The 72,089-nt window shown below is 42.2% G+C and overlaps 2 protein-coding genes and 1 pseudogene across 2 annotated transcripts; 1 reads left to right on the top strand and 2 right to left on the bottom strand.

The window, feature by feature from the left end:
* The first annotated feature begins 16,070 nt into the window (after nt 1-16,070).
* Nucleotides 16,071-42,566, top strand: LOC147454823 (uncharacterized). The gene is made up of 5 exons (XM_086516650.1): nt 16,071-16,428; nt 16,528-16,605; nt 41,833-41,932; nt 42,017-42,171; nt 42,296-42,566. The coding sequence occupies exons 1-5, from the start codon at nt 16,141-16,143 to the stop codon at nt 42,503-42,505; spliced, it is 831 nt and encodes a 276-aa protein (XP_086372776.1). The 5' UTR covers nt 16,071-16,140; the 3' UTR covers nt 42,506-42,566.
* Nucleotides 42,567-47,317: 4,751 nt separating this feature from the next.
* LOC147454824 (9-cis-epoxycarotenoid dioxygenase, chloroplastic pseudogene) lies at nt 47,318-49,078 on the bottom strand (annotated as a pseudogene).
* Nucleotides 49,079-66,925: 17,847 nt separating this feature from the next.
* Nucleotides 66,926-71,590, bottom strand: LOC147454825 (uncharacterized). The gene is made up of 3 exons (XM_086517078.1): nt 69,986-71,590; nt 68,866-69,925; nt 66,926-68,778 (listed from the first exon to the last, which is right to left on the bottom strand). Exons 1-3 carry the CDS (start codon nt 71,588-71,590, stop codon nt 66,926-66,928), a joined length of 4,518 nt encoding a protein of 1,505 aa, XP_086373204.1.
* Nucleotides 71,591-72,089: the final 499 nt, after the last annotated feature.

Consider the following 72,089-nt stretch of genomic DNA (forward strand, 5'->3'; position numbering starts at 1 on the left):
CCTTATCCTCTTGTCCTTTCTTGACAAAACCGCGAGGATACATTACATAAACTTCCTCAAATATGTCACCGTTCAAAAATTGCACACCAGAAGCAATGGTTTGGGAACATCCTTGGTGGTGCGTTTTTCATTACCATAGTTGTTTCTAGCATTGTGGCCCTTCTAACTTGCAAGGGTAGCTAGGAGAAAGAAACCCAAAATTCTTGATGAGGAATGTGTGCACTCATGTGTTGTAAATGATAGCGTTGTGGATAGACAAATTCAAAATGGGGACCCGTGCTAGAGGATGTCCCTTACAAAAAAGAAAGCTCCACCCTTTTAATTGCTCAAGAAGCACAAGCAACTACCGAGGGGTTTGTGAGAGTGGATCTCATTTGTTTTATCCGAGATGTCTTTTTCTTGCTAATGTCTGTTGGGATCATGACTATGGTTGTTGTGAATGAGAAGGTTGTTATACAAAAAGTGGGAGCAAAGTCTCTTCATAATCTATGCCTTTTTGTTGTGCATAACCCTTTGCAACAAGTCGAGCCTTTGCGATCAATCTCACCATCCGGCTTGCGTTTCAACTTGTAAACCTACTTCGTATCAATGGACTTTTTGCCATGAGGCAAACCACATAAAGTCCACGTGTCATTTTCTATAAGTGCATCATATTCTAATTGCATGGAAGCCATCCAATTTTTTGAATTCTGTGCTTCATCAAAAGACAGAGGTTTTTCAACATGATGTCAACTAGACATAGCCAAAGCATAACAATTTGATGCATAAGATGCATGGCAAGAGCCTGAACAAGTACGACTAGACAAAGGTGCATCCAATTTACTGTCATGCAATGTATGTACCAGCCATTTTGGCATACCTCTAGCCTGCTCATTTTCAGCCCTTTCATCATCAAGTACATCATGTACATCTACATCAGTAATAGGTTGATCTATAACATTTTCAAAAACCCCCATAGGCTGTACATTTGCCTCATTGGAATTTACATTCATACTTCCACCACTGAAAAGAGGCAACAAAGTGTCATAAATGTCATGTGAGCTTACATTACTATCTCTAGTACATGACAACAAGGGCTTAACAGAATCTTCCACAAACACAACATCCCGTGAGACCAAGATACGCTTGTTTTGCGGATGATACAACCTGTAACCTTTGCTTTCAGCACTATAACCAACAAAAATACATTTGAAAGCCTTATCATCCAAGTTTTTGCGTTGTGTTTGTGGCACCAAAGCATATGCCAAACAACCAAAAACACGCATGTGCTCAATAGAAGGCTTTCTATCATCCATGCTTCATATGGAGTAATAGACTGCAAAGCTTTTGTAGGACACCTATTTAGTACATAAGTGGCACAGATGATGGCCTCAAGCCAAAACGAATGCGGAAAAGCTTGACTTTTGACCATACATCATGCCATTTCCGTAAGTGACCTGTTTTTCCTCTCAGCAACACCATTTTGTTGAGGCGTATAAGGCACTGCACATTGGTGCTTTATCCCACGACTAGCCAGAAATGCATTAAATTCACTCCCCCCCTCAATCATAACGGAGGGTGCCCATAGTACATTTCGAGACATTTTCAACCATAGCTAGAAATTGTTTGAAGCACATAGATACTTCGGGCTTCGCTTTAAGCGGAAATACCTATGCATGCTTGGAGTGATCATCAATGAAAGTCACAAAGTAAAGGTAATTGCCCAAGGACTGAGTTTGCATGGGCCCACAAACATCACTACGCACAAGCTGCAATCTTCATGTGGCCCTAACTGAACCATCCTTTGGAAACTTAGAACACTGCATCTTACCCAAAATACAACCTTCACAAACGTGTCTGACAGGTGCTTCAAGAGACGGCAAAGAAGCAACCATGTCAGATTTCTGCAAACTAAGCAAACTGGCAAAATTCAGATGACCAAAATGTGCATGCCAAAGTTATGAAATAGCCTTTGAATCCACAACTGCATTTGCAAAATTCTGCCCACACTTGTCCTACAAAGTGAGCTTATACAGCCTACGGCATAAAATGCCAGATGCAACAATTTCATCACTAAAACTAAGATCATGTACAGTACATCTGTCATCCACAAATTTGACTACAAGACCAAGTCTAGCAAGTGCAGATACATACAAAAGATTCTTCTTGATCCCAGGTACATAAAGTGCATCAACAAGTGTGAAAGAGTGCCATTTGTAGCAGTAAGCATAACCTTTCCAACTCCCTGAACCGGATAAGAGGCATTGTTGGCACAAGTGACTGAATTCCCATGAGGAACAGACTCAAGAGAGGTGACAAATCATGATGTGAGGTAATGTGCTTTGTAGCACCACTATCAAAATACCACACATGTGAATCTGCAGCAACTGACATGCATGCATCATGGACAGTAGGATTATAGGTACAATCTGTACTAAAAGCCCATTATGCATAAACATCAGCATCACAGTCTCCTTTCACAGAAGACTCAACAATAGCTGCATTTGTAGTGGATCCAGTATTTGCAGTGGAACCACCCTCTTTCTTCTTAGCCTCTTTGGCCTTCAACTTAGGACACTGCTTGATCAAGTGATCATTAGCTTTACAATAATGGCAACACATCTTCTTTTTGCCCTTTATCACCAAAATTTCCAAATGAATTGCTGTCAACAAAAGCATTAGGAATAGGTGATGTTCCACTTGCAGAAGAACCATAAGAAATGGCTGCATTGCTGTTACCACCCTTTCTTTGAGCAACAATAAAAGCATGTTCAACTGCATGATGTCTAGTCCTGTTTTTTTCTAGAAAGTGATTGTTGCAATAGCAATGTGCACAATGCATCAAACTTGACAACTTCGGGATTTCCTTGGGTCATAAGTCTCCAAGTACTAGCAAAATTCTGGTAAGAGTCTGGCAAGGCATCAAGAACAGTCTGCACAAGGAAACTATCTGAAATGACTTCACTTGCGGAAATAAGCTGCTCATTGATATCCTTGACACAAACAAGGAAAGTGTCCATATCATCTTCCTCCTGCATAATCTTCGACTCCAGCTCTTAATGCAACAATGCAATTTTTGCCTCATTACGACTTGCATAAAGACTAGCCATAATATCCCAAGCCTGTTTTGCAGATTTTGCTGAACGAATGTGAGGAGTAATGGTGCACTTCACAGACAACGCAATCAATACATGAACCTGCGCATCCTTTACATCCCAATGAGCTTGTTCTGTCGTAGGCAAAACAACTCTAACAGCAGCAATCCTTGCAGCAAGACCTACAACATCCTCAACATTTCCTACATCCTCAGAACCAGGATGTACATCAATGCCCTACACAATATTGTAGATACCCTTTGACACAAGAACATGTTGCATCATGTAAGCCCACATAGGGTAATTGTCCCCATCCAATCTGTCCTCAGCAGCAAACATCTTGAACACATCTGTGTTGTTGTCAGGCATGGTAAATGTTGCACCTGATGTGAAAACTGCTTGAAAAGAGGAGAAACAAAGTGAAAACATCACGTGCTATATAGCACAAACCATAGAAGACTGTAAGGGACCTGCTATGCAAAAAACGGCACTGACAAAAAAAATTGCACAAAATGATGAAATAGCAGGTGCAGTACTGCCTGTAGTGGAAACGGAGGCCGAAATGAGCCCGAATCAGAAATCTGAGCAGACTAAGCTATTTGAACTCTTTTGAAATTTTTTTCGACATGCGAACGCTCGCCAAAGCTCATAGAAATCAGAGAAAGTGAGCAGGTGTGTGCTGAAGTTGCTGGCGACTAAGCCTCGGAGGACGTAACCTACTCTGATACCAATTGTTGGAGTTAGGGTTGCAAAAAAACACACACAGCTTGGAGAAGACAAAGGAAGCTTAGGGCACACTACAGAGAGTGTTTTACTTAGTGTGCAATGGAAAGATAGATAGCCCTACAGTGATGGGCGTATATACAATGCGTGGGGGGAAAAAACCTCCTAGTGTGAGGGAAAAAATGCCCTGACGGTCCTAGTGTGTTCACACACATCACTACCACATGTATAAGGTAACATGAAAGAGAGTAAATTAGAGTAGAATAGAAGCTTATATATTGAAATGGGCTTCAAATTAAATAGAAAGATAGGGAGAAAGGATGCCATCACCCACGGGTAAGAGGAAAGGGAAAAAGTATGCAATCGTCTATGGGTAAGAGAGAAAGGCATCAAGAAAATCTCTCTCTCTCTCTCTCTCTCTCTCTCTCTCTCTCTCTCTCTCTCTCTCTCTCTCTCTCTAAATATAGAGCTTATGTAGATAGTGTTGGCATGCCTAAACGCCACCCACGCCCTTATCATTGTACTATTGGTAAGAGCAAGCGAGAACCGCCGTAAGTGGGTCGCGTGAGCTAGTACTATATAAAAAAGGCAGCCCTTGCATCTACATGGTTGCAATCGCTTGCAGCAACCACAATTGCAAGGGCTCAATCTTCCCAATCTTGCCTTGACGCGACAAACTCCTTGCATCCAATCTTGCCAGCTGCATGCTTCTCCCCCTCGAGCTGGGATCTCTCTCTCTCTCTCTCTCTCTCTCTCTCTCTCTCTCTCTCTCTCTCTCTCTCTCTCTCTCTCTCTCTCTCTCTCTCTCTCTCTCTCTCTCTCTCTCTCTCTGAGTGTGTATGTGTATGTGTGTGTGTGCACACTGCACTGACTCCTCCTAAGTGTCGATCAGGTTGATCGAGAGAACATAAGACCTTTGAAGTTGAATAATTGCTTGAAAAAAACCATTTTCCTTCCCTTAACTTCATGAGGGCGGTCATCAAAGATTTTTTTTTTTCTCTTGAAATAAGAAGTGCACCAACGCTTACATATTGAAGGCAAGAAAGCTCTGGGTTGTTTTTAGTAGCTGCAAAGAGAGGGCATCTCTCCAAATGAAACAAGTTCTAGGCTGTTTTTAGTAGCTACAAAGAGAGGGCATCTCTCCAAATGGAACCATGTACACTTGCACCTTGAAGGAATGTGGCATTACACAAGATGCTGATATGGGCAAAAGAATTCATCACGATGATATTTTTGTCAAGGATTGCTGAAAGAAAACGTAGTGCTTGGCACTTCCTTGGTCGAAATGCATGCCAAATATGGTGCACTTCGTAAAGCACAACAAGTGCTTGAGGAGCTTGCTTTCCGAGATGTCGTTGTCTCTCGGAATGCACTAATTGCACGATATGCCCAACTTGGGTAGGGTTAAGAATCTTTGGATTGTTTTACAACTAGTCCAAATGGGAAAATGGGGATGATCACAATGACTATAATGACCAAAATAATCAAAACGGTGGTAAGTATAGAGGTGGCAGAGGAGGCTATGCTGGTGTTAGTGCAGTGCAAAATGGTGAATTCTGAGTACCATGAGAGGATGAGGAAGTTAGGTATTCATAGGAGGGGAGTCACAATGTTGGTCGTGGAAGAGGGTGTGGTTACTTTGGTGATTGAGAGGAATAGGGTGGAAGACATACTTATGACTAGAGGAGTGGTTGAGTACGCAGAAGTGAGGTCAAGCAAGATGGTGTTGGTCGTAGCAACTGGGGTGTAGAGCTGGACCAAAATGTGGTTGAAGAGGTTAAGGTATCTTGGTTTCGTGAACACGGAGCAACACCAAGAAAGCAACAATATATTCCACACAAGCAAACATGGAGGGGAAGAGAATAAGTCATTCTTTTGTGAGCTCAACAGGTCCTCGACGAGCTTCCTGTCTATGATGATGTCTCATGGAGTGCATTGATTGCAGGATATGTCCAACATGTCAAATCAAGAAGCTTTCGGTTGTTTTCAAAAGATGCAGAGAGAGGGCATTTCTCCAAATGCAATTATGTACACACAATCGGACCTTGAAGGTATGTGATAGTACACAAAAGGCTTATATGGGAAACATAATTCACAATGATATTGTCAGTTAGTGGTTGTTGAAAGAAAGCATCAAGCTTGGCACTACCTTGGTCGACATATATGCCAAATGTGGTGCACTTCATACAGCATAAAAAGTGCTTGAGGAGATTCTTGTCAAGGATATTGTATCTTGAAATGTAGTGATTGCGGGATATGCCCAACTTAGGCTATTTTTAGTAGATGTAGAGAGAGGACATCTTTCCAAATGCAATCATGTACATTTGCACCTTGAAGGCATGTTGCATTACACAATATGGTGATATGGGCTAAAGAATTCATGATCCTATTGTTAGTCAAGGGTTGTTGAAAGAAAATCCACATAGCACCACCGAAGGCGGTCGTCTCATACTAGTCTTTTATTGAAGATGGAGTTAAAGGGGAGGAGGCCGCCTCTCTCTCGATCTGGATCTCAGCAAAGAAGGGAAGGAAGAGTAGTGTGTGGAGGTAAAGGAGGCAGAAATCATAAATTTTGAAGAGGTTTCCTATCGAGATTCTCTATTTTTCTCTCTTGTGTGGTAACAAAGACAGCAATGACAAGCTCAAAGGGTGAGAGAGCTCTCAATATCTCTCTTGTTCTCTAATTTGGGGGTGTGCATGTTCTTGAAATACCTTGGAGGAGCAAGGTAAATGGAGAAGTTAAGGCAAGTTTTGAAGCAAGGGGAAAGAGCATGGAGTGGGAAGAGGAAGAGTATGCCCTCCCTTGCGCTCCTTTGTCAACCGCACCACTTCTCTCACTTTAGCTCTTGATCATGAAGAAGAATAAGGGAGCACAATGCTCTATTTACAACTAGTCTTTGTGATTGGTTTCTAAACTCACCTAGAAATATAGTTTTTGGTTCCAAAAGTTTCGATGGTGCAAGGTCCCTCTCTCTCTCTCTCTCTCTCTCTCTCTCTCTCTCTCTCTCTCTCTCTCTCTCTCTCTCTCTCTCTCTCTCTCTCTCTCTCTCTCTCTCTCTCTCTCTCTCTCTCTCTCTCTCTCTCTCTCTCTCTCTCTCTCTCTCTCTCTCTCTCTCATAGTCAGAGGCCTTGTGCCTGCCCAGCTCACCTCCTAAACAACTTAACCCTCTGACATCTTCTTTGGTGAACCCAAAGCAAAACGAGCTAGGGTGGGTATTTTTTGTTGGGAAGATGTCTATGTCGCAAGAGGTAGCCATGCAGCTGATGATGCAACAATTTTTTGTTTACATGTAGCAGTAACGAGCCACATAACAACAATTCCACTTGAATGGGCAGATTTGGGAAGCTCGACAGACAGTAACTGATAAATTGTAGCGGTCTGAATGCCGTGATATCTCAAAATGTTGTGGTGGTTATGAAAAATCTATGGACACTTCAAGGGGTTCAGTTGATTGTAATGTATGAGCTTAGGACCTAAATTGGAGAGATACGGGTTGCACAAGGTGCAAACTAGCAAGATTTTAAGAAGACTTTGCAAGAAGAGTATTCCTTGAAGATTCTCAGGGGTAACCAGATAGAGTTTTATGAAGTGGGTGTAGAAGAAGAATAATGGCTTATTTGCATGAGAACTGCTATGAGAATTTGAGAAGAAATTTAAGCATGTCTACAACAGAGCAACAAACAATGAAACCAGAACAGGTAGACCTAATTCTCCAAGCTATTTTCAAAAGAATTTGGTACAATCACTTGAAGATCCAACAGCTGAATTAAGAATTAAGCTTAGCTTCAGACTAGAAAATGGGTTTTTGAAGTGGTAAATATGATCGTGAAGCCGCAAATGAGGGTAAACATTTGATTGTAGTTGATCCCACTAACACAGGTGAAGAAGAAATGAAGGAGAAATCAACCCCTAGAAAGCCTTATTGAAGGAGCTAGTTTTTGAAGAATTGGTAAAGGTATACATGAATTAAATTTGAATTTAAAAGTTGTAAAACTTGAATAATTAAGTGCAAAGGATTCTACATCAGAGCCCATGAAACATCCTCCATATAGATTTGGGATAATCAATGCGTGTGGTGTGACAATTCAGATCATGAACGTAAAGCTTACAAGGAAAATGTGTTTTTTTGGAAGGACAAGAAGATCCATCTCGAGGCAATTGGGGAGCCTCTCCCTTGAATTTTGGGAAAGGTGGTATGAAACGGCCAGTGGAGGAGATGCAGCATAATACTACTCTTGTTGAAGCAGCTACATATGGGTTACAGGTATAGGGTAAGGAAGATGATGAAGTTGTAAGAGCTAAGGGCAATTTATGGCCTCATGCTTTGAAAACATTGGAATCAAGTAAGGTGGCTCATGGTAAGTTATGCCAAGTAGGGAACTGCATTCAAGAAACTAAACGATGGTCTGATCGAGTGGACTCTCTTTTAGTATATGTGTTCATTGCTAAATCTCAAACTAATGAAGCTATAGTGCAAGAGAAGCGAAAAAGGGATGAAGACAATGCAGGATTGTCAAAGAGGGCTACAAGGTCCAACCATAAGAAAGAAGAGGAGCCTACTCCTGAAGTGGTTATGGAAGAGGTGCCAAAAGACAAGAAGCAAGGTAAGCCCAAAAGACCTTCCTATAGATTGAAATCTGACATTGAATTGGCTATAGATTTAAATAATTTTTTTGAGGAGCATATCCTCAATAGCAAGGTGGAGCTTAGATTGGGCGACATCTTGGGGATTGCAAAGCATGAGTTTCATGATGAAATTATTGACATCATCAAGAGGAAAAGCCAAGTACCAAGTGAGAGGGAATGCAAATACGACCTCTTTGCTTATGATAACCACCTTTAGGTATATACGCATCTCCATGCTCACTAGAATCAAGAGATTGACGTTGTATTTAGCTCTCTCTCTCTCTCTCTCTCAGACACACCAATTTTGAGCTCCACAAGCCCTCTTCCCTCTCTACTCTGATCAATGTGTGATGCACTTTGTGTTTTGTGTGCTATCGAGCTCACTTAGAGCTCTAATTATCTTTGCACACAACCTTAATCAACCCAAGCCTTAGTTTTCTAGGTAGAGGGACGCGGACGTGAGAGGGGAACAACCACCATCATGATAGCTATGATACCATGTGTGAGTGTATGCAAAGTGTGCATGCGATCACTATGGAAAGGAGAAGACACACAATGTGTGGTGGAGTGTAGGATGAGAAAAAGCCTCATCCACTCCTTATTGTTCTATCCAACTAATGAGTGAATTACATTAGTGATTGGGTAGTGGGTGTCCAGCCTAGTGGCATAAAACTCCAACAAATGGTACTCTAAAGTTTATACAGAACATGCAATTGGTAAAACAAGGTAACCATTTGAAATTGGGTATAGGTCCATAGTTGTGGATGTTTATGTTGAAGCCTTTTCAGGAAGGGCTATCTACTCTATGGGTGATCTTTACTTAGGTTTTGATCAATTTTAGCTTCTTTTGAGAGAAGGGATATTATCACTATGTGTACACCTCTTGAGTTGCTTAGCATGTGCACTCTACTGCAGGGTGCTCTTCTTATGTTGCTCATATGTTATGATGAACGAATAAAGTGTCGAGGTTTATTTTTTCATGGTACTATGCCTTTCATCATTTGGGCATCAAATTGGTTCTTACTATAGTGTATAATCTAGAAGGTTATGAAAGAGGACATCCACTTATTGTTAAAGCTTTGAAAAAGGCATGCCAAGGGCATATTGGCAATTGGCCTAAGCTACTACGTTTTTCTTTATGGGTTGATTGAAGTACACAAAATTTTGTTATAGGTTTTATGCCATTTAAATTGATGTATGGGCAAAAACCCATCATGCTATAGAAGAGGCACTTATATCTTGGACAGTTTTGCCATGGGAAACATGTATTCCAACATAAGACTTGCTTGCTTTGCGTATTTTCCAGCTTAAGAGACGTCAAAAAGGCATTGAACGAGCAAAAGAAAAGCTTAAGGAGGCACGTGTGAAGAGGAGTAACATTTCATGAGCAGCATAGCTTGCGGCCTCATGCTTTTAAAGATGGTGATTGAGTGCTTGTTTATGATAGTAGCTTGGAAAACCATTACTCTTATATGCATAAAATGGTTGGAGCTTATGTTGTGACACATGCTTATGATAATGAAATATACAGATTGTGTGAGCTTGATGGCATTAAGCTTAGAGTGCCTATTGTAGGGAAAAAGATTAAATTATTCAAGAAACAAGATGGCCAATTGGTCTTTGATGATCAAACCTCGGATTAATTACCAGAGAATGAGGATATCTATGCATTAGAGGATGCATCTAATGATGCCTTTAATGATGTTGATTGAAGGCGGTTGGCACATGCCAGAGGATGTGCAGATTCAAAGTTGGTAGATGTTGTGTCGCTTACCTTCTCCAATTGGAAAAAGGGCTATGGGATGCAATATATGCTTGCTTGAAATGTATACAGTATTTGTGCAATAATGGGGTACGATAGCAGCAAGGGTAAATGTGAATGTATGCAAGATGTAGATTTTGGGGCTAGTAAGTGTGTTTTCTATGCCTATAAGCCAAGGTGCTCAAATTTTGCCTCACACATTCTTAGCTGCTTCAAATTAGATCATCAAGAAGTGTGCATGTACTGCAATTCAACTATGCTAAGTGTGCCAACAATGGATTTCATTGGATATTCCATTGAGCAAAAGAGATACAATTGTTTGAATTGAAGGCTCAGAACGTGTGTTCATTGGGTGGATACTCCCTTGAGAACAAGGTGAGGAGCCACAAAGGCCAATTGAAGTTAAGGGGGCAGGCTTGATCACTTAAGTTGTATCATAGTAGTGTCAACAAAAATGTAGCATTCATAGAGGTGGACCTCTTAGACCAAATCATCATTGAAGATGAATGCTCGAGCGCCCTACAATCCTTGGGCAAGGATAAGTTGCATGAATGGGATGGAATGACAACAAATTTCTTCAAGGAGTTCTAGGAAGACAGACATACACATTCAGTTGTGTGTGTGTGTGTGTGTGTGTGTGTCTGTGTGCATGCATGTACAACACGTACATTGAAGTTGCAGTTTGCAAGCCCAGAAAGTGTTAAAGAAAGTTGCCTGCTCGTTGAGGCTCCCTTGATGTTGACTGTTGTTGCCATCCTGCAAGAAAATGCTCTTGGCCTATATTACGTCGCAACAAAAAAGAGCATGCCCATTAGCCTCATAAGAAGGTCCTTCATGTCAACCCCTAAAGACTTTGCACTTCTATAAGGTTCTAACATGCAATGTTTTTGTTGGTCGGTATGCACTTTTCCCCCCCATTTAATGCAAGGAAAGAATTTCAAGAGTAGCCAAGCTTCAACTGACGAGGAAAGGAATTTCAATGAGAGGGCAAAAGACCTTAGCTTTCTATGGTAGCACTATTCCATTGGGCCAAAGACTCGAGGCACATTTTTTGACACACCTAAACATGTGAGGTCCTCTCACTTTGTCAGGAGAGCATGTAAAGCTTTGGCACATATATAATAGTATGGGAGAGCATGTTTATGCTATTGATCATGGGGTTTCTTAGTTCTACAAGGTTGTTGTATCTCGTTCTCCATTATGGAGCAACGTTTGTTCCAAGATCTCACCAATATTTATCAAAGAGGATCTCCAAGACAACATACATCGCTAAACAAGTGTAGTTGATATCAATAGATACCTACCATTGCATACCACACCTTTAAATAAGCCACTATTGCAAGTAACATATTCTGTCCAAGAATTCCCATCAAATCATTGTTCCATACCAAACATGCTTGAGTTGTCACATTGTGGCGGCATCTCAAAAGCAATATATCATCATATTGTAATGGAAGCGCATGTACATGCTTTACTTCTTGAGCTTGACTAAGTGTGATGGTAATGCTGGTACGCTTCAAAAGGTGTTGGGTGATTGCCTTTTGCATTGAGATGTTGGGTGGTGGAATCCAACATGCCATTATTATTTTCTTCAATATTGCTTGCGCTTGCATCAATTTTTCAAGGGTACTGTTGCTCATATTTGCTCAAAAATTGGCTTCGCTCGGTTTTCTTTGCTTGCTAATTGGAAACCCTTGTCCAACCTGAACAGAAATTAAACCCTACTGGTCAACATATTGGTGGAAGGTTTGAGTAAGGTTATTGCACTTAGCTGTGAGGTGGAATTTAATTGAAATCTCTAGAATTGGCCTATCAATAGGAATTTTAATCTACCATAAACTTTGGGAGCATACATCAAGCTTTGCTACAAAGCAAATTGGTTATCGCCGCTTAACAACCGATGGAACTGCTATGGCAAGAGGCAAAGTGGGAAGTAGTTGTAATTAACATATGGGATCCTCCATGGACCAGCATAATGAAGATAATTTTCTGGAAGGTGCCATGGGGGCATTACCAAACAAGCATCAAAGTAAAAACTAGAGGAATATGCACTAACCTGTGATCAAGATGTAAAGTGGCAATTGAAGATCCCCTCCATCTATTCAAAGACTACCCAGCAATAGAAGTCTTGCAAGTCAAGTCTGTAAATGGGTGCAAAAGACTTGGAAGATCCGCTTTTTCAAGGATGATTTGATTCTAGGAGGAAAGGTCTTCAATAACCAAGCTATCCTGGCTACACATAGATTGTTCGCTTCTGCTATCTCAAACAAACTTGGAAATTGAGAAACCTTAGAGTATTCAAAAGAAAACCTATAGGAAAGCGGTGAATGGGTTCTCTCCATTGGAAAAGACTCTGAAGAGTGGAAGAAAGCATTATTCGGCATTAGATACTTAGAAAGTTTTGTTTGTGGGTTTCCAACTACCAATCATAGCACAACTTGAATTGGATCTGTAGTAGTGGCTTAGATAAGGCATATGTGTGCACCCTTTTGTATCTTTTGGCTCTTCAAGGCATTGACCCTGCTTGAGGCTTATTGAACATTCTTTTTTGAGATAATACAACTCTAACACTCGCAAGCTATGAGGAGTACGTGTGAATGAGTGCCTACAATAACATGTGATTAATGTAAAATTGTCTTGTCCATTATACACTCGTAATTTTAAATGCCTTATATGTTATGAAGGACCCCACTTAAACAACAAGGTGAAAGGCTCACGATGTCATTCTAAAACAAAATGAAATGAAAAAGGAAGTAAAATAAAAATGATAAGATAAAAGGACCCGTTATAAACCCTTGTTAGTTCGTTGTTGCTTTGCAATCGCCATGGTCCTTCTCTTGCTTTGCACACGAGGGGCTTAGAGCTAGGGGGTTCATGGGAGCCGCCTGCGGTGGTAGGATGCAGGTAGGGGTCAGGGTCTTGAAGGATTTGCAAGAATAGCTAAGCCATGGGGGACGGAGGTCTACCCCGAGAGGGGGGCACTGGCTGCCCTCCCCTTTCTGATTTGTGCATGCAACAACTCCTCCATTTTTTGCATTGGGAAAGGTCCTCCCTCCCACCGCCCCGTGGGGAAAAAGGAGACCAATACTTATTGGATCTTCTTTAGTTCCTTGCTTGTGGGTAGCTTTGGAGTGTGGCAAACTTTGACACCTCGATGGTAGCATGTGGGCCTGCTGATGGGGCACGACTCCCCAAAATAGCCAGCATCCTCTGGTTTTGACTGAAGTATAAGCTATTTTTTTTCATGGGACATCAAGCGTTTGAAGTCGTAGTCTCCTCTCTCATTTCCTTTTGGTGAAGGCTCCTTGACAGCCAGTGATGGAGTGATCGAACCCCCCCCCCCCCCCCCCCCCCCCCCCAAAAAAAAAAAAGAAAAAAATCTTTGTTGGCACACCTCAGATTTGGTATGGAGGTGGTCTTCCTTGCAACAAAGGGTCTATCGTTTGTGGCATGAGTGTCGGGTCTAGTTGGTGTGGTTTATTTTTCATGAGGGTGGCTCCCTGTCTAGCTAGAAAATGTTATATTTATGCTATGCTTCTTGTGAAGGTTATGGGGTGGCTCCCTTGTTAGCCTTTCGATATCTTTGTATTTCCTTTTGTTGGTCTTAGCATCCATGGCTCGTATTGAGCATACGCTTTTGGTGGTACATGTCGGTGATTGATACAATATAACTCTCTCTTTTTGAGAGAGTAATGAAAAAACAAAGATAAAGGGACCCATTGAAAAACTAAAACAAAAGGATAAATACTTCATAATAAAAGGTAGGCCCAATCACCATAGAAAATAATTAAACAATTTACTTTAATGGACCTTTATGAGGTCCTTAAGTGAAAGGACTCTTGCACAAATTAAAGGTTATTCCAATTTCCACAACCCCCCCACCCCACCCCAAAAAAAACAAAAAAACAACACACACACACACACACACAACCCTTTGGCATTTTAACACAAAACATGGAAAACAACGCTCTACCAAAAGGGACAATTTACAAACTAAAATAAGTCTTTTTAAAACCAAAAGTTGAAAGAAAGTCACGAGGCTCTTCAATGAAGGGACGCATTCACAAACACTACAGAAGATGCAATGGATAAGATCTGGAATGAATATCAAGGTGTGCATTTTGTGGAACATTAACACACCCATTCTGAAATTTGTGGATCTTAACATGCGATGCCTTGGAGCTTATCGACAAGAGCTAGCGTTTGCTTCATTCCCCACTCATGCTACAAATTTTGTAGGATTGTTCATTATGCTAGGAATTTCCCTATGGTTAGGATTGTCAGTATCCAAATGATCAAAAACATATGGAAGCGGGTTGATTGAGATATCAAGCTGCCATTGGTTGAGAATACAAGCATACCAACAAAGAAATCATGTGGCAAGGATGTGGTTTGAGGATGCAATCACTGAAGATGCTAGTCCACCATGACAAAAAAGCACGAGGGAAGAAGGTGTTTCCTCGTATGAGACCAAGCCTTATGACAAAAAAGCAGGAGGAAAAAAGAACTATCTGTGTATCCTGGTATGAGGCCACGTCAGTCAGTGAAACCCAAGAACCAATTTTGGCAAGTGGTGATCCTCCTGGGCAATGAGTGTCGTTGAATCTTCTCTTGTGTTAGGATGGCTCCCCTTGTTAGCTGGATCTAATATGGTCTCTCCTTATGATGTGTTGTCCCTCATGGGCGATTTGGCCCAACAAGGCCAGTCATGAGCCACAATTCAGAGAAATGTATGAGATACTGCTTGAGGCCAAAATCAAGGTCAATCAGCACGTGATCCAACTGGGTGGATGACAACTGTCTCTATTTGTCGTCGCAAGCTAGCAAGAGCAAGGTTGGCCAAGGGCAATAAAACTCTTTATGATCAAGATACAAAGTAGTGGCACTAACTCATTCTCTATGAAGTGGAAATGCTGTCTGAAAGAAAAGAGCAACTGGAGCAAGAGGCCATTTACAGGTGAATCATAAAGGAAAATGAAACCTCCACTAGTCCTCAAAACTTGATGGTTATCAGACAATCTTGAACAAGTCAACAAAGCTGTGGTCCTCCAAATATATTAACTTAGACCTGAAGTGAAGAAGGCACCAAATAAGAGGAAGGGCAACCATAAAAGATGAAGCCCTTACATTTGAAATTTTGACATATCACTAATCAAGAACGGGGAGGAGGATGTAGTTGGCGGGAATAGTCTCTTATCTACTTTAGAGAAATGCCTCACACTGGTCCTCTCTAGAGACTCCAACTTGGGCTTTTACCACTAGCATACGACATATTGATGTCTGTATTAGTAACATAATACTCTCACATAATGTGAGAATTGCCCAAAAAAAAAAAAAGCTAAGCCTACCCTATGCACATATGTCCTCACTAGCTTAGTTTGATCCAATAGCTCAAAATATGCACCAAGATTGCACACTTCCCCCTATGGCGCCTAAGCCTCACTTGGACATGATCAAACAAGAGAAGGTGACATGAGGCCATTATAATAGAGGACCTTTTTGCAAATTAATAAGTATGCACACACAAAATTGCTGTGCCCTTTCTTCTCCTCCAAGGCATGTTTTAATATGTTGAAAATGGCAAAGTTGAGAGTTCGTATGCATCTTAGTTAATTGTTAAGAAAAGGTGGTTGCATTAGCATGAGCCATAACATAAACACAAGCTAGCGTTCTTTGAGGTAGAGGTGATCTCAATCATTCACTAGCGTCGACACGAAATGACTTGACCATTTTGCAGCAATGTGGGATGGCTAGTCCAAAGGTTGGCTGGGGTTCGTGGGAACCCACTCACTGTAAGCTCCTCTTAGCTGAAACCACTGTGAGCTCACTGACGACAATGACATTAGCTAAAGGTTTGACCCTTGAAGGGCAAAAGTTGTGCCAATTTGCCACTCTTTGCCAATCGCGATCGATCTGTTTGGACTGGTGAGAAGCGCGCAAGCAGAGAAGTGGCTATGGCGCTACTCAACTCGAAGATCGTGGGTCATCACGTGAATGCTCCTTGCTTTAAGTACTTGCATGCGGAACAACCAGCCATCACGAAGCAGACTGTGGGTTTCACGCCGATGCCTCTTTTTGCCCTGCGCAGAAACAGAGCATGCCCCTCGAAGCTCATCTGCTCTGTTCATGAAGGCGCCCTTCCTGTTGCTTCTACCTCTCCCTTGCCCGCCAGCAATGTGCAAGGAACCTCTTACAGCCCTCCTTCTTCTGCCGTGCAATATGCGGAGGAGTTCATTGAGAAGGTTTGTCCTCCTTTTGCTGTCTTTATCTCATTATCCTTTCAGAAGGAAACACAGCATGCAGGCATTCTCTCGACCTTCCATTGATTCTTTTATATGCAGACTATATTCAATTGCAGATTTCTTACCCTGATGGGAGTTGTGGGCTCCCTTACTGGTTCTGTCTTATGCTTCCTTAAGGTGAGCTTCTGTAGCCATCACACTGTGTAAATTGTTTCCCACCTTTTATTGTGTTATATCTTTGCATTCAGTTCCAAAGAAGGCAAGTTATTCTCCAACATCTTTTTGAAATTTATGATCTCTCGTTTTTGATCGAATTAGTCACAAGACGCGTTCCAATGGACGTGTTAGCAGCTGTCAAGTTTCTATGTTGTAGAATGGTTTGCTTTTGATCTTACAGCTATGGTGCTTTTTGAGCACTGCCCTTTCTGAGCACTGCCCTTTCTGTTGGCACTAATTTTTATATTTGCAACACTTTGGGTGATGATTTACAAAGATCTTCTCATTGTCAAATTTGGGGGACATTTGAGTGCCTCTTGTGCGGGCGTTTTCTCTGACTCTATTCAGGATGGTTGGCCATTCCTACGATTGTACTTGGATAAAAAATTTCTTTCTTCCCTTATTTCTGCATGGAGAGTGCTCATGCACTCCCATGTATTTCAAAGTGTGTGGCATCACTGGCATGTTTTATCGCTCAAAGGAAAATATGTATGCTTCTTCAGCTGGGAGAAAGGCGCAGGGAAAGAGTGCTGAGCTGGCCAACACCGACAAACATGTTAGATCTGTCATTGCCCATGTAAGCTTGATTTTGTACTTTAAGAGGCTGTAGGCATAACTGGTGACCCAGCAGAGGGCCAGAGCTCTTCGCAACCCTTCAGTTTTGCAGGAGGAATGTACTTAAATGATTCTTGAACAGCAGTCTTTCGGTGTTCTTGGACTAGGACTAGCCCACCTGTAAAGTGCCCGTCCAAGACTAGGACTAGACTACCTGGTCCACCAACTGGAACACCCAATATACAAGTAAAATTATTTCTCTTGCCGGAGAAGGCAAAAGGAGAGAATTGAGGGTACAAAAAGTTGGCTCACACACATTATTCTATTATTTGAAATATGTGAGGGCCAAAATGCAGAGACAACAAATACTTTGATCAGTTGCTGTTCTCCTTGTTTAATTGAGAACTACCAGACACTAAGGTTTTTCTGCTTCGATCAGGCAGCTTTGATTTTATAAAAGAGGACAACGACGAAGTCTCTTTATTAGTAAAAGCCAGCCTGGTCAAGATGAATTGAACCTTCTTTCTAAATCTCTCATTCTTGTTTTGTAGTGGTAGGGATAAGCTGCACATGCACTTCAACCCCTTGCTAGCTGGAAGAAACAACTTACACATTGACATCGGTTTTCCGTTTCCCACTCCCATTTTGCATTCCATCCGACTAGGCTGGAAGATTTGTGCTAATTGCATGCCAGAAAGGAACGCCATAATTGGCCCGTATGGTCCTTTAATGTTATACCCTGGACTTCAATTGGCTGGTATGGGGTAGGGAATGGTCATTTAATGACCATTCCCCATAATATTGACGACCCCATGGCTCCGTCGGTCGCCATGGTGGGAGTCAATATTATGGGAATGGTCATTTAATGACCATTCCCGGCCGTCAAGGTCCAGGGGAAGGGGGCCAAACCGTGTGCAAGAGACAGCAGTTGCTGACAATAAGCGGGGCGGGCATAGGTTTGTTTGTCAGGATGAAGCTCCTTGCACGCAGCGCCTCCTTGCATGACGATGCATCTGCTTGCCCGAACGTCAATGCGAGCCGAATCCCGGGGGATGGGGGGGAGTGTCGTGCGGCAACTCTAAGCTGGGACAAAAGCCAAGGCAGGAGTGTGATGGTGCAGGACTGTGTGCTCCCGCCAGAGTGTGCAGGACTGATCTTTGATTAGAAGACATATTGGGTGATTGGGAAGTAATTAGTGAGAGTTTTACTGCCATCATTTTTTATGAGTGCTGATGTGTCAAGCTGTGGTTTAATTACTGATGCTGATGTGCCGTTTTGTGGATGGCAGAGCCAAATGTGCTGACTGTTCTCATTACGCGTGCTGAGTTGTCGTAGATCTAACGACTCTTCAGAAACATGATTGTCAGTCATATGCAGCAGATGGATGGCTCAGATAGCCTGCCCCCTTACCTTGGACCTTGACGGTCCTTGAATGTTATAGCCTGGACTTCAATTGGCTGCTTTGTTGAGTAAATGGACGGAATATGTTTATCTTTGTGCCTTTGTCATTAGCCCTTCCTATGGTTGATAAGTCAGAACTTGACCTTGAGTAGGTATGTATTTCTTGAGTATATTGGTGGTACATTGCATATCAGATTTTGGTGCTGGCTCCAACTCTGTGGAATGCATAGACCCACCAACATGAATGACCTAGGAAGTACCTATAAAAGAATTCTTTCAGATTCTTCTTGCAATTGCTCAGAGCATTTGGATGCTCAGAAAAACCGAACGCCCTTTTGACATCTGAGTGTGGGAGAGGGTAGAGTAGGGTAGCATTCATGTTTATTCGATCAATGGTTGATTAAAGAAAATTAAACTCAAGGAGACTCAATGGAATGGACAAGTTTCAGGGGTTGCAACTCGCAGGTTTGGGTCCCGAGTTTGGGTGCTTGTATGTGTGTATCGAGTTTGTGTGCCACGTCAGCACCTCGTCACATATTCCCCTCTTAAAGAAGAGTAGTCATCCTCAATTACACGTGCGTGCACAAAAACTCAACCAACATTGTTAAGAGTAATTGCCCCATGAAGACATGCAATCAAATTTAATCATTTGACACATAACTTGACGAAGCGAGAATGCTGCAGACATTCGTATTTCGGTAGAGATATTCACAACAGATACACCACAAAACATAGAACAGAGGTTTGACACATCAATCTAGTGTTAATTTGTGTTAGGTGGGTGCGTTGACAAATAAATCCAATGTGCGTTTTTGACAATATATTACATGGTTTCATAGTATTCCTCGTGAAGCATACACCACACGACCACGTGTGACCACTCTGCTAAATGCAATGCAGTGATCCAACTGTGATATGTACCTTTGGTGTGCGTCTTCTCATCACATAGCCCCCTAGTATATCCAACACACATGCGCTACTGGTCTATGCCTTTGTGCTAGTTAATACCGATACATGAATGCAATTTTGGTATATGTCTGTCACAACTTGTATCTTAGTCTTCTCGATTCAAGAAGGAAAAAAGAAGCAAAAGAAGTTTCACCAACTTGCAGGTTTTGGCCAAGTGGCACAAAGAGGGTTAGGCTTAAAAACCTAACCCTACCAACTTACCAGAACTTGGCCGAGGGGCCGAAGCCCTTGAAAATAAAGCATGGGACCTAACTTGCGTAGAATTGATGACGTGGCACAACGTATGACCGGCCCAAAACTTTTGCAAATTGCTAACGTGGCACTGTACAGAATTCTGCAGTTTGCATTGAAGCTTTTGGGCGTCATTTTTTGGAGCGCAGAAGCTTTTGGGTCTCGGTGCTTTTTGTGTATCTGCTTTTGGACAGGCCAAGGGCCTTTATAAGTGTGCCCAAGGCCTCACTCTTGGCAGATTAGCTTGAGAGCACTGCAAGGTGGTACCATATGTAATGTACTGTACGTATTTGTACGTCGTTCCGTATGGGATAAATTTTTTATGTACGTAAAAATACGTGCCTTTGTAAAAAACATCTAAATGAGAGCATTTTTTAAAAAAATCCATTCCTCATTAGAGGTTAAGAAATTGTATATAATGCAAACTACTTGGGCACACATTACTACACATTATCAAGTGGAGATTCACTAGCCAAGTACCAAGTAACGATCATGTAAAACATACATTAAACATTTGTATCTGGTGACAAAAGAACAATGAAAAACCTTCATGCATTCATCAATGAAAGTACCCGCTAACAATTGAACAATAAAGTGAGGACAATGGACACTTTGTTCTGTGACAATTATGATTTAGATGAGACTCGAGTCAATGTTTGGAAAGAGGGGAAGACACGCGTACCGTTAGAACTAGTATGACCATCTTGAGAAGAAAGGCAGGAAGACAAAGGATTTTAAAGAGGGTGGGCAAGCACTCTCGTTTGACACGTTTTTAGTCTAAAAAGACACCCACGAAGCTCTTGCATTCATATAGCAGTTTGACAGCGTCTTCCTGGAGGACGTTTTTCTGAACATTTTAAAGTACAAAGAGCGTCATCTTATTTGAAAGGGAATGCCCAGACATGGTGGTCGACCCTACTGTTGCACAAAGAAGCGTCTACAAAGTGGTTACAATTCAAATGTGTCTTCACTTCTGCCTGGCTTACGGAAGAATACGAAGAGGATCTCACTACTGCCTGGAATCATTTGGGGATGACCAAAGATGACACCTTGGACGACTATGCCAAAAGTTTTGGGATACTTTCTACCAGCCTCTTCTTTTAAGAAAATTACCTACAAGCAACAAGTTGAGCAGTTTTGTTGTGGTTTACCCAAGGAGATACGACGATATTGCCTTCAAAAGAAGTCGGACTCCATTTAGAGACTTATGAGCCTCGCCAAACAGGGATTTGTTATACATGCCAATGCACTAACGTGCCTTCGAACAGCCAATGTTCGCTCAAAAGGGGAAAACTTCGTTCAACGGTAACAAGAAGGGCAAACAACAGGAGAAGAAACCAACCAGCCCAAAAGTGCCAGCTGGGCAACGTGCTGAGTACTACAAAGCGCACTTTCTTGCAAAATGTCCTAACAAAGTGTCAAATGATCAAGCAGAGGACAAATGAGAGAGTTCCAAAGCGGCTGAGGAGTGTGCAAAGAAAGGGAAGATAAAGACAGGATTGGTTCCACATTTTGTGGAGACATACCCATAATAGACAGACGAGAGTACGAAGCTCAGCAGAGCATGGTGTAAAGTACGGGATAGGAAGTCCGTATCTTCTTTGATGGAGGAGCCAAGGCCAACTATGTAAGGTGCAGCGGAATGAATGTTGTATTTTCTCAAGATTAGTGATCTTTATTGCTCAAGGTTCCTTTTAGTTCTTAGGGAAAGAGAGAGCTATCGTCTTGTGGAGAGTGCTATGATCACGAACAAAGTGAATGGATATTGTGCGTGCAAGTGAATGAGACCGAGAGAAGGAGAGAGAACAGATACGACACCCAGAGGTTGTAAAACCCTCCTGCGAAGGCCCCACTCTCGTCGGCGAGAGTGGTCTACTTTGATTGCACAAAGGTGTACAATGCGTATGCAATGGACTAATGCAATGGGACTATGCCGATGACGACGACGGTGATGACGACGACGACTCGATGGTTGAAATCTGTAGTCTTCTATCTGCTGTTTTTCGGGACTGTTTCGGTGGCTGAAAATGACTGTTTTGGCTGCGTTTTTATGGCTGAAAATGGGGATCAATCTGCAACCAACTTGAGGTGAATCTGCTACTTTGCTAACTGCTGAAAACCTGCGTTTTCCAATGGCTGAACTGCAGATTCCCTAGCGTTAGTAGATGGGGCTGAAAACGCTGGAGAAGTTGAAGGTTGGGCTTGCGTTTTTGCATGAAAAACGCTGGCTGATTTGGTGCTTTTCTGCAAATGAAAACGCTGGCTGAAATAGCACTGTAGGGCGATCATGCAAGGGGGGACAATTGCGCCAGAAGGTGGAAGCTTCAAGGCGGTGCTGATGCTTGGAAAAACGCCAATGGGATGGGAGGTATGGCTAGGGTCCACTGCGGGGGGGTACTGCTGAGAAGTTGCCCGTTGAGCAGGAAGCTCCTACTGCCTCTTCTGCTAGAAAGTGCTAACTTGGGTTTGCTTATATATTAACTTAGCAAAATTGCCCTACCTACTTTTGTTGGAAAGTCACTTAAAAATAATAAGTGAAAATAACCAATAAATAGGAAAATAGGCTAAATGCACTGGAAAATTCCCCTAATTGATGCTAATGGATTCTAATGGGAATTCCGATGATCATGCTGTGTGCAACCGGAGGATATGCATCTATGCTAAGTAACTGGGCATGCACGGTCTACGAATAGACTCACAAAAGTGCCAGATCACTGCTGTGGTGTAGCTTGTCCACGGACACATAGGGTTGGGATGTGTCACGTGACATCCACTTCTTTTCAAAGTGAGGTACTGGTACCGAACTATATGGCGTCGAGGGAGATCGCCAACAACATCCGGAATCCTGGAAGGGACTCTTCGTCGGCCCACTCTGCTGTGTGGGTCGAGCAGTACTTGAACTTCATAAAGGTCTGCAACGCTTGCTTCTTTGGGCCGCGCTGAAAGCAACTCAAAGTCTTCTGTGGCTCCTTCGATGCTTCAACTTCGTCTAGAGACCTGCTTCCTTTGTCTTCAAGAATCTCCATGGCTGAAAATTCCTGAAACCATCTCCAACACAAAACCATGAACAGACCCATTCCATGTAAAGTGAAGGAAAATAATCTTGTCTTCTCTAAAGACTGTGCATGCAATGTAGATGAACATAGAGACGGAGTGACCACCCGTTCATCAAACACATGCAAACAATGCGCTCGAATCTTTTCTGTTTGATCGAAATCAATCAACTGTGGCAAATCATAATGAAAATGCCCATGCATGGTGCTCATACAATCATGTGCTCTTTCGGAAACTGTGTCATGCCAAGGAAGAGACATGGAATGTGACTTCCTTACATACAAACTTTTCAGCTTTTCATTAACAATTCGCATACATTCGTGCTCATCCATGAGAGAAACGTGCTCAACATACAATATGTCATGCCTAGTAAAAGGGATCACATAACGATCCTGACTAAAATACAGGAAACCTTCACGAATGAAACACTCGAACAATGCGTGCGTATCAATCATGCGAACACATAATACTTCCTGTGATGGTTCTTTGGACCAAGGCTCGAGAGCCAAGATCGCTTCTTCCGGATCTATCGAATCTTGTTGTGGCGGATCTATGGACCTTGACTCCAAGATCGATTCTTGGTGATTGATCGAATCTACAACGAGGTTAGCTTTGCTAGAAAAAGCAGCAACTAACACCTCATCCTTGTGAACAATCACATCTGCTTCATGCAAGTCATCATGCTGGTCTTTATCATCCAAATCATCATGCAAATCATTATCCTTCAAATCATCATGCTTCTCATAATCATGCAAGTTCTGTGTATCATGCTATGGAGAAAAAGAGACTGAGAGAGTCTTCTTATCTCGAATTCTTTCAACCTTGTCCTGCATATTAGCAATGAGAGATGGAGAAGGAGAAGTATCCACTCCATGAAAGACAGTAGGAGAATCATTGTCGGCATTGAGAGTTATAGTGTTAGCCGCAAATTTTATGACAGCATCAGTCTCACGAAACCACTTAATGCCTAAAATCATATCACATCCTGAGAGAGGAGAAACAACAAATCTTCTAGTGAAGGCAGTCTGTTGGATTGCAAATAACACATCAAAGCATTTCTCGGTGATGAGAGCATCCATACCAGGACGAAAGCCAGAGACCTCGATAGGAGATCTCGGACTAACTTCGAGGCGGGCTCTCTCAACAAGAGAGGAACTGATCACATCATGCATACTACCTGGGTCAAACAATATGACAAAACGGTGCCCCGACGTACGACCATAACATTTAATGAGTGAATCATCAATGGGAGGGTCTTGAGAAACTTTGGGCACAATCGTGTTATCATTCATTGCATTGACAGATGTAGTGGGTGGTGTGGGTTCTTTAGATTCATGCGGATGAAGCTTAGGACATGTTCTTTTTATGTGACCCTTAATGTGACAATGAAAACAACGACCTTCCTTAGAATACGTGCTTTGTTCTTCCGACGTGATGTATCCTCCTACAATTCCTTGTGCTACCTTTTCATATGGAGTGAGCTTAGGTTTAGCAGTTGTGTTAGCCTTACCCTTAGATTCATTGGAAGAATTCTTTGTTGAGATACTGTTGGAAGATTGGTTAGAAGAGTTATCATTCTTACCATTCTTACCGTTCTTACCGTTCTGAGGAGTCTGCGAGATACTTGTGGAAGTCTTGTTCTCCTTACGCTTTCCCTTGTTATGTTTCATCTCCTGTGCGAGAGCAATCGCTACCGCCTTGTTGAGATTGATTGGATCGAATACCTCGACATTGTACTTGATATACTCGTCCAATCCAAAGAGAGAAGCCTCTTTGTGCTCATCATCCGACATGCGTAGTTGGGTACCTAGCTGCAAAACACGATTAGAAAGACATAACCTGCATACCATTTTGCTTGAGAGCGCGCCAATCGTCTTTCAATCGTGCAAGGTACTGAGGTGGCATAAACCGCGCCTTGAGCTTGTCTTGGAAATCAGCCCAACTAAAAGAGAGGGGTGTGAAATCGTCGGCTGTCTCTAGGTGCGCGACTAGCTGTGCCTCTTGCCATGCGTGGTACCAATTGATGGCATCACCGGCAAGGTACGTAGCTGCCGTCAAAACTTTGCTATTGCGTGTTTTCTTAGTTGTTGCAAAATAAGCATTAAATTGATGCAACCAAGAATGAATAACAGTAGCATCCATCTTACCGTCATACTTATTGAAAGTCAACTTTTATGTAACTGGATGGTTGGAATCCGCGTCATGGCTTGCGCCACTTGACGAACTCCCACGATCTTTGGGTGGTTCGGTCTTCGAGGCTAGAATTTTGGCAATAAATTCTTGATTGCTAAGCTCCCTTTGAGCTTCACGCTCGGCGTCCTTTTCTGCTTTTCGTGCATCTCGTTCATCGCGCTCGCGTTTGAGAGCAAGTCGATTTTCCTCTTGTTTTGCGGCGAGAGCAATGCGCTCACGTTCCTGAGCAAGTCGATTTTCTTCTTGTTGTGCGGCCAATCTTGCGTTTCTTTCGTCGCACTCGCGATCCTTGGCTTCTTGTGCACGGTCCTTTGCTGCTTGTTCTTCTGCTTTGCTTGCGAGTTGTGCCAATGCAACTCAATTCGTTTCTTGTTGTTGTGCCATCATGTCCAACATCGACTTGACCATCATCTCCATAGGAGTGAGGACAACTTGTGGCGTGGATGGCAAAGGGGGAGGGTCGAAAAAGTCTCCTGGTGGGGAAAAATCTTGGCCGCCTCTCTCATGCTCATCACCTGTATGCGAAGTATCCATTCCGCTTCGGGTGACGACCATGCACTATAATCTTGGGTTCTGAAGTTCGCGAGGAACTTGGGGTCTTGAGGTTCTTGAGGTCCTTGATTCGTGAGAATCTAGGGTTCTTGAGGTTCTTGAGTTCTTGGGGTTTTCTTTCGCTTGCAAATCGCGTTGGAGAAGGATCTTCTCTTCACCCGAGTTCTACTCCCCCTTGGCGGCCTTGTGCTCACACCAAGGTTGCTTTTTCCCACCTCACGTCGATTGGCCGGCCGTTAAGTGCACGGTCCGCTCTCAATGAGTGAAAAGAGACACAAGGGGAGGCTGGACAAGCCCTTCTTTCTTGGGATTCTTGTCACTCTTCAACAAAACACGATTAGAAATCGCCACGCCCAAGTAAACTTGGGTTCGTCCAATCGCAACAAGCAAAAAAAAATTCTTGTGGTTCTTGTGGTTCTTTCCTTGAGTAATGCAGAACACTTCCAAAGCTCTGATACCAATGTAAGGTGCAGCGGAATGAATGTTGTATTTTCTCAAGATTAGTGATCTTTATTGCTCAAGGTTCCTTTTAGTTCTTAGGGAAAGAGAGAGCTTTCCGTCTTGTGGAGAGTGCTATGATCACGAATAAAGTGAGTGGATATTGTGCGTGCAAGTGAATGAGACCGAGAGAAGGAGAGAGAAGAGATACGACACCGAGAGGTTGTAAAACCCTCCTCCGAAGGCTCCACTCTCGTCGGCGAGAGTGGTCTACTTTGATTGCACAAAGTGCGTATGCAATGGACTGATGCAATGGGACTATGCCGATGACGACGACGACTCGATGGCTGAAATTTGTAGTCTTCTATCTGCTGTTTTTCGGGACTGTTTCGGTGGCTGAAAATGACTGTTTTGGCTGCGTTTTTATGGTTGAAAATGGGGGATCAATCTGCAACCAACTTGAGGTGAATCTGCTACTTTGCTAACTGCTGAAAACCTGCGTTTTCCAATGGCTGAACTGCAGATTCCCTAGCGTTAGTAGATGGGGCTGAAAATGTTGCTAATTGGACTATTTCTTATTTTTAATGATTAATTTCTTTTTATGAAATTAGGATATTTTAATGTGTACACTAAGAATTGTTAAAAGATTGTAGCTACAGGAAATGCCATCAGGAACGGACAACTCTGATGTGTCATCTGATGGGTGACGGTAAACATTTCGAAGGAGTTTCCGTAAGTTCGGTGGAAAGGGCCGGGTTACGAGTGCCCCTGATGCGTCACATGATGGGTGACGGGTGCATCAGAAAGGGGGCATTCCGTAGGCTAAGGAGGAAATCCGAACCGAGTAAAAAAATACGCGTAAGAACGCAAGCACAAGAATAAAGATGGGTTCAATGAAGCTTTTTACGAAAAGCAGGAATAATCGCGGGAAGGCAGACGCTTTCTCGCAAGGAATCTATGTTTGCATTGCATTCGTGCATGTGGTTGCATCCAGGGACGCCTGGGAATTGTTGTGAAATGCATTGGTTTTAACTTATAAGGTTTTATTGAGTTTTTGGGCAGGTTCAGACCAATTTTAAAATATGCAGGCCGCGCACTTAATAAGTGGGCAGCCACTTAGAAGATAAAGCAACAAAACCAACCAGCGAATTCTCTCTCCCTATTTAGGGTAGAGCAACGCAAAAAAAAAAAAAAAAAAAAAAGAAAGAAAGAAAGAAAAAAAAAAAAAAACGGTCGCGATCTCTATGCGAGCAGCTATTCGTGCCGTGGCCAGGGAGCTATAAAAGCACCACATGCCCTCACTCAAAGGGGGTACCAACGTCAGCAAGAGAAGACTCTGCCACAAGAGATCGCGAGACTACGAAGCATGGAAGTCGTCTTTTTTTTTCCGCGCAAGAGCGACAGGTATCTATTGTGGATTCGCCATACGAATTGTTGTCGCGTGTTTGTGTGGTTTGTTTTGCAGGAATCTCCCGTCTTACGGGAAGGCCCTTCACGGGAAGTACGGCTTCACGCCTAAGTCACTTACGGGAAAGTACGGCTTCGCGCCTAAGTCCCTTACGGGAAGGGACGGCCTTGTGCCCAACCCCTTTACGGGAAAGCACGACCTTCGGGTCTAAGATTACAGAACGGAGGGGTTTCCTCGGGTTCTCGTGCTTGTATACGAATTCTCCCTGAATAAAAGAATACTCTTAACGGGGGGGGACCGGCCCATCTTCTGGTCCCCAATACTATGTCGATCTTCTCCCTTCTCTCACATTTGCAAAGTATTTTAATTTTCAGATTTTTAAGTGCTCGTGTACGCTCCCCTTTTGTGACAGAAAACGCTGGAGAAGCTGAAGGTTTTGGGCAGGCGTTTTTGCATGAAAAACGCTGGCTGATTTGGTGCTTTTCTGCAAATGAAAACGTTGGCTGAAATAGCACTGTAGGGCGATTATGCAAGGGGGGACAATGCGCCAGAAGGTGGAAGCTTCAAGGCGGTGCTGATGCTGTGGAAAAACGCCAATGGGATGGGAGGTATGGCGAGGGTCCATTGCGGGGGGGTACTGCTGAGAAGTTGCTTGTTGAGCGGGAAGCTCTTGCTTCCTCTTCTGCTAGAAAGTGCTAACTTGGGTTTGCTTATATATTAACGTAGCAAAATTGCCCTACCTACTTTTGTTGGAAAGTCACTTAAAAATAATAAGTGAAAATAACCAATAAATAGGAAAATAGGCTAAATGCACTGGAAAATTCCCCTAATTGATGCTAATGGATTCTGATGGGAATTCCGATGATCATGCTGTGTGCAACCGGAGGATATGCATCTATGCTAAGTGACTGGGCATGCAAGGTCTACGAATAGACTCACAAAGTGCCAGATCACTGCGAATCTAAACTTGACTTGACTGACTGAACCCTGCTGTGGTGTAGCTTGTCCACGGACACATAGGGTTGGGATGTGTCACGTGACAAACTATTACTCGAGTGAATTGGCGGCTTGACTTGTAATCATAAAAAACAAAAAATGGGACCATCGATGAAGGCAATTCTAGTGGCACCAGGGCGAGATGTGGCCATTACACGTGTCATAGGCAAATTTCGGTTGCATTGCTAAGGATATTTAGGGCACAAGGACTTTTACATCCTTTTAAGAATCACTTCATACCAAAAGAACGGCGTTGTGGTCGAATATTGGGCAAGAAAGGCCACGTTGAAGAATGAGAAGGGCAAGGAAATTATTCTTGACGTAAAATTAAAGGGCGATTTTGTTCCACTTGTATCTACTTTAGCCGGTTTAAAAATTAATGAAATCTAGTCTCTTTGTTTACTCGATCTACTTAAGTGAACTCAATGAAAATAAGAAGTCAAACATGTTAGACTTAGAGAAAGAACGATAAGAATTTTTGCAAGCTCAAGCCAAGTGTTTCTTTGAGGGTTTGCTTGGAGAGTTACCTCCTGAGTGAGGTTAAGATCATACGAGTGATTTGATTCTCGGCAACACGCCACTAGACCAGCCACCTTATAGAGTAAGTAGAGCCCAAAATGAGGGAATTATGAACCAAGTGAAAGAACTTTAAAAGGGTCTAATTTACGAAGTCATAGGGGACTCGGAGATGGGGCATTATGACAGGGACGGAACCAGGGACGCAGGGATGGGACGGTAGAGGGGTCCCTCACATGGGACGTAGAGGGGACGCGTCCCGGGACATAAGCGAGCGGGACGGGTAGCAGCAAACTTGAAATTTATAAGGGACAGGGTGGCATAGATGCCAATGTTACCCATTAGACTGTACTTATCCACTCTTCACTTGTACATCATTACTTTTTGCAAGTGTAACAGGGAACGGATGGAACGCGGCCCAAACATTCCGAAACTGCGTTTTGGATCAATCCTGTTCCCGAAATGGAGTCCAGAACGGAACGCCGTTTTGGAATGGGCAAAAGTAGGCATTTGGTGGAAAAAATAGGCATTTGGGGATGCTTGGTGTCACGTGACACATCCAACCCTATCTGTCCGTGGACAAGCTGCAGCATGATCAGGGTTCAATTAGTCGAGTCAGTCTAGATTAGAAGTGATCTGGCACTTTCGTGAGTCTATTCGTAGACCGTGTATGCCCAGTCACTTAGTATAGATGCATATCCTCTAGCATGATCATCAGTATTCCCATCAGAATCCATCATATTCCATCAGGGGAATTTTCCAGTGATTTTAGCCTATTTTTCCTATTTTTGACATTTTTCACTTATTAATTTATGTGAACCAAGTTAGCACTACATGGCAGAAGTGGCAGCAAGACCTCCACGCTCAACAGGCAACTTCTCAACAGAACCCCCTGGAAGGAGACTTAGCGTTTTCAGCCAAGGACAGCCTGGCGTTTTCTCCATTGCAGATCAGCCCCAACGTTTTGCATGGCAGATCAACCCGGCAACAATTAGATACAACAGATCAGCCTAGCGTTTCTGCATTTGCAGAATCCCGACAGAAACACCAAAATTCAGCCCTAGCGTTTTTGGTTGCAGATCAGCCCCGGCATTTTGCACCTTTATTGCGACGGAAAGCAAGGAACATTAGCGTTTTCAGTTTTCAGAAGTTAGTACCCGCAGATCAAGTCCCGAACCTCGTAGATCTCACCTTCCCGCAGCAGTTCCTCGCCGCACGGTGAGTTTCCGCAAGGTTTACAGTTTCAGCCCGGAAAATACAGATTTCAGCATCTGTGTTTTCAGCGCGTCGTCGGCGCATCGTCGTCATCGAGATAGAGTCAGAATTCAGCAGATAGAAGATTAGCAGATTTCACAGCAGTAGAAAGATTGCAGATTTCAGCCCTTAGGTCAACTTCGTCATCACCGTCGTCATCGTCGACATAGCCTAGACTTGCATCAGTCTCATGCATACCATTTGTACCAGATTGTGCAATCATAAGTAGACCACTCTCGTCGACGAGTGGGGCCTTCGGAGGAGGGTTTTTACGTATTTGGTGTCGTATCTCTCTTCTCTCTCTATCTCTCAGTCTCATATACTTGCACGCACAGTGTCCATTCACTTTGTTCGTGATCATAGCACTTTCCATTAAGAATGGAAGGCTCTCCCTTCCATAAGAACTAAAAGGAACCTTGAGCACAGTTCAGAGCACTCATCTTAAGCAAAGCGCAAACAATCATTCCGCTGCACCTTACATTGGTATCAGAGCTTTGGCAGTGTTTTGTATCACTCAAGGAAAGAACCACAAGAACCACAAGAATTTTTCTTGCTTGTTGAGGTCGCACGAACCCAAGTTCGCTTGGGCGTGTCGATTCCTAATCGTGTTTTTGAAGAGTGACAGGAATCCCAAGGAAGAAGGGCTTGTCCAGCTTCCCCTTGTGTCTCTTTTCACTCATTGAGAGGGGACCGTGCACTTAGCGGCCGGCCAATCGACGTGAGGTGAGAAAAAGCAACCTTGGTGTGAGCGCAAGGCCGCCAAGGGGCGCGCCCGCAGAAAGGAGTAGAACTCGGGTGAAGAGAAGATCCTTCTCAAACGCGGTTTGCAAGCGAAAGAAAACCTCAAGAACCTCAAGAACCAATACTTGCAAGAACCCAAGTTCCTCGTGAACTTAAGAACCCAAGACCACAAGAACCCACGACTTCAGAATGGTCATCACTCGAAGCGGAATGGATACTTCGCTTGGAGGTGATGAGCATGAGAGAGGCGAAGAAGAATTTTCCCTACCAGGTTTTTCTGACCCTTTCCCATCTACGACAATGATTGCACTAACTCCTACGGAGGAATTGGAGCTGTTGTTTATGGAACAGAATTTACAACGCGAAGCAAGAAATGCAGCAAGAATGGCGGCCATAACGCGTGAGCGTGAGCAAGCACGTTTGGAAGCCAAAGAACGACAAGCCAAATTGGATCGTGAGCGCGCAGAAAGACAAGCAGAGAACAGAGCAAGACAAGCAGAATTTGATCGCGAGATCAAAGCAAGAAGGAAAGAGTTCTTGCGACTCTTTTCTCAAGCTCAGGCACAGATGCAAGAGATTCGGGAAAAGGAGACTCTCTCAATCTCTTCTTCTCCAAAGCATGGTACACAAGATTTGCACGATTGTGAGAAGCATGATTTGAATGATGATGATAAGCATGACGTTTTGAATGACAAGCATGATGATTTGGATGACAAAGATAAGCATGATGATTTGGATGTCAATGACAAGCATGATGATTTGCATGATCAAGATGTGATTTCTCACAAGCATGATGAGTTGCATGAAGAAGCTGTGATTGTTCACCAGGATGATGTGTTAGTGGATGCTTTTTCTAGCGAAGCTAACCTCGTTGCAGATTCGATCAATCACGAAGAACCGATCTTGGCTTTCGAGTAGAGGTCCAAAGAACCCCCACAGGACGATTCGATCATTCAGGAAGAACCGATCTTGGCTCTCGAGCCTAGGTCCACGGAACCCTCACAGGAAGTATTATGTGTTCGCATGATTGATACGCACGCATTGTTCGAGTGTTTTATTCGTGATCGTTTCCTGTATTTTAGTCAGCGTCTTTGTGTGATCCCTTTTCCTAGGCATGACATATTGTATGTTGAGCACGTTTCTCTCATGGATGAGCATGAATGTGTGTGGATTGTTCATGAAAAGCTGAAAAGTATGTATGTAAGGAAGTCACATTCCATGTCTCTTCCTTGGCATGACACAGTTTTCGAACGAGCACATAAAAGTATGAGCACCAAGCGTGGACATTTCCATTGTGTTTTGCCATAGTTGATTGCTCTAGATCATAAGAGAAAGATTCGATCTCATTGTTTGCATGTGTTTGATGAACGGGTTGTCACTCTGTCTCTATGTTCATCTACATTGCATGCACAGTCTTTGAGGAAGACAAGATTTTTTCCACTCACTTTACATGGAATGTGTATGTTCATGGTTTTGTGTTGGAAATGGTTTCATGAATTTTCAGCCATGGAGATTCTTGAAGATGGAAGAAGCACGATTCTAGACGAAGTTGAAGCATCGAAGGAGCCACATAAGACTTTGTCGCTTTCGGCGCGGCCCAAAGAAGCAAGCGTTGCAGACCTTTATGAAGTTCAAGTATTGCACGACCCACACATCAGAGTGGGCCGGCGAAGACTTTGTGTCGCTTTCGGTGCGGCCCAAAGAAGCAAGCGTTGCAGACCTTTATGAAGTTCAAGTATCGCACGACCCACACATCAAAGTGGGCCGGCGAAGAGTCCCTTCCAGGATTCTGGATGCTATTGGCGATCTCCCTAGACGCCATACAGTTCAGTACCAGTACCTCAGCTTGAAAAGGAGGGGATGTCACGTGATACATCCAACCCGATGTGTCCGTGGACAAGCTACAGCATGATCATGGTTCAGTCAGTCCAGTTAGTCTAGATTAGAAGTGATCTGGCACTTTTGTGAGTCTATTCGTAGACTGTGCATGCTCAGTCACTTAGTATAGATGCATATTCTCTGGTTGCACACAGCATGATCATCAGTATTCCCATCAGAATCCATCAGGGGAATTCTCCAGTGATTTTAGCCTATTTTCCCTATTTTTGACATTTTTTGTTAGGTGCAGCGGAATGAATGTTTGCACTTTGCTCAAGATGAGTGCTCCGAACTGTGCTCAAGGTTCCTTTTAGTTCTTATGGAAGGGAGAGCCTTCCGTTCTTAATGGAAAGTGCTATGATCACAAACAAAGTGAATGGACACTGTGCATGCAAGTGTATGAGACTGAGAGATAGAGAGAAGAGAGATACGACACCAGAGACGTTGTAAAACCCTCCTCCGAAGGCCCCACTCTCGTCGGCGAGAGTGGTCTACTTATGATTGCACAAAGTGGTACAATGCGGATGCAATGGACTGATGCAACTTGGGACTATGACGACGACGACGACGACTTTAGGGCTGAAATCTGCGGTCTTCTATCTGCTGTCCATAAACACGCTATGGCTGAAAATCTGGGACTGTTTTCGGTGGCTGAAAATGACTGTTTTGGCTGCGTTTTTAGGGGCTGAAAATGGGGATACTCTGCATGAGGCTAGGGCTGAATCTGCTATCGTCTTCAAGGCTGAAAACACTGCTGCATCTGCTGCAACAAGGGCTGAAAACCAAAAACGCTAGGGGCTGTTGTAGCGTTAGTAAAACGCTAGCCTCCCTGGGGGTGCTGGCGATGAAGGGACTGACACGTCGGGGCTAGGGGTGATGCCCATGAAGGAAAACGCTAGGCTTGATGTCGGCTTGCGGTGGAGATCTGCTAGGGACAGAAAACGCTAGGGCAATGAGGGTGTGGGCGATGAGGGAAAACCAAAATGCCAGGGTTCTGATGGGGTTCTTGCTGAGAAGGTGCCTGTTGAGCGGGACCTCCTGTTGCCTCTTCTGCCATTTAGTGCTAACTTAGGTTTGCTTATATACAAACTTAGCAAAATTGCCCTACCTACTTTTGTTGGGAAGTCACTTAAATTAATAAGTGAAAAATGCCAAAAATAGGTAAAATAGGCTGAATGCACTGGAAAATTTCCCTGACCGATTTTAATGGATTTTGATGGGATTACTGATGATCATGCTGTGTGCAACAAGAGGATATGCATCTACACCAAGTGACTGAGCATGCACGGTCTACGAATAGACTCACAAAAGTGCCAGATCACTTCTAATCTAGATTGATTGGACTGACTGAACCCTGATCATGCTGTAGCTTGTCCACGGACACATAGGGTTGGATGTGTCACGTGACATCCCCTCCTTTTCAAAGTGAGGTACTGGTACCGAACTGTATGGCGTCGAGGGAGATTGCCAATCGCAGTCGGAATCCTAGGAAGGGACTCTTCGCCGGCCCACTCTGTGGGTCCTGCGGTACTTGAACTTCATAAAGGTCTGCAACGCTTGCTTCTTTGGGCCGCGCCGAAAGCGACACAAAGTCTTTTGGGGTTCCTTCGATGCTTCAACTTCGTCGAGAGTCATGCTTCTATCGTCTTCAAGAATCTCCATGGCTGAAAATTCCTAAAACCACTTCCAACACAAAAACATAAACATACCTATTCTATGTAAAGTGAGTGGAAAAAATCTTGTCTTCGCTAAAGACTATGTATGCAATGTAGATGAACATAGAGACGGAGTGACAACCTGTTCATCAAACACATGCTAACAATGAGACCGAATCTTTCTCTTATGATCGAGAGCAATCAACTGTGGCAATTCACAACGGAAATGCCTATGCTTGGTGCTCATACTTTCATGTGCTCGTTCGGAAAGTGTGTCATGCCAAGGAAGAGACATGGAATGTGAATTCCTTACATACATACTTTTCAGCTTTGCATGAAAAATCCGCATACATTCGCGCTCATCCATGAGAGAAACGTGCTCAACATACAATATGTCATGCCTAGGAAAAGGGATCACATAAAGACATTGACTAAAATACAGGAAACGATCACGAATGAAACACTCGAACAATGCGTGCGTATCAATCATGCGAACACATAATACTTCCTGCGAGGGTTCTTTGGACCTAGGCTCGAGAGCCAAGATCGGTTCTTCTTGGATGATCGAATCGTCCTGTGGGGGTTCTTTGGACCTCGACTCGAAAGCCAAGATCGGTTCTTCGTGATTGATCGAATCTACAACGAGGTTAGCTTCGCTAGAAAAAGCATCCACTAATACATCATCCTTGTGAACAATCACATCATCTTCATGCAACTCATCATGCTTGTGAGAAATCACATCTTGATCATGCAAACCATCATGCTCATCGTTATCATCCAAATCATCATGCTCATCATTGTCAATCAAAGCATCATGCTCATCATTGTCAATCAAATCATCATGCAAATCATGTGTGTCATGCTTGAGACTGAGAGAGTCTCCTTTTCCCGAATCTCTTGCATCTGTGCCTGCACTTGAGAAAAGAGTCGCAACATCTCTTGCATTCTTGCTTTGTTCTCGCGATCATATTCTGCTCGTCTTTCGTTGTTCTCGCGATCGAATTTTGCTCGTCTTTCTTTTTCTTCCAAGTCGTACTGACGCTCTATGGTTGCCATTTCCTCTTTGTAGTCACGATCTATGGTTGCCATTTCTTCTTCGAAGGCCTTTCTTTCTGCTTCTCTTTCTTCGCTTTCTAACTTTCTTTCCAGAAACAATTGGTCCAACTCCTCCATAGGAGTTACCGCAATCCTTGACGTAGATGGGGAAGGGTGAGGGTTGGAAAAACCTAATGGTGGGGAAAATTCTTCTTCGCCTCTCTCATGCTCATCACCTCCAAGCGAAGTATCCATTCCGCTTCGAGTGATGACCATTTTGAAGTCGTGGGTTCTTGTGGTTCTTGAGTTCTTAAGTTCACGAGGAACTTGGGTTCTTGAGGGTCTTGAGTTCTTAAGTTCACGAGAAACTTGGGTTCTTGAGGTTCTTGAGGTTTTCTGTCGCTTGCAAACCGTGTTTGAGAAGGATCTTCTCTTCACCCGAGTTCTACTCCTTTCCGTGGGCGCACCCCTTGGCGGCCTTGCGCTCACACCAAGGTTGCTTTTTCCCACCTCACGTCGATTGGCCGGCCGCTAAGTGCACGGTCCGCTCTCAATGAGTGAAAAGAGACACAAGGGGAGGTTGGACAAGCCCTTCTTTCCTGGGATTCCTGTCACTCTTCAAAAACACGATTAGGAATCGACACGCCCAAGCGAACTTGGGTTCGTGCGACCGCAATAAACAAAAAAAATTCTTGTGATTCTTGTTGTTCTTTCCTTGAGTGATACAGAACACTGCCAAAGCTCTGATACCAATGTTAGGTGCAACGGAATGAATGTTTGCGCTTTGCTCAAGATGAGTGCTCCGAACTGTGCTCAAGGTTCCTTTTAGTTCTTATGGAAGGGAGAGCCTTCCATTCTTAATGGAAAGTGCTATGATCACAAACAAAGTGAATGGACACTGTGCGTGCAAGTGTATGAGACTGAGAGATAGAGAGAAGAGAGATACGACACCAGAGACGTTGTAAAACCCTCCTCCGAAGGCCCCACTCTCGTCGGTGAGAGTGGTCTACTTATGATTGCACAAAGTGGTACAATGCGGATGCAATGGAGTGATGCAACTTGGGACTATGCTGACGACGACGACTGGGATGACAACGACGACTTTAGGGCTGAAATCTGCGGTCTGCTATCTGCTGTCCATAAACACGCTATGGCTGAAAATCTAGGACTGTTTTCAGTGGCTGAAAATTACTGTTTTGGCTCCGTTTTTAGGGGTTGAAAATGGGGATATTTTGCATAAGGCTAGGGCTGAATCTGCTATCGTCTTCAAGGCTGAAAACTCTGCTGCATCTGCTGCAACAAGGGCTGAAAACCAAAAACGCTGGGGGCTGTTGTAGCGTTAGTAAAACGTTGGCCTCCCTGGGGGTGCTGGCGATGAAGGGACTGACACGCCGGGGCTAGGGGTGATGCCCATGAAGCAAAATGCTAGGCTTGATGTCGGCTTGCGGTGGAGATCTGCTAGGGACAGAAAACGCTAGGGCAATGAGGGTGTGGGCGATGAGGGAAAACCAAAACGCCAGGGTTCTGATGGGGTTCTTGCTGAGAAGGTGCCTGTTGAGCGGGACCTTCTGTTGCCTCTTCTGCCATTTAGTGCTAACTTGGGTTTGCTTATATACAAACTTAGCAAAATTGCCCTACCTACTTTTGTTGGGAAGTCACTTGAATTAATAAGTGAAAAATACCAAAAATAGGTAAAATAGGCTAAATGCACTGGAAAATTCCCCTGACTGATTCTAATGGATTCTGATGGGAATACTGATGATCATGCTGTGTGCAACAAGAGGATATGCATCTACACCAAGTGATTGGGCATGCACGGTCTACGAATAGACTCACAAAAGTGCCAGATCACTTCTAATCTAGACTGGCTGGACTGACTGAACCCTGATCATGCTGTAGCTTGTCCACGGAAACATAGGGTTGGATGTGTCACGTGACACTTTCACTTATTAATTTAAGTGACTTTCCAACAAAAGTAGGTAGGGCAATTTTGCTAAGAAAATATATAAGCAAACCCAAGTTAGCACTAAATGGCAGAAGAGGCAGCAGGAGCTCCACGCTCAACAGGCAACTTCTCAACAGAATCCCCCGGTAGGAGACTTAGCGTTTTCAGCCAAGGACAGCCTGGCGTTTTCTCCATTGTAGATCAGCCCCAACGTTTTGCATGGAAGATCAACCCGGCAATAGTTAGACACAGTAGATCAGCCTAGCGTTTTTGCATTTGCAGAATCACGATAGAAACACCAAAATTCAGCCCTAGCGTTTTTGGTTGCAGATCAGCCCCGGCGTTTTGCACCTTTACCGCAACGGAAAGCAAGGAACATTAGCGTTTTCAGTTTTCAGCAGTTAGTGCCCCCAGATCAAGTCCTGAACCTCGCAGATCTCACCTTCCCGAAGCAGTTCCTCGCCGCACGGCCAGTTTTCGCAAGGTTTACAGTTTCAGCCCGGAAACGCAGATTTCAGCATCTGCGTTTTCAGCGCGTCGTCGGCGCATCGTCGTCATCGACATAGAGTCAGAATTGAGCAGATAGAAGATTAGCAGATTTCACAGCAGTAGAAAGATTGCAGATTTCAGCCCTTAGGTCAACTTCGTCATCACCGTCGTCATCGTCGACATAGCCTAGACTTGCATCAATCTCATGCATACCATTTGTACCAGATTGTGCAATCATAAGTAGACCACTCTCGCCGACAAGAGTGGGGCCTTCGGAGGAGGGTTTTTACAACGTCTCTGGTGTCGTATCTCTCTTCTCTCTCTATCTCTCAGTCTCATATACTTGCACACACAATGTCCATTCACTTTGTTCGTGATCATAGCACTTTCCATGAAGAACGGAAGGCTCTCCCTTCCATAAGAACTAAAAGGAACCTTGAGAACAGTTCAGAGCACTCATCTTGAGCAAAGCGCAAACAGTCATTCCGCTGCACCTTACAGTTGGGGGACATATTTGGGTAGTTTGAGGGTAGTTTTGACACTGTTTAGGAGTTGATTTGGGACTAAGCTTAATGGAGGTAATTCAAGCCTTACTTTAGTCGAACGTTTCGGCCCCGTTCTCGTTCTCCCCCCCCTCCTCCCCCCTCCTCCCCATTCCCGTCCCGTTCCGGACCCTCCCGTTCCCATTCCCAGTCCCCGTTCTGGTTAACTATGCTTTTTGCCCTTTAAGTATGACGATTGATCACAATTTCACCACATCAATGTGCAAGGCGCACGCGTGGCGTGTTCTTACTGCATGTCATATTTTGGTATTATGATTGCAAAACCCACTTTTTCTTTGCAATCTTGTGCTCTTAGTGTTGTCTAGTGTACGCTTTTTTGACACGCGTCCCTTGGCCCATCCCCCGTCCCTTGTTTTGCCACATCCCCATCCTCGCGGTTCCTCACGTCCCCGAGTCCCATCGCTGTCCCTGAGACCGGTCCCCGTCTCCACGTGATTGCTAATTCAGCCCATTACATCACCTTGTTGTTCACCAGTGCTTCTAGTGTTGAAGAAAGATCGATCTTGGAGAATGTGCATTGACTACAGAGCTCTCAACAAAATCGCCATCAAGAACAGGTTTCCAATACCTAGGATCGATGATATACTTGACAGGCTACAGGGTTCTACGTGCTTTAGTAAAATGGACCTGAAAAGTGATTGTCATCAGATCAGGATTGCTTCTGGAGATGTATACAAGACCGCGATGTATGAGTATTTGGGGATGCCTTTTGGTCTCTAATGCTTCTACAACGTCCAACAAGATGATGGACAGGATTTTTAGAGAGTACAAGTCATTTGTGGGCACCTTTTTCGACGACATCATCGTGTTCTCAAAAGTGAAGCATAACACAAACACTATGGCAACATAGATTGGCGGTTAACAGAAAAAGAAATACACTTTTTGGGGCGAGAGTAGGCTCGTATTGATTGGGTTGGCGGGAGAGAGAATCTGCAGCATCCCTTGCTGACTGGTCATGGCACCACTGTTTGGATGCATAGTTCATCACTGATGAGTTTGATGTGTAAAGGGATACAGACTTGGATTGCCGAGATTGACGATGCGATTCCCCCTTCTTGGCGGGAGGTGATACAGGGCACTACCAATCTCCCGACTCACGATGGATTGTGGGTTATGTTTAATACAAGTTGTGCTCGGCTTAGTTGCATACAGTTTGCAGTGGATTCTGATTCAATGACAGATGGTACTCATGTGAGGGTTGATTTTGTTGCCATTCTGCCCTAGGATTCTGCTCCTTGGCTAGTTGGGACCCTTTCCGTGCGGTAGGCTCATCCAGAAAATGCCATGTAGTGGACCCCGGATTCTTATTTGATGATGTCCGTTTGTGGCGGTTATGGATCTAAGAAAGCAGACCTATCTCACAGTTGTCGTGGGACTTCGGGACTGGCGCTGACCCTCAACGGCGAATTTAGCACTAGACAGTCTCGTTTTTTGAGTATTCCGCTAGTATTGGTCGGCATATTCGATTGCAGTAGAAGATTTTGGATTGTTGGTCTACACAATTGGAGTGTTGGTCGGATCTCGATTCTCATGCATTCATGTACAATGGTTCTTTTTCTTTAGATTGCGGATCAGCTGCCATAAACTCTATTTCATGTGGTTAATGGCTCATGATGGTTTGCAAATGAGGACACAGGCTGTTGATGTTGGCCATGATCAGACCTGTTTGTGCTGCACCTTACATGTAGATGAGACTATTAGCCACTGTCTTTAAGTTTGCCCACATGTGCATATAGTGTGGCGTGCAGTTCTAAGAGTCCAAAGTGTGCAAAAACCAATTACCAGTGCTATGGGAGAAAATGAAAGCTTTTCAGAAAATCGGAAAAGCAATGAAAGCAAGAAAAAATATCAGTCTAGATATAGAATCTGCTCTCTAGCTCAGAGAGAAAAAGTCAGCCTTGCTCGACAGAAAATTTGCCTAGAAAGAGAAAATCAACACCTAGATAGAGAAAATTCTCTTTCGATAGGGAGAAAATCATTGTGGCTGGGAGAACTGTTCCTATGACAGCATCTCCAGAGGTCTCTTTTGTACACAGTATACAGCCCCCCCCCTCTCCCCCTGCCGTTTATAAGTGACACAGGGTGGGACTCGCGGGATCTACGGCAGGGGCGATTTAACGGCCAGACACGCGATATGGACCGTTGGATCGACGAAGCGGGGGGGGGGGAGCAGGTTTTTGATTGCGCGAAGGCGCATTGCTTTCAACAACGCGTGATAGCGCAGGTGATTAGAGCTCGAGGCTGTGGAGGGGGAGGTCGTGGGTTCAACGGGTCGACGCGACGCACGGAACTCTAATCTTTTTATTTACATTGGGGGAGATCAACGGCTGATCCATCTCCAGCCGTTGATCTCACGAGTTTTGCCTGTGTCCTTTATTGATGAGGCCCCCCCCCCCCCCCCCCCCACCAAAGAAAAAAAAAAAGAAGCAATTGTTCCTATGACAAGAGGCGAGTAAGGACCACCAGTAGGGTTGCCGTTCCTCTGGCCATTTGGAAGCAGTGTGCTACTACTTCTTTGACTTGGTAATGGAAGCTTAAACCCTAGGGCTAAAACCCCGTTGCATCTAGAGGAGGCGATCTCAGCCAGTTCAGTCCAGCCTCTTTGTAGCAGTCCCAAGCAACCATTGTTGGTTGATATGTAGTTGATCAGACCACCCACATCTAAGCCAGAAAAGGGGTATTGTTTCAAATTGGAGCTCGCTATAAGGTCTACCATCAGATCAGCCCATAGATCAAGGCCAGCAGCACCCCAAAGTAGTCCCCACTGTAGTAACTCAGTTTTCAATCTATTGGAGGCCAATCTGAACCTGGTGAAAGTTGGATCTGAGCCCTTTATCCTCGCCCACGATCAGCATCAATAGGTGTCTTTATGGACTCTGGAGGGGGGTGACTTGTAGCCATTGGGTAGAAGGATTTGAGAGAGTGGTCAGCCTGTTGTCAAGTCAGTTATCAGTGGGATCTTCATCATCTCATTGCATGAGCATTCCAAGTACAATTCTCCCTTGAGGAAGTAGGGTGGGACATCATCATGGTGTCAATCTCTTAGCTCTCCCCCCTGCCCCCAAGATAAACTTCATGCCCCTCTTTCTCTCTCCCGAGTCCTTCTCCATGAGGGTTAAGGAACATTCTCCAAGTAAGAAGGAACAAGTAGCTAAGCAAGGACTGGTGTGTATAACAGTGTGATAGGTGATTCTTGTGTCATGTTTATCATCCGCTGTGCCTGCTCATTGATTACAAGCTCTATCCAGCACTTTTCTGACGATTCCCCCTTTCGTCATTCTGCTGATAGTCTTAACTTGAGCTGACCATTTTCAGGGATGTTCCTTTGTGGTGGAGTCATTCAGAGAGTATTTTTTGACTTGCTTGCATGGCGTTGGCACGGGGAAGGTCATCCTGCTACTTGTGGAAGCAGTAGGTAATGACATCTGCTGCTTTTTACTTGTTGATTTGAAAATTTGCTAAGAAATGGACCGAGCTTTCTAAAATTCTTTGTTTGAAGATGTATATCTCATGGGGACTGTCATGCTCATTTTTGGAATGGGACTTTATGAGCTTTTCATAAGCACCTTGGATGTGCCGGGTGGTAATTGCGCCTCTGGGGGCTCAAGAACGACGGTTTGTGGGTCGAATTTATTTGGCCTTTTCCGATTGAGGGTAAGTTCCAATGCATTTTTTCACAGTGCGTCTCATTAAGTGTTTTTGTTAGAATTGGTAGGCGCTCTTTCTTTTTCAAGCAACAGAGATTCAGTTATGATATTGCTAAAATTTACTACTGCAGGAGAGGCCCAAATGGTTAGAAATTCGCTCCTTAGATGAACTGAAGACCAAGCTTGGCCATGTGATTGTGATGATATTGCTGGTAGGAATGTTTGACAAAAGCAAGAAGGTGCCAATTAACACAGGAGTTGATCTTTTGTGCTTCTCTGCATCGATTTTGCTCTCATCAGGATGCTTGTATTTCCTATCAAAGCTTCATTCCACCCATTGAAGCACGTGTTACCTGTATCATGGTTTCAACTTTAAAGAAAATCATGGGCCAATTGAGGTGATCTCTTCTATAGTTTTGAGGTATAAGCTTCAATGTAACACCTCAATTGTGCACCGAAAAGCCCATTGCCATGAGCATGGCCTCTTCAACTTTTGAAGCTTGCACGCATGGGCTCTGCTCATTTAGAGTGCTCAGAGGCCATTGCCATCATCGAGACCCATCCATTGCCTCCCCCCTCCACCTCCTCCCTCAGCTTCCTCCTCGGCTACACTTTCCCCCTAGCCGGAGAGTACCTCGCCACTCTATCCGACAGACAGAGGCAAATTGCTTGATCCAGATTGTATCCTCGTTGGAGCCACAAATAAAGAATAAATGTTGACACTGCTTTTTGTACACTTTTTTATGTAGGTGCTTTTATTTCTAGTAATGTGTGCTATACTCTTCTATTATTATAATCACGGAAAGATGCACCCTCCTGTCCGTTAGGATGGCGGACTCCTAGTGTTAGGAGCTGACTTAACGCGGTTTATATTGAAGAAGCTTGATTTTGGTATATGCTTGGATCCACAATATTGCAAACTTGTTATTTGCAAGAGAAATTATGGGTTTTGTGTAAAGAATAAAAGCAAGTAGGTCGAATAAATAATTAATTGATTCAATGTTACTAGCTGTAGAATAGAGGAGAAGCGTTGTTTTTCAAAAAACCAAGCGTACTCTTAAAACAAAGTGAAGGTGGAGAGACAACATACGAAACAACAAACATGTGTTGACATTCGCATTGTTGAGTATGTTTCTTAAAATTTTAATCAACGTATTGTTGATCTATGGATGCATCGACCTTTATTAAAGTTTATAGAATCATACAACCAATTCACTGAAAGTGTATCGCTGATTGACAGATGCATTGACGTTTATAGAATCATACAACCAATTCACTGAATGCATCCATCTGTTGCATTCGATTACTGTCTTAGGCCAAGTATGGTGTGTGTCATCCGTGGACTGTGTCACATGTGTGTGTGTGTGTGTGTGTGTGTGTGTGTGTGTGTGTGTGTGTGTGAGAGAGAGAGAGAGAGAGAGAGAGAGAGAGAGAGGCTTTGAGCGTTGGGGTCGATAGGCTCGACATGCTACATTCCAGATGGGGAGGAACTAGACAAAGACAACAAGAGGAAATGGCATGTGGATACAATGGCGAAGGCAATGTCATTGTTGCATGGCACAAGATGCATCCTTGGCCTAATTTTTTACCTTGAATTTGAAGGTCCGGTTTCGAGGGATTCATTTATGGAAGAATGTCAGCCATACAAGAAAAACCCTCTATCTACAAACCCTATAGCACTAACCCAACCCCTGTTTACAAATGCTAAAGTGGTCATATACACCGTTTTCTATGATGTTTGTATAGCCAACTTGACGTCCTCTGTAATATATATACGGGTTGTAGATATTGTCAACTTAAATTTTTAAACCAAAGTTTCCTTTGTACATCTACACTTATTTCAAAATCTCATCATAAGTATGCCTCCTACTCAGTAAGGATCTCACAAAGGATTCAAGGGTGAAGCCTTTACATAGTTAAAATTGATTTATCAATGTATTAAACCGTAATGTTTTACGCCATTACTATTTTTTTTAAAAGTATAAAAAATGAAATGGTCAAACATGCCGATACATCATCTAGATTTTACTTTTAGAAATTCTTTATAGTAACATTTACAAAACAAAAAAGAAGCCACACATTGTAAAACTTCACAAACAAAGTCTTTAATGTTTCTTTACATTGAAACTATCCATATATTGATTACAATAATGACATGGTCACCAATAAAAACATCACCAAAATTTGAAAAGTGCATGGTGCGGGATCTTCAAAGCTCTTCAAACATTTTAATTAAGTCGTAAGAAACCATGGACTAAAATTAAGTTTCTCTTTAAAAATATTTTTGTGAAAAAAATGGTCAATTTTTTTTTGTAGATCATTCATAATTTTTATGTTTATAAGTACACATTCAAATACATGTTAGAATAAATTACTAGCACAAAATAGAATACCTTTGGCATAATTATTGAACATGTTGCAATCATCATCATCAATCCAATATTTCTTTGTTTGCAAAAGAAAAAGTTTTCCTCAAATAGCCTTCGTTATCAATTGGTTGCTTCAACCACACTTTTGAGAATTGTGTACAACCTTGCACTTGCTTTAAAAAGGCCTTACCCTTACAAACTTTTTTCTTCATGACTAGTATTTTACTCAATGACGTTCTCATATAGGGTGTATATTACACATGTCAAGAATATAATTTGTGACAAGTTTCTACACACAGAATAAATAGATATAGTAGAATTACACTTGGTTTGTAAGATATCAAAGGCTTTCTTGGAAGAAGGGAAAACTATGTATTCCACAAGCAAGTTGGTTAAATTAGCCCATGTGGCCATGGATGAAGCTAATATTCAAGGTAGTGTATGCACATCTAACTTTTCACTAAACATGGAGTTGCATGCAACATAAAGTTCTTCACAATGCGGAACGATTTCACCAATTAGTAACACACACATTTATGCATTGTAGCAATCGCATGCAACTATGGCAGCCTTGATTTTCTTTTCCAAAGATGTGAAAGGATAAGATTGCGCTTTTGACCACTTGTCAATCTAGCAAAATAGCTCAAAGTGGGAGCAAAATTTGAGACAACTTTCCTCTACAAAATTGGAGACCTCAATTAATTTGGTATGGCTGGTGGTTTTTGTTCGTAGGTATTTCCAAAATAGAAAACGCCTAATTTAGCATCCTGATTGAATTTGTAGAGTATAGAGAGAGAGACCTTCTCCTCCTTCCTCTACCATGGCCTTTATTACCAAGGTAAGACCTTGGTTATAAGAGTTTCCAGCCATCCATTATTTATATAAACCTTTAAATCAAGTCCCCTTGTCATTATACCATACGGGTTCATTGCCCCTTCCCTAGGGCCCTCGTGCCTCACATAAACTATAGTCAAACCACCATGCTTTTGGTTAGTAGGCATTGAGTAGAGAGAGAGAGAGAGAGAGAGAGAGAGAGAGAGAGAGAGAGAGAGAGAGAGAGAGAACCATCAAGCCAATGCTTAGATGCAAGCTATATTGAGTAGCTCCTTAACCATTCTTACAATTATAGAGAACCTTCTTAGGAAGCTCCTTGCATGTAGCATAGATGCAAGCTATATTGAGTAGCTTAGATGCAAGCTATATTGAGTAGCTCCTTAACCATTCTTACAATTATAGAGAACCTTCTTAGGAAGCTCCTTGCATGTAGCGTATAGGAGTTCAAACATCTTATAAGTAGGCGTGAGGAGCTTCATGTCTCACTAAAGGGGTGTGTGACCTTGAGGTACTACCTATTGTAGGATACATAATGTATGTGCAAGCAATGGTACCTTTATCCCTTGTTAATATGTAGAATAGCGAGTAAGCGTACACTATCTAGAAAATGGAGAGGTGCTTGCTTAGTTTTAGTGCCCAAGTTGTGTGCCTAGCTCAAATATCTTTGTCATCTTTTGACAATCCTTGTATACATGTTATCCCAAAAGAGAGAGAAGTATGTACATTCTTGCGCACTACATTCCTATATAATCTTTGCAAGCATCGGCAACAAGCTTGCTAGGCCATCCTCCAATAGTGTACACATTTTCCAAATGTAATTTGGAGGTAGACACTTTTTTTTGGGGACTACGATCGAACTATTTTTAATTTTACACTAGCATTAATAAGTCATAAATGTTTGGAAGTTCATCCTTCATTGTTATTATTTGTAAGGGTTTACTATGAGAAAGACCCTTCTCACATAAGTAGCTCAGATTGTTGAGGTACTTGCAATGACTTAGATCAATACTCTATGAACAATTTTACCAACTTAAAAGATGTACTTCATAATAGTTTTGCATTACTAAAATTTAATTCAAATATTGAACACATAAATTCATTATTTGTGGTTTACGAAATATATTCTTGTTTCACAATCTCCATGAATCTGAATCCAATGATGTTCATTCTCTATGACATTTCACAATTTCTTTCATTGCTTGAAGTTTTATCTTGGCCTACATTCTTATATTCTACCAAACACCTACCAAACACTGACTACTCAAGGAAGGAAATTGCTAATTGAACTGATTTACATATGATACAATTTATCTTTGGTAATCCGTATTGCCCATCCTATAGATAATTTTCCAGTTTGAGGTTGTCATGAACAAATAGGCCATCTCAAATTTTTGGTGGGGAGTAAAGGGACTCACCAATGATTAAGATCCAACTTCCAAGAATTCTTTTTGATGTACTAGTGTGAGCTAGCAATAAGTGTACAAAATCATGCATGTTTAGGGTGTCAATAGGAATCTCCAGTTTCTATTTCTAAAATCTCCTTTTGCAACAAGAAAAAGTTGACCCTTCATATCAGTTGACGCATAATTGTGGGGAGAGAGAGAGAGAGAGAGAGAGAGAGGAGAGAGAGGAGTCCACATCCTACTACATATAGAAAGATTAGAGTGTGGTCGATGGAAGTATCATACATATCATTCCAACTTGTAGTTATTAAGCAACACATTTAAAGCTTTCTTTGCATGGGAACAAATCAATTGTTTAATGTCTAATTAGTAAGTTCAATAAGCACGACTTAAAGGATATCCACGACTTAGTCTTGCATGGGAACGGATCAATCGTTTAATGTCAAATTAGTAAGTTCAATAAGCACTACTTCAAGGATATCCACTACCCATTGCACTTTGTCAAAACATATGAGCTCTCCTCAATCTAAGTGAGGTAAGCATGCTCTTATGAAATTGAGGATGCTTTAAATGCCAAAATTTGAATTTAAACAAATCGGATGCTTGGAAGTAATATATTTTCTAGACTAGAAATAATTAGCTAAGAGACGCAAACATTCCAGTATTTTGCATTTGAAGTTGCGATGCACTAACAAAGAGGCTATGGAAACCATAGGGAACTCGAGTTGGCATGGTAATGGTGGAAATTATCTCTAGACTAGGAGATTCAGCATCCATAATAAGAAGTTTTGAGCAATTGTGTACTTCATCATGAACATATGCCATGAGATACCCCTCATCCTCACATGAACATGACTTCAAAGATTTAGGCACAAAAAATGGTTCACTTCCATAGCATTTCTCTCCAAAAGTTCGCCTTCCAACAATACGAGGATCGTGACTTATGTTAGGACCAACATGGTCACATAATTGCCCTTGAGAATGGCTATGATAAGGTGCCTCTAGATCTACTTTACATACCCCTGCATATTTCGGCCATGGTCCATGAGTGCATAAGTAAACAAACCTTGTGTTCTTGCCAAGGTATTTGTCATTTATCCTTCCCATGTCGATGTTTGCATGACACATTTGCTCACTTCTTCCCTCTCCTGTCTTTATATTGAATCTAAATTTTGTTAGCCGAGATTCGATTCTCTCCACATTCGTAAACAATAGCTCTAATGGTCGATTCACAGTCCCCACCATTACAACCTCGTTACCTTCTTCCCATGCATTCAAAAAGTGCATGCAAGTGCCAAAGGTGGCTGGGCACTCAAACCATTGCATGTTGGCTTCACATGTATCATATTTTGGTAAGATCCCTACCCTAGGTTTTTTCTTTGAGTCAAAGACAATAGGGGATTCTCCTTTAATCAAGTTGTGCAATCTAAACATAATCTGGTGCTCATAAAATATGGCATAGTTCTGAGTGATCGAAAAATCGTGCACTAATGTGGGCTCATTGATAGTAATAGAAACATCTTCCAACTTCTCTCCCTTGCAAGTAACTCTGAAGTACCTTAAATAAAGTGGGATCACATAGTTGCAAGCGAAGGAGAACATGCCATTGGTGGTGGGGTCCAATTTTGGATGGGCACTCATGCTAGATTGGAGCTTGCCATTAAAATCAAATCTACCCATAGTGTGAATGTCTCCATCTTTGGACAAGTGAAGCCAATAAGGCTTGTCATCCTCAGACATAGCAAGCACCTTGTTGTTGAAGTATACCAAACTAGCATTGGCAGACCCAAATCCTTTCGAGAGGTCAATGATGCCAAAGACATGCCTGAAGAATAGTACAAAGAGCTTTGCAAGACCTTGAAGTCCATGGAGCTCTCCAAAGGGTCTGACAAAAAGGGGCTTCTTAGCAACAACCTCATGGATGAAACGGTTAGTGCGCACGTACCGACATGCATGGATAGCTCGCCCATTGTGGATTGTGACAGCATGGATCATTCCATCGCCATCAAAGTAATGGTAGTTATGGGTAGGGGGGTGCAAGGGGTTAGGTCCATTGCGAAGGAAGACGCCATTAAGCGAGGGAGGGATGGTGCCGTCAATGTGGGGGCAGGGAGTAGGGGGGGATTCGTGAGAGAGGGGGGCGAAGTTGGAAGAAAGGTTACGCCACATATTGTGGGGGCTTGAAAGATGGTGCAAATGGTGGAGGGATTAATGTGGGGGAAGCGTACCTTGGCGGCGGCATCTGGTCGAAGCAGTGGTGAACGAGGAGAGGGTGGCCGGGGCGCCTCTCTATCTCGCTGTGTAGACGTAGACAAGCGAGCAGCACGCTGGCTTCGTGGGTTTCTGCTCAGCGCAGCTCGATTGAAGCAAGCAAGAGGCGTAGACAAAGCTCCCTGCATCACGCCGTCGACTCTCCTCTGTGTGTGTGTGTGTGTGTGAGAGAGAGAGAGAGAGAGAGAGAGAGAGAGAGAGAGGCAGAGCTTGATTGTGTGTATGCTGAAGAAATGGAGGAGAAGGCAGCGCTGTGGGCGTGTTAGTGTGTGTCTTATAGACTCCTCCTCTCCAGACAATCGCCATCCCGCAGACTCAGCAAAAAGCAACATGTCATTCATTAACGCGCAAAAGCGCTATCTCGTAAAGGCGTCCTTGCCGGCTGTTGATTGTCATGACAAAGGATGACAGTTCACGAAGGGCCTGCAAAAGTCGGAGAGGGACGAAGGAGATATTCACCATCCAATGTCCCAAAATATGCAATGGAACTTATGGAAGGCATGCATCCTATAATCTTTTTTGCATTTTTCTCATAAAAGACCCAATGCAACATCCTTGGGGAGAAAAAAATGAGGTGAAGGTTAACTATCACGTATGCCGGTGGAAGATAGATCTTATGGTACCTTCCTTTGAGCTTCCTCTTGGTTGCTAGATGGACTTGGTATGTGGGTCTTGTTCCAACTTCCCACCTTCCCATGGGGCACACTTCTATATTATATTGTTTTTCCTAATATTTTTTTTCTTCTTCATAAATAAGAAGAAACTAAGTCAAGTACTGTTAGCTGTTAGCAGGCTATGAATGAAGGGACCTTTTTACAAACTAAAAATGTCAATGTTTCAATGAAAAGGTAGGTCTAATCATAATAGACAATATTAAAATATTAAATGCTTGCTCAAATAACTCTTTTTTTGTATCAGAGAATCTATATTAGATAGAGCAAAAAGTTTATATAGTCGCCAGACAAAGCTCGATTAGATGGATGGGCGTTAATACATTTTTTCTGAAGTCCGAGCAGCCTTATAAACAACAGCGCCCTATGCCATAAAATATTCAATCCGAGCAGCATCCCAGAGAGTAGTAGCAACTCCCATAAAATCTCCTAAAAAGTTAGTAGGGAATCCCAGAGAGTAGTAGGAAATCTCATAAAATCTCCTAAAAGAATCTGTTGCCAGGATAATTTGGAATATTTAATGCTCGCAAAGTGATTAAGAACTTGTAAATTTTGTGTTGAAAATTAATAAATGAAAAATATCTCCTTTTGCCGATTTGAAGGGTTGAAAAATCCCATTTTCTATGCTAGTCTTTAGAGCCTTGTGCTACAAACACACAAAATAGCATCCTTTAAGTGAAAGATGAACAAGCATATCTAGAGAATCGTTCCTACATTTTCGTCGATACACACAAGCAGAGAGAGGTAGAGAGCACATCTTGTGAGAGAGAAGAGAGGTGGAACAACAGAGAGAAGGGAAGAGATGAGAGAAGGAGAAGACACACATCACCGGGTACAATCTGCCCCCGTGCAAGAGTAAGCGTTTGTCTCTTGCATGTATTTATTTATAATTTTTATTAAATGCTAAAAAACAATGACAATTGCTAGTCTCGACATAATATAATAGTTCTCAAATAGCAAGTGTCCATAAGCTATTGCTCAACCCATAAATCAACTGTCCTTTGCATCCTGTTAGCTAAAGTAAAATAACTGTTAATAAATCATGATTATATCTCATTACACCCCTGCTCAAAATAGAGTTATCGAGTGCACGAATAGGACTATTTAGGAGAGGGTTAGTTCTATGCTATCTGTGACAAATTTACCTCAATAGTTTTGGGGAGAGGTTGTTATGACAATGATGCATATAATCATTAGGTTGTCTAGTAATTGTTAAACTACAAGATTTTGCAAGAGATGTGGACATGCAAGAAGTCTAATCATGACAAATTTCATGTGTTTGGGTGTGAACCATTCTCACATGTGCTTAACACTAGTCTGGTAACATAGCATGACATAAAAGTGTGCTTTGAGGGTTTTGGGAAAAAAATCAAATACTACTATCATTTGTATGTCTTTGTGAAAGTCCTTACTTGAGCTAGAAACTAACACCACAATTTATGTGGGAAAAATAAGAAACACTAACAATTCTTGATCAATTTAACCAAAAACAACATATGTACTAGGTGAAACCAATTCTGCACAAGGTGCAAAATTATATAGGCAACAAGCTTATTCTTTCCGTAACATCAATGAGTTCTTGACTCAATGGTTGCAATAGACCCAATTTTTTTTCTCTCAAACATAGAAATGAGTACAAAAGAAGTGTATTTGTTTCATTTTGCTACGCTATCATCGATGTTTCTACCATTTTAAATGCTTCCACTTTATACCCTTTGGTCCTTTACTTTCATGTTCAAGTGGGAAACACCTAAAAAGCATCAAACATGTCTCCCTAAAACAATTTGGGACACACCTAGGAAGTACGAAAATTGCATTGATGAAAAAATTGGCTTCCATAGTGTGGCCCTTTGTATGGCATATATACCTATTAAGTTGGTGGCAAATTCAAATTGTATGCTTATTTTGGGGCCTAAGCTTGAAATGTAACATGTTTATTGAGGGAAACTTAGCAATTTGACAAAAACATAGTATCAACTCAAAATGAGCCCGACTTTGGTATACTGGAAAATCACTTTTGCCTTTGTGTTGTTTTCTAGTTAGGGTATTAGGCGCCGCAAAAGTAAAGAAAGAAGAGTTACATAGTGAGCACTCCATACACACATTCAAAATTGCCTTTTGATTACAAAGACACTTTCAAGATATTCTTCGATATGTGAATTTTACTAGCAAAACAAAACTCAAGGAAGTATAGTTACATAGCGAGCATTCCATACACACATTCATAATTTCCTTAACACTTCCAAAATATTCTTCAACAATGTCAATTTTACTAGCAAAACAACACATACAATTTTTCATAAATGGGCCGTAGCTTCCAATACATGGGATGTAACTTCCAATTTTACTAGAAAAATAGCACATAGATTGTTTCATAAATGGGCCGTCTCTTGTGTGTGTGTGTGTGTGTGTGTGTGTGTGTGTGTGAGAGAGAGAGAGAGAGAGAGAGAGAGAGAGAGAGAGAGAGAGAGAGAGAGAGGCAACGCTTGATTGTGTGTGGAAAGGACTCGTGTCTCTAACTTGATTTCTTCTGGTACCTTCCTTTGAGCTTCCTCTTGGTTGTAAATTGGACTTGGTATGTGGGTCTTCTCCTCACCTTCCCATGGGGTACACTTCTATATTACACCGTTTTTTTAATATGATTTATTTTTCTTTAGGCTCGTAGGAAGCTGACGACCGGTGGGTGGCAAGGTGACTCAGGGAAGCAACAACGGGAGAAGGCGGCAGTGAGGTGAAGGCTAAGGTGAAAGCTAGGTGGGGGTCATACATGGTTTTTATTTTTTTATTAAATGGATTGCACTCTTGTGCACCAGCAGGCACGAGTTGGATTAATTACGGGGTTTGACTGAGAGCCATGGTGCCCACGGGCCGAGTTCGGATCTAGCGTTCCGTTTGGAAGCTCAATCTCAAACTGGAAGGGTAGCCTCTCAAGTGGAAAGGAACCTTGAGGTGCGATGAATCTTGCGAGGTAATGAATAAACCGAGATGCAAACCCGTGTTGTCTACAACACCCCTTCCCTTTCCTTCACGTTTGCCAGAGGATCTTCCCCGATTCTCTTTGATAAACCATTAAAAAAAATTGCCCCCCCTTACTTCTTCATAAGAAAATGAAACGAAGTACTGTCACCAGCAGGCTATGAATGAAGGGATCTTTTGACAAACTAAAAATGTCAATGTTTCAATGAAAAGGTAGGTCCAATCATAATAGACAATAATAAAATATTAAATGCTTGCTCAAATAACTCGTTTTTTTATGAGAAAATTATATTAGATAGAGCAAAAAGGTCACATAGTTTCCAGACAGAGCTTGATTAGATGGATGGGGGTTAATACATTCTTTTGAAGTCCGAGCAGTCTTATAAACAACAACATATGCCATAAAATATTCAATCCAAGTAGCATCCCAGAGAGTTGTAGGAAATCCCATAAAATCTCCTAAAAAATGGTAGGAATCCCAGAGAGTAGTAGGAAATCCTTTAAAATCTCCTATAAGAATATCTTGCCAGGTCAATTTAGAACATTTAATGCTTGTAAAGTGATTAAGAACTTGTAAAATTTTGTGTTAAAAATTAATAAATAAAATATCTCCTTTTTCCAATTTGAAGTGTTGAAAAATCCCATTTTCTATGTAGTCTTTAGAGCCTTGTGCTACAAACACACAAAATAGCATCCTTTACTTGAAATCGAACAAGAATACCTAGAGAATCGTTCATATTTTTTTGTCGATACACACAGGCAGAGAGAGGAAGAGAGCATATCTTGCAAGAGAGAAGAGAGGTAGAACAATAGAGAGAAGGGAAGAGATGAGAGAAGGAGAAGACACACATCACCGGGTACAATCTTCCCCCGTACAAGAGTAAGCGTTTGTCTCTTGCATGTATTTATTTATAATTTTCTATAAATGCTAAAAAATGATAACAATTCCATGTCTCGACATAAAATAATAGTTTTGAAATAGTAAGTGTTCATAAACTATTGCTCAATCCATAAATCAACTGTCCTTTTCCACCTGTTAGTTGCAATAAAATAACTATTGATTACATCTTATTACACCCCTACTCAAAATGGAGTTACCGAGTATACAAATAGGACTATTCAGGAGAGGGTCACTTCTATGCTATCTGTGGCAAATTTACCTCAAGAGTTTTGGGGAGAGGCTGTTATGACAGTGATGCATATAATCATTAGGTTGTCTAGTACACCGTTGAACTACAATATTTTGCAAGAGTTTTGGACATGCAAGAAGCATAGTTATGACAAATTCCATGTGTTTGGGTGTGAGCCATCTTCTCGTGTGCTTAACACTAGTTTGGTAACATAACACGACATTAAAAGTGTCTTTGAGGGTTTTGGAAAAAAGCCAAAGACTCCTATCATATGTGCATTTGTGGAAGTCATTACTTGAGATCGAAGCTAACACCACACTTTATGTGGGAAAAATAAAGAAACACTCACAATTTTTGATTGTATGGTCATGAGGAGCTCCCAAAGCCAAAGGAGTGATCAATTTGGTCATTGTATGGTCATGAGGAGCTCCCAAAGCCCTCAAAATGGAGTTACTTAGCGCAAGAATATGCGCATTCAAGAGAGGGTCACTTCGATGGTATCTGTGGCAAATTTACCTCAAGAGTTTTGGGGAGAGGATGTTATGACAGTGATGCATATAATCAATAGGTTGTTTAATACACCATTGAACTACAAGATTTTGCAAGATATGTGGACAGGGAAGAAGCCTAATTATGACAAATTCCATGTGTTTGGGTGTGAGCCATTCTCACATGCGCTTAACACTATCTTGGTAACCTAGCATGACATAGAAGTGTCCTTTCAAGGTTTTGGAAAAAAATCAAATACTTCTATCATATTTATGTTTTTGTGGAAGTCCTTACTTGAGCTTGAAGCTAACACCACACTTTATGTGGGAAAAATAAGAAACACTCACAATTCTTGATTGTAAGGTCATGAAGAGATCTTAAATCCAAAGGAGTGATAAATTTGACAAAAAATAACATATGTACTAGGTGAACCCCATTTTACACAAGGTAAACAATAACCAAGCAACAAGCCTATTCTTCCCATAAACATCAATGAGCTCTTGACCAAAGTCTATGGTTGTAGTAGGCCCAAAAGTTTTCCTTTAAACATAGAGTCAAGTATAAAAAAAGAATTTGTTGCATTTTGGTGCCCTGTCATTGATGTTTCTGTGAGTACACCTATCATTACCACCATAATTGCTTCCACTTTATAGCCTTTAGTTCTTTACCTTCATGTTCAAGCACAAAAATCCTAAAAAGCATCAAAACATGTCTCCCTAAAAACATTTGTGACACACCTAGGAAGTACAAAAACTGCATCAATGAAAAACTGGCTTCCACAATGTGGCCCTCTGTACGGCATATAAACCTATTAAGTTGGTGGAAAATTCAAATTGTACGCTTATATTGGGACCTAAGCTTGAAATGTAACATGTTTATTGAGTAAAATTTAGCAATTTGAAGAAAACATAGTATTAACTCAAAATGAGTCTGGCGGACTTTAGTAAAATGGAAAATCACTTTTGCCTTTGTGTTGTTTTTTACTTAGGGCATTAGACGCCCCAAAAGCTAAGAAAGAAGACTTACATAGTCATCACTCCATACACATATTCAAAATTACCTTTTGGTTACAAGGACACTTCCAATATAATTTTCAACATGTGAATTTTACTAGCAAAACAAAACTCAAGGAAGAAGAGTTACAGAGTGAGCACTCCATACACACATTCATAATTTCCCTGACACTTCCAAAATATTCTTCAACAATGTCAATTTTACTAGCAAAACAACACATACATTTTTTCATAAATGGGCCATAGCTTCCAATACATTGGCTTTCCATTTTTTAAAAGCATAACAACACCCTTGGAACTACCTATTCTAGCTATGTAGAACTTTAGAGGTCACTAAGATGTGTTTTATAGTGAAATAATGCCAATTTTATGAAAATTGGCAAAAAACAACACACGTTTCTTTTTTTGGGCTGAGATTAGGTTTAAATATGTTATTTAAACCGAACTCTAAAGATGGAATAGTAGCCCAAAAAAACTCCAATTTTTTGAAGGTCATAATCTAGTTTTGTGGATAAGGAACACATTAGTACCTCCTTGGCATCTCGAGCAATAATTCTAGGATGTTGCTAAGTTAAGTGGACACAAAAGTGTCCAAGGACATACAAGTGTCGTGTTACCAATATAGTATTGATTAAAGAGCATATAAAGAAGCTGGACCTCAAGTCACACAAATGAATCTTCATTGGCTATGGTGTAGGTGAAGAGATGGGCTATCATCTCTGGCACCTAGAATCTCAGAGAGTTATTCGCATCTCACAAGTGATTTTTAATGAATCAAAGATGCAAAAAAAGCTGGTAAAGCGTTTGAGTATTGCAGTGAGATTCAAGGACGTAGCCTCAAGTTGCCTTACACAAATAACTCACTCTACTAGTGACGATCCTACGGCTAGTACTGCTCCAGAGAGAGCTAGTGATACTCTTGAACGAGGAGAGTCTAGCAGTCAGGCAATGAGGAGATCTACATGTGTATCCTGTGCCCCTGTGTGGTCTCATCCATGATTAGACTATCTATGCGTAGAGCCTATCTGATACCAAGAGGCTATTGAGATGGAAGATAGAATGAAGTAGGAGCAGGCCATGCTTTCTAGTTTAACTCGATTATGGCTAATGAAACTTGGAAACTGGTAGAGTTTTCAAAGGGAAAACAAACCTTGCCTTGCAAATGGGTGTATAAAAAGAAGTACACGATAGAAGATCCCGAGCTTAAGTATAAGGCCAGATTGGTTGCCAAAGGTTTCAAGAAAAAGAAAGGCACGGATTTTGATGAAATTTTTTCTCTAGTGGTTAAGATGACTATATCGCATCTTGTGCATGGACTACTAGCCATTGAGGACATGAAATTGGTCCAGATGGATGTAAAGATAACATTTCTTCATGGAGATCTTGATGAGGATGTCTACATGAAATAGGCATAGGGTTTTGAAGTCCAACCTGAGAAGCTTACAAGGGTAGAACTGGTGTGTAGATTGCATAAGGCATTGTATGGCCTAAAACAAGGCTCAAGGTAGTGGTACATGAAGTTTGACAAGTACATGCAGCCCCAAGGGTATGAAAGGAGCCAAGAAAATCAATGCTTTTATACCTGAAAGTTGAACGATGGTTCACTTATCATCTTGATACTTTATGTCAATGATATACTCATTGTTGGGAAGTTTAAAGACGAGGTTTACATATTGAAGACGTCACTTAGCATGGAATTTTCTATGAAGGATTTAGGAGATGCAAATCACTTTCTTGGTATGCGAATCAAGCGAGATCAAAAGCATGGAATACGAGAGTTGTCACAGGGAAAGTATATCCTCAAAGTCTTGCGACGTTTTAATATGCGGGGGGGGGGCTACACTGAGTACCCTAATGCACACATATGCAAAGCTTAGCAAGAATGATGCTCCCAAGTCTGATGTTGAGAAAGCAAACCTGGCCAAGGTGCCATATTGTTTAGCCATTGCTAGTCTTATATACACCATGGTACCCATGAGACCATTGCTTTTTCAGTGGGAGTGGCTAGCAAATTTATGGCAACATCTGACAAAAACTATTGGGAAGCAGCGAAGCACATCTTGAGATTCTTGCAACAGCCTCAACTTGAGAGGTAGCCCTTAAGTAGAACGTTAAAAAGAAGACAACTAGCCAAGGCCAAAGTATAATTAACAACAAATCAACATAAAGGATCAATATCAATGGATTCATTAGAGCCGTATCCACAAAGATGTGTTCAAAATCCAAATAATCTCAATCAAATGACATGCTTAAAAAGTCATTTGTGATAGAAAAACCATACTCCCAAATATGTATGAAATACTACAAACTAACGAAGCCTGCCAACCTCAGATGTTGTTGTAGTTTGAAACTCTACATATGCTTTCTTGTCCTTGCCCTTGGCCATCCCCTTGGCCATGGAACTCTCTCACAATGATGAATTTAACAGAACTTATAGTATAGAGCTAATAGACCTAGTCATCCACCATATCAATACTAATTGAGGGAATCCCTCACATTATATAAATTTGCCTTTGTAGTTTCCAAGCCTTGCCGAGCACCTTGTGTGTCATAGGTAGAGGATGCTTCAATGGCTTCAATACCCCCCAAGTTACATGCGAGTTGACATCGAATGGCAATTAGAGTTGATCCTAGCTTCTGTGCAAAGGGGTGTGTGTGTAAAGTTACTGCGTGATGGAGAAACATCAGAGCAAAATTTTACAGGCTAAATTCAGACACATAAGTTAAGAGTACCACTTACTCCATAACTCCTTCTATCTCCAAAATACTCTTACTCTTATATGGAAAGGTACCTTGAGAGTTACTTACTCACCCTTAAGTGGCAGGGTAGTTTGAGAGTTAAAAGATTCAATCCGCTACCACATTTTGTAGTAGACATTAAGTGTTTGAAGCTGCAAATATCCCAAGTAAAGTGCATCTATGTGTGTGAGTGTTTGTGTACACATCTATTTATTTATGTATATAAGATAGCGTGCGTGCGCGCGCGCGCACACACACACACACACACACACACACACACACACACACACACACACACACTTTTGTTTGTGTGTGTATACATAGACATACACATATACTTGTAAGTGTGCTTATGTAAATATGTACATGGATATATGTATACACACACATATACATATACATATCTATATAGATATGTGCATCTACATAATGTGTATGTGTGAGAGAAACATCTATTTGGTGTTGCAGCTTTGAGAGAGAATGGTGAGAACCAAACACACACCTTGGAGGGACGGTAGTGGACTAGAGATAACAAAGAAGTTCATTTGTAAGGGGAAATGCAAGCAAGGAAAGCCAATGCACATACTTTCTTAACCACAACATCAAAGATATTCATAAAACTTTAAAACCCTCTATGATAGCCCATGTTATCAATTATCTATGGAGTTGCTAGTTCCAAAGCTATCTTGGGCCAAAGGTTGGTTCTAGAGAACTTGTGAAGATTTTGGCAATGACGAACTCCGGATTGCTAGCCCTCTAGGAAGTGGTGAAATTTTTTTTGCTAGAGTATTTCAATGATGTTGTGGAGCACGTCCTCATCACCCAACCATCATGGACAAGGACTCACACATTGTGGAGAGGTTGTGTTGGAGATATGATAAGCTTCTGTAGCTAGCAAAGTTTGTTGACTAGAGAAATGAAGGGGATAATATTTTTTCCCTTGTGGAGAAAATCAAAGGAAGAAGTCAAGGTTCAAGATGTAACCCATGAGGTCAATACAAGGGCAAAGGCAACCCAAGATGGTGAGACAAAACGATGCTATTTGCTTCAATTGAAGGACCTAGAGTTTCTAGTTATAGCCTTCTCAAGAGCCGTATACAAGGTGATGGTCAGAGTGAAATACCCCGTTGTACTTAAACAAAAGCTCAAAAAGTGGTTGATCTTTTTCCGTACCTTGGAAGTGACAATGCTTGTGGGCTACACCAATTAGCCTCGTGCATTAATGCATGGTAGATGCCTTTAGAGTGTGGTTTCCAAAAGAGGCTATACTCCTGGGCCATCTCCAAGTGTCCCATTCAAAGTTGGATTTACAAATTGGCTCACCACCTTACCAAGCTCTTTAATCACCCTATAGACTAGTAGGATCTCAAGGCCATCCATTTGAAATTGGATGGCTAAAGAGTCAGCAGTTTTCCAGCACTTCCTGTTATGGCTAAAGAGTCAGCAGTTTTCCAGCACTTCCTGTTGCCATCCTAGAATTGCTCTAGTCGAACAAGCTCCTTATTATTCGCCCTCGTTGGCCATTTCTATCAAGTAAGGGCTTTGCGGCGGCCCCAATATTTTAGAGAGCCAAGGGGACCAGTGTAATATGGAGTTTTTAAAGTATCTGGTTACTTCCCCCCATTCCAGAACCTCAGCAACACTGTTGCACTTCCTCATCAGCTCCCCTGAGAGTCCACCAGATCTAAGATAAGACCACTTCGGGGCGAGAAGTTTGTCATGCATCACAACCCCCTTCCACTTTCCCCCTTTCGATCCCAATTTTGCCGCATTAAGCATTTCTTTGGTGATGATAGCCCAAACTTGGTCCTGTTTAGCCAATGAGACCATAAATTTGGCACAAAGGGCCTCAGCATGGGATACAGGGCTAAGAATGTCGAGCCCTCCTTGGTCTACCCCTTTTTACTTAAACAAAAGCTCAAAAAGTGGTGGATCTTTTTCCCTACCTTGGAAGTGACAATGGTTGTGTTTGCATATGTAGATATGTGTTTGGATTCTTAGCTGTCACATCTTCATTTATTTTGGAATTGTCTTAACAATTGTGGTTGTGGCGAGGCTAACATTGGATCCTCACTATTGTTAAGTTGAACAAGAGAAATGTACTACTTTTCAACTCAATCTCGGGCTCACATAGCAAACTCCCATTGAGACTGCACTTTCTCAAGGCTGAAGGAGGGCTCTAAATCTTTTTTTTTTTGCAAAACTCACAATTGTGAGTGGATAGTATTAAGAACATCAGAAATATACACCAACCTCAAGCTCAGACCCACGAGCTCAGACCCAGCCTTGAGGGTCAAAGGATTACAAGTTTTCTGCTTGACAGAGAAACCACTCCTAGGCTTTACTTATTACAAGATGTCATCATGACATGTATTGTTCTAGACCAGTCCTCTGAGGCTTGTTTGCCTCCGATCCTGTGGATCGCCACTCTGCTCTCTTGTATGATTTCACAAAAGCTTGCCACAGCCACATCCCCCTCAAACACGCGGCGGTTCCTTGCTTGCCAAATATGGTGAAAGAAGTAGTACCTGATTATTTGAGTGCGGACAAGAAGAGCAGGACTTCCCAACCTGTTACTACCAAAGAACAGATCAGTCTTGAAGAACTTAATTTGCCATGTCCTTTGAATCCACTTGCATATTTTCCCAGCCATGCCACTGATTGCCTGGCATCCCATGAAAAGGTGGGCTAGGTCTTCACTAGCTATTCTGCACCCCGAGCAACGATCGGACCCGATTCTTCTTTCTTGTATCTTTACGCCCGTTGGCAGAGCTCCCCACATCACTTTCCACATAAATATCTTCATATACTGAGGTCACCTTGGCTTCCAGACATTCTCCATGAATCCCTCCCACCGTTTTTCCATCCAGTGCCTCTTCCATAATTTGTTGAGTGAGCTACACCAATTAGCCTCGTGCATTAATGCATGGTAAATGCCTTTAGAATGTGGTTTCCAAAGAGGCTACTCCCGGGCCATCTCCAAGCGTCCCATTCAAAGTTGGATTCACAAATTGGCATCACCACCTTATCAAGCTCTTTCATCACCCTGTAGACTAGTAAGATCTCAAAGCCATTCATTTGAAATTGGATGGCTAAAGAGTCAGTAGTTTTCCAACACTTCCTATTGCAATCCCAGAATTGCTCTAGTCGAATGAGCCCCTTATTATTCACATTCCTGGCCATTTCTATCCAATAGGGGCTTTGCGGCGGCCCCAATATTTTAGAGAGCCAAGGGGACCAGTGCAAAATGGAGTTCTTAAAGTATCTGGTTGCTTCCCCCCATTCCAAAACCTCAGCTGCTCTTTTGCACTTCCTCATTAGCTCCTCTGAGAGTCCACCAAATCTAAGATAGGACCACTTCGGGCCGAGAAAGTCGTGCATCACAACCCCCTTCCACTTTCCCCCTTTCGATCCTAGTTTTACTGCATCAAGCATTTCCTCGGTCAAGATAGCCCAAGCTTGTTCCTCTTTAGCCTGGCCTATGATGTTGTAACTTCCCCCAGTGAAGACATATGTGTGACGTCTATGGAGCCAGCAAAGCAAGGTGATGCATACGTTGCCACTGGCAAAGGTAAGAGAGGTCGCACTCATAACCATGCCAAAAGTAAAGATCACAAGAATTCACATAGCAAATACAACGGTTCCTAGTGCAATGTTGGGTGCTACCATTGCCACTAGAAAGGACATGTAAAGAAAGTTATCGTGCATGGCAAAGAGACAAGAAAAAGTCTTAAGACAACAAGAAGTCTGACAATGATGGCAAGGGAAAAGGTAAGATTAAGGAGCTCAATGTGTTAGAGTATCCTAAGATTGCAAATGTGTCTAAAGTCCAAATTTCCTTAGATGTTCTAGTATTTACAACAAATCTTAGTTCAGATGCTCTTATTGTAACTAGCTTTGATCATAATTTTTGTCATATATTATGGAGCTAGTTTTCATGTGACACCTCATAGAGAATGGTTCTCTACATATGCACATATGCATGGTAAAGTGAATCTTTGTGATTTGTACGAGCTTGAAATACAGAGACATCAAGCTAGTTATGCATAATAGCATGGGATTCATAGTCAAGAATGTCATACATGTTCCCAAGTTGATATCTGCTTAGCAAAGAGTTTGATATCTGCTGGGTCAGCTTGACAAAAGGTTAGTGAATTAATTAAAGAAAGCTAAAATGCTACTTGCAAACCATACTAGTGCTTCACAATTCCAAAAGCCTAAGCTTTCAAAACTAACATGTGACAATTTGCAAAATCTGAGCCTTGATTTGTATTTGTTTTGATCTCCTCTCCATCTTGAACTTGGTATGTTGATCATCACACCTCTGCATGTGTGTGTTGACACTACTCTCTTTAGCTCATAAGAAATTTAAGGAGCTGGATCTAGCTTGTAAATTCTCAAAGATTCTTTGGATGTCTCTTTCACAACAAGATCATAAGATAAAATTGACTATTATCCGTCGGTATCATCTGTATGTATTCCAAATGTTTTTCACCATTCCAAAGTGTGCTAAATTCTCACAAGGTTTGATCAATGACATGGCCTCATAGACATTGAACTTCATAGCCAATGCATCCCTCTTTTAATATGGTGCATGAGCCTATCAACATGCTTTGAGATTATATATGCATATTCCACACAGATTACTGTTTGCTTTTGTGCAAATATAGCTAGAGCCTAGGTGTCAAGATCAATTTGAGCGGCAAGCATTTCCTCTTGGCTTCCTAGAAGGTGCATGACTAGTTCTCTTGCAAATAAGATGAACAACATATGAAGGCAGTTTCATACGTGTGTGTGTGTGTGTGTGTGTGTGTGTGTGAGTGAGAGAGAGAGAGAGAGAGAGAGAGAGAGAGAGAGAGAGAGATCTTCCAAGTCTATTGACACCATAATGTGTGCCTAGCAAGCCACAAATAAAAAAGTTTTAGATGTCCTTTCTTCCACAGTGTTGCATTAGCTATCATATATGATCATTGTGGCCATGAAGCTCTTTGAAGCAAAAAATTTACCATCATCCATGTGCAACAAAGCTCTACTCCTTCAAATGCCTTTCAAATTTTCCAAAATTCCCAAAATACTTCTGGTTGTGAGTTTAAATATTTCTAAAAATAAAAAAAGTTGTAGCTTTTCATAAGAACATGCTAAAAGTAGAATTTGACTTGGTTATATAGGTTTTGGAGATGAATTGCTTCATTAATTTTAGACATGATTGCCTTTTTTTTTTTCTAGGTAATTTGTAACAATTTACGTGCTAAGCACTCAAAAACGGATCTCAATTGTGAAATAGGAATAAAGATTAGGAAATCTTGAACAATCCAACGAAAATAGATACAAGGGCATTTTGGGAATTTTAAAATTTGAAAGTTATTTTGGGAATGTCCACAAATTAGTGGGATATTTTGGTAATTTTCCCTACTTTTTTCTTTGCTTTTGCTTTGCCAAAAGGCATTTGCCAAAGAAAGGGCATAACCAATCCATTAATGTCGACACACTGAAGCTCATTATGGTGCAACAGCGCGCAGAGGGCTCAGGGCCGCAAAGCGTGTGCAGAGCAAGACGAAGCAGGCGCGCAGGGACATGCCACGGGCCTAGGCCTGCAAAGGACACACAACAGGGAGATGGTGCAAGGTTGCACGACGGTGCGGATACCACAACCTCCATGGGCTTTTGCAACATAAAAATCTCTTTGATCTTCCTATCTACCTTTCCCTCCCTTCTCTACGTGTCCCCTACCCTTTGCCCATAAAAACTCTCTCCCTCCTCCACGTATCCATGCCTCCCTTTCCCCCTCAAACCATACCATGGCCGCTCACATTTGTGCAACTCCCACCCCTCGCCATGGCCGCCTCTGTGTACCTCCCCCCCCCCCCCCCCCCGCCATTGCTCCCTCAAGTACAACATTCGCATGGTAGCCTAGCCCACAACAACGCATAAATTCCTCTTTTTCCCTCGGTCAAGGATCTCAATCACATACCTTATTTAAGAAATGCATCTTGCATTGCCGCATCGATGTTGGTGGAGCGATAGTTTGCCCTCAGGACAACGTAGAGAGAGAGAGAGAGAGAGAGAGAGAGAGAGAGCGTCGTCATCTCGCGAGGATTTCTCCACGCCTGCCACCTGGATTGCTAGCCCTTTTCCATTTCTTTTCTTTTCGTTCTAACCATTGATAAAAGTTAACTTTCTTTCATCCAAACTCAAAAGTCTTACCCAACATCCTTTAAATCATAAGCCTTGCAAAAGCCCAGTGACCTGCAGCTACACGACTCTACCCCACCCCTTTTGATTTTCCTCCCTGACCAATTGGCATCTCATTTAGATTCCTATTAAAAAGACATGGGTACAGACTTATTGGCAACCCAAGAAGAAACGTTTTTGGCCACTATTTTACTCGGTCGAAGTTTATTAACCCGACTCTTTTGAAGATCCGGTGCGGCGTTGTATTTTGGTAAACCAAAAATTGGCGTCCTCCCCCCACCCCCTCTGCGGACCTCCTTTGCGTTCCAACAGACAAAATTGGTGGCTGCGCATCCTGCTTGCTTAGGCTCGAGCACCTGTAGTGGCTTAGGTGCATGGAGAGAGAGAGAGAGAGAGAGAGAGAGAGAGAGAGAGAGAGAGAGAGAGGCGATCTAGCCTTGCTCTCTGGCAGTCTGAAACGGAACGTCACGTCCCCTATTGGCGTCCGCATTGCAGCGCAAAAAAGACCAATATGCAGCGCTGTTCCAAGTTCCATGTATTCGTCAGCGACACACACAATTTCACAAATAGATCTCTTGGTGCCGCATCTTGAGAGAGAGAGAGAGAGAGAGAGAGAGAGAGAGAGAGAGAGAGAGAGAGAGAGAGAGAGAGAGAACACGCGTATCTTGGGTGTGTGTGTGTGTGTATCGGAATACCTACGTGCGACACAAAGAAAGAGGGAGAGAAATATCTCCACATGGCACGTCTATAGAGAAAACCGAAAATGCCCTTCAATTTTCCAAAATTCTCGAATTACCCCTGGTGTGTGAGACAAATCTCTCCAAAAATAAACGAGCTTTGTAGCTTTCCAGAAGAAGAGTGATTGTGTATGCTGAAGTAAAATCTGAGTCCGTTATGTAGGCGTTGGAGATGAATTGCTTCATTAGTTTTTAGACATTATTGTCTTTTTTTGCAAGGTAATTTGTGACAGATTTTCAATTGTCAAGTAAAAATAAAGATCAGAAAATGTTGAGGGATCCAACCAAAATAGATACAAGGGTGTTTTGGGAATTTTTAAAATTTGAGGAGTATTTCGGTAATTTTCCCTAGAAACCAATACTTGCTCCCCTCTCTCCTACTCCTCGCACGATAAATGGCATTCCTTGCTCGACCTGGGTTGCCTCCATCGTGCATGTACTCCCCCTTCCATCTGCCTTGTTGCTTGTGCTTTTCATGCATACATCACCCCATACCTTCACCTCCAGTCAACACCAATCCAACGGCCTAAGCTAGTCGACCATACGCACAAGGTTGCAATCATCGGAGCTATGCGCACAAGGTTAGCTCGAGACTTGCCTTCGTGATTGAGCACATCCCTCCCTACCTACGCAAAAGTAAAGGGAGGATAATTATTTTAAAAAAATCCCTTTCCTTTTTTTTTTCTCTTAGTTCAAGGAATCTTGCAAGATTCTTATTAAAAAGACATAGTGCAACGGCGCCGCCTTCGACGGCGGCACCGCCTCCGGCGGTGCTATGTAGTACCAAGCACGACATTTTTTTTCAATGACCCCTGACTAACAAGTCAGCATCTTGATGAGAGAGAGAGAGAGAGAGAGAGAGAGAGAGAGAGAGAGAGAGAGAGAGAGAGAGCGGTACTGTGTGTGTTTGAAATTTAGTACTGTGTGTGTTTGAAATTTATAAGATGGAAAACATGAAAACCTTTATGCAGCAACCTAAACAAAAGTCATCACAACATATTTTCAAACTAACTTTGCACTAACATATATAGAGTAAGTGATATTTCCCATGTCAAAAAATATAACATGCGTAGAGACTTAAGATTTATACGCTCAAAAGCGTAGTCTACGACATGCCCTGCTGCGGTATCGAACCACCCATGGCCCACGATGTAAAACATATCTACCAATCACTGGAGGAAGAGATCCTAACACAAAAACACGTAGGAACCAAGCATCGAGATACATATTTTGAGCAAACATAGCATTAATTGGACGGGTTCTGTCTAACTCTGCAATGGTGACACGTGCTCTGAATCCTCTCTGAATAGCAACTTGAATGTAACACAGCAAGCTCGGATCATATGAAGCATGATATATACCCACCATTAAGAATTCTGGGTAATATTGTGATCTATAGCCAAACAAAAAGCTATTAGTACAGACAGATTTTTTGATACACAAAAGCTATTACTTTACTATATAATATAATAATATCAACATCAACATTGTTACCTTGCTACATCCAAGTCCTCGAGTAGATGAATCACCTGCATGGCTGTGATTGGACCCCTCCATAATGGTGGATCTAATACATAATCGTTGACTGTGAGATTTAAATTCTTTAAAGTATCGAAATGTCACAAACACACATATACAATATTTTACCTCGGACGTGTCGAGGTCGTCTCCCTAGTGTGTAAGTCACAGAGGCGTTAGGATCCATCTTCATTCATACATATACATATATACATAATAAAGGATTATAAATTCATAAAAAAGCACATAAAGCATAAATCTCTCAGCACTAATAAATCTTAGTCAATTGTTTCAGCGAATATACCTTGCTTGAGGCTACACCATGTTTCATAAGAAGATACTAAGCTTGTAAATGACAAAGAAATAGTTGCGAGAGTCACTGTGCTTTTTTATTGGATGATGAAACATATCCAGCCACGTTAAACCCCATGGAAAGGGGGTGGCAGGGGGCAGGTCAATTGCAACACCTCTTTGCAGACAATGTTAGAAGTGTATGTTCTTTGATCTCCATGTCTACTAATGCTTATTAAGTGACTATCACCAACCACAACCTTGATGGCAGAAGAGGATCTCACGCGAGACATTGCCACATATAGTTGACCATGGGTGAAAACAGGTGTTGGGAGATACAATCCAAGAACTCCCAATGTTTGGCCTTGCGCCTTGTTGATTGTCATCCCAAAAGCACAACGTAGGGGAAATTGGCGGCGTCTCAAATCAAAAGGGAGACCTTCTCTAGATCCCATGAGAAAATCAATCCTTGGAATGAACACTGCATTTCCTGCATGTGACCCTGTAATGATTTCTGCTTCAACCACTTTGCTGTGGAATTGCTTGCAAATCAAGCGTGTCCCATTACAAAGACCACTTCTTGGATCCAAATTGCGAAGCAGCATAACTGGAGCATTCTGTTTCAATCGTAAAACATGCGGTGGAAAGCCTCCCCCAAGATCTAAACTATTTACAAACTCACTTGTGAATAAAATGCTATCACAATTTGATTCACACACTAAGTCCGCACTGACATATTCCTTATAAGTACCAGGAAATTGCTGCAGGCCCAAATTGTTTATAGTATCCACCTCCGTGTTCCGTGGAGCCAAAATTGCTCTATCCTTGAAAAAGGATGCATGGCAAGTCTGTGTTTCAAGGTCTCTATATATGCAAGCAACCAATGCTTGTAAATTATTTTGTGGTAGCATCATGCAAGCCGGCAGGGCCACATTATCAAGTATGTCCCCATCACAAACATCGCCATTACCAATATCAAGTGTCCATTGCACAAACTCTCTTTCAATAACATTACTTAAACAATTGACCACTCGCATATTCTGCGTTAGATGCATGATTTCTGTACGTTGCCAAATGTATGAGTGGCACAAAGCTGCATTAACAATGTCTTCTCTTCCCCCTTTTCGCACAACAGGTAATATCTGTCTGAAATCACCACCAAGGAGGAGAACCTTTCCACCAAACAACATGTCATTTTTCATGAAATCTCTTAGTGTCTTATCAAGAGCCTCAAAAGCGTGTCTATGAGCCATGGGGGCTTCATCCCATATGATCAATGAACTCATTCGCAACAGCTCAGCAAGCTGGCTGTTTACTTTAATGTTACATGTGGACTCAGAAGTTATATCAATAGGGATCTTGAATCTAGAGTGTGCAGTCCTTCCGTTGTCGAGAAGCTGTGCTGCAATCCCGGACGATGCACATGCCAAAGCAACTTTGGACTCTCCGCGTATCCGAGAGAGCAAAGCGTTGTAGAGATAAGTCTTTCCCGTTCCACCTGGCCCATCCAAGAAAAAAACAGTCCCTCTGCTCATGCAAGCTGCTTGTAAAACCCGATTGTAAGCTTCCCTTTGCCCAACATTGAAAGATGATTCCATTCGAGCAGACAATACTCTTTGTTCCTCTCTGTTATACATGAACTCTTCAACAAGTACTCCATGCTCACTCATAATTTGCAAGGTGTGATCCACCTGGGGCATTCCAGAATAATCCGAGAGCCTCTTTCCATAGTGTTGAAGCATTGTCTCTAAGTTTGACAAAGCTTGGTTTTGTGCCATGTGTTCACAGATATTTGCATCATTTGTGCGAGCCCCCATATGATATACATGGTCCTCAGAAAGCTCCTTACAGAAACGATTCCACAATGCACCAGGATGTATTGGTTCACAAAAAACCAAAATGATTACAAATAGTAGGCGCAATTGTTGCCCTGTTTGCTGAAAAGAAGCTTCTTCCAAACAAAGAAACCATTCATCATCAACTTGCAGTAATCCTCATGCATTACATGTTTCTTTAAATGTGTCATATACTCGTCCATTGAAGGTTCTAATATCCTCAAAAGACTTACATCCTTTGAACATGTTGAGTAACAAACGCAAATAGTACAAATCTCCAGCATTGGGAACAATGTTGTACATTCTTCCAATCATGTCACCAATCTGTCTTTGAGTCCATGTTCTACTTGCTGGCCTCCAAACCCACTTTGTTGGGAAGTCTATGTACAACAAATCGTTGGCCTCTGGATATTGTTGATTTGCAACAAACCACTCAGTGAGCGTTGTCTTTTTGTTGACATCTCCCTCCACCACACTCTGTACAGTCGCTCTGTCGCTAAAGATGACTTGATTTTGATGAGGCAAGTGAACTTGGAGCCGTTGTATGTCGGGTTTCTCTTGATGCATGTGAAACCCCAGTATACGCCAGATAGCCTCAGATGCTGATACATATCGAGCATTAAGATAGTTTGTAACTTCATTTAGAAGCCCTTCACTATCTTGTAGAACAACAGTGGCCCTGTCATGTCCCTTATACACATACTTGTAGAGATATTTCACAGCGGATATAGTGGAGCAAACCTCCACATTGATATGTGCACTGTACCTTATTGACAAAAATGGATTGTATGGAACAATCCATTTATTACTCATTTGCACTTTATTATGAACAATGTAATTTCCATCATCCCTCCTCATGTACGTTGGGTATCCATCCCTAGCCACAGTAGTCGATGCACTGAAGCTTCGAGGATATTTAAACTTGCACTTCCCATCGTTCATACATGGAGCATTCTTATTCAAGTTTCCACACGGGCCATGCACATTACACCGACTGATAACATCATACAGCTGTGGAAACATTACTTTATCAGGAAGCTCCGCACACACAATCTTATCATAATGCAATGTCTCTGTTGGCTTATGCTCAGATGCAAGAATCAATAGAATGTGAGCATGACGGAGGCCTCTCTTTTGGAACTCAATCACAGAAATGTGTCCAATGACCTTACCAAAAATAGCTCTCTTAATCAGCAAGCCCATCAAATCCTTGAACTTATGGTAGAAAACATGGGCAGTAAGATCAAGACGATCATTGGATGTTTGTTTAGGCAGTAATGCATCCTGTATCTCCTTCCATCCAGGATTTCATGTGAATGTAATGAAGAGATCAGGTTTTCCTCTCTTGCGTACAATTGCCATGGCATCCTGGTACAACTGGTGCATATAGCGAGGGCCACCAACATACGAAGAAGGCAATACAACCCTTCTTCCAACATTAGCACCCAATAACAGTTCTCTATCATCTCTTGTTCCATCTCTTGCTCCAACCATATCTGTCAAGCCTTGATACACCTCACTACGAAGTTCACTTTGATGATTACGAACCCACAAAAGCCTCAACTCCTCCATACAACTATATGCATCAACAATATATTGTTGCAGTAGCCTACCACCACATAAAAGACATTGTGTCGTGTCATCTCTAATTTGCAATCTATACTTGTAGAAATCCATTGTAGAAATATACTTTGTAGTTCCATTTACTCCCTCTCTGCTTACATCTGCTCTGTTCACTTGGGGTATGTAAGGATTCCAACCTTCTTCACCATTTGGAAATAGCAACACATATAATAGAGGCATGTATGACCTATGGCAATTTGAGATTCGTTTTAGACCACCACCCAAAAGATTCAACACAATATCACGATGGCCAATGTTGCTCTCTTCACCCTGACCAGGAATGATTGCAGCAACTTCCACACTTGTTGGAGCAACATATTGCCAGCCATTTGTACGCTTCTCAGTAATGACCATCCTAATCTCCGGAATATTGGAAGTTTGGACCATTGTAGCAAACCCCCTAAAAGCTTGAACATACGGATTTACTCGATGCATCATCGATTGCAAGCTTTCCAAAACATTTGGTTTGAGTTTAGAAACATGACTCATCCTGTTTTGCAACTCATTCTCAGTGTCAAAAAAATACAACTGAGCAAAGCGAGGGATTTGACCTGATCGCTCTTCTGGCATCAATGGACCAATGTTATGATAGATAGATCCATGCACCTTGAAGGTGTAGATTCCTTTTCTTTGGCAGAGAGATTCATCTATATGAGCTCCCAAAGAAGCAAATGCCAACACACTATTGTATGCTCTGATATGTTTCAAGAATTTTCTACTTCTAGTATTACCCCCGTGCATCAATTCCCTCAATTCTAAAGGAGGTTCACTTAATGGCGGCAAAGAAACATTTCCTGAGTTGCAACAACTCTTCCCCACAAATGTGCGAATGGTCTTTGCTTCCGTTTTCCAAGCTAAAGCACCACAAAAGGAACATGCAAAATCCAAGTTGCCTATGTTGTGAAGAATACACTTTTCATGAGAAATAGACAACATAGAGATATGCATCAAGGAAGTGGTCTCAGAATATAAGTAGGTGATAGATAGGCAAAGTGTCTCAACTTTGGAGTAATCTCCCTCTCTGGAGACAATTACAGGCTCCTGAAGAACATCTCCATTATTGTCGTCCAAATTGTCTTCCACTTCAATCCCTACATAACTTTGCAAGAGAATTGACTCGTTATCTACATCCAATGCAATCCTTCCCTGAGGAAATTCATTGCATCGATTCACGTTTATCAAATGCTGGCAATCTTCCCAGCGAGGCACATCAATCTCACCCAGAGAACGTCGAACTCTATCTCGCGCTGCTGCACGTCGTGTAGCTCGAGAGGCTTGACATATCCTACTACGTCTTGCATGTCCAGGAGACAACACCTTTGGACCAATAGCCATCTGTCCAAAAAAGAACTCTTATAAGTACTCACAAGTTTATACAGGTTAGTATCTAGAGAATTAAGAAGAGAGTATGGAGAAGAAAGGATTTCCCAACTATGTCTATCTTTCTTTGAGAGAGTCAGTGAGAGGAGGCTTGCCAACCCACATGGTAAATGTCTATATACTTCTATATCTGTCTCTCTATATCTCATCTAACTACTACTAAGGATATAGTTGTGGGAGCGAGCCCCTCCGATTAGTCCACCGACGATTGTCGGTTAAGTTTTAGCCGACAGTTTTCCGATGCGGTTACAATGCGCCAGTCTGCACGTCAACTGGATTCTCGCCCGACTGAGGTCCCCTGACCCTTGAGGAGTCGCCACATTATCCCATTATTGACCATTGGAAACCTTTGCTCAAGACGGATTCAAAGGTGCATCCAAATCAGCCCCGAAGTGCTTCATTATGAAGAGTTACCATGGTGGCAGGTCCCCATTTGAGTTGGTAGAGTTGCATT

The sequence above is a fragment of the Adiantum capillus-veneris genome, chromosome 7 (assembly GCF_014529385.1).
Source record: "Adiantum capillus-veneris isolate H3 chromosome 7, ASM1452938v2, whole genome shotgun sequence".
In the NCBI taxonomy this organism is placed as follows: domain Eukaryota; kingdom Viridiplantae; phylum Streptophyta; class Polypodiopsida; order Polypodiales; family Pteridaceae; genus Adiantum; species Adiantum capillus-veneris.

Coding starts and splice junctions, on each gene's coding strand:
- LOC147454823 (XM_086516650.1), top strand. CDS start 16,141: ATGGCGCTACTCAACTCGAAGATCGTGGGTCATCACGTGAATGCTCCT. Junction 16,429..16,527: donor CGGAGGAGTTCATTGAGAAG/GTTTGTCCTCCT, acceptor TTTTATATGCAG/ACTATATTCAATTGCAGATT. Junction 42,172..42,295: donor TTGGCCTTTTCCGATTGAGG/GTAAGTTCCAAT, acceptor TTACTACTGCAG/GAGAGGCCCAAATGGTTAGA.
- LOC147454825 (XM_086517078.1), bottom strand. CDS start 71,590: ATGGCTATTGGTCCAAAGGTGTTGTCTCCTGGACATGCAAGACGTAGT. Junction 69,926..69,985: donor ACCAGGATGCCATGGCAATT/GTACGCAAGAGA, acceptor CCTGGATGGAAG/GAGATACAGGATGCATTACT. Junction 68,779..68,865: donor ACTCAACATGTTCAAAGGAT/GTAAGTCTTTTG, acceptor GATTACTGCAAG/TTGATGATGAATGGTTTCTT.